Genomic DNA, 72,089 nt, shown 5'->3' with positions numbered 1-72,089 from the left:
TAATTCAGGAGAGTATATATCTGTAGATTAGTTGGTTGAGGTATACATTAGGGAGGTTGTGGCACGATATGGAGTGCCAGTTTCTATGGTCTCTGACAGGGACGTCCGGTTTACCTCCAGATTTTTGAAGAGGTTCCACGACTAGTTGGATATTCATTAACAATTCAGTATTGCCTTTCACCTACAGATGGATGGTCAGAGTGAGCGAACCATCCATCCATTGGAGGATATGCTACGAACATGTGTCCTGGATTTCAATGGTAGCTGGGATACATATCTTCCGATAGCATAGTTTTCGTATAACAATAGCTACCGTGCCAACATCGATCAACCTCCTTTTGAGAAGCTCTATGGAAGGAAGTGCAGGAACCTGATATATTGGGGTGAGGTCAGTCAGCGATTCATGGGGAGTACCGAGGTGGTACTCAAGACCATCGAGTTGATTCAGCGGGTTCGTAGCAGACTTCAGACAGCTTAGAGTCAGCAGAAGACCTATGCCGACAAACGCCAATCAAACTTGGAGTTTCAGATTGGGGATATGGTTCTCCTAAACGTGTCACTTTGGATATCGTTCCTTTCAGGGTTATAGCCCGGCTAGGCAGGGTAGCATATCAATTCAATCTTTTAGAGGAGCTCATTCAGATTAAAAGTACTTTTCATGTCTTTCAGTTGCAAAAATGTTTGGCTGATGATTCTGCAGTGGTTCCATTGGAGTACATTCAGTTAGACGACCGCTTAACTACATTGAGAGACCAGTAGTGATCCTCGACAGGAAGACAAAGACCTTGAGGAACAAGATTGTTGAGTTGGTTAAAGTGCAGTGGTAGCACCGTCAGGGTTCGGAATGGGCGTAGGGGTTGATGGACGAGATGAGGGAGCATTACCCCGATTTATTTCCGACAGCGTACTTCAAGTACAAATTCTGAATGAAGTGGGGGAGAATTGTAGCACCCGAGTCACTAGGTATGAAGTTAATAATTTAATATGCCTAACTTCAATCTAAAGGTGGTGGAAGGTTTGTGAGTATGATGGGCGTACATTATGTGCGCACGGTGTACTCGCTACATGCGCGCCATTAGGGGATCCTTAGCGTACGTTGTGCATACCCATGCTTGAGCTGGGCATAAATAAGCCAAGGGAAAACACTAATTTTTAGGGTTTTCACCCTATTTAAATTCCTTAAGTCCCTGAAGATCTCTACCCTTTCAGCCTCTATTTCCCTTTTAGTGCAAATCTACAACCCTAGTTTTTTGAGTGCATATTTGAGCTTACCTTGGGTATTTTGGTGACCTTTGTTGGTTTCAAAGAAGAAGACGGTTTTGGAAGAAGCAAAAGAGAAGAAGGACCTTGTAAATCAATAAGTTTCGTACCATTTCTAGCCCATTGAAGTTATAAAGTTTGAACCTTGATCATCACAAGCCTAGATCTAGGTTTAGTGTAGAAAATGGTATTTTTAGGTCTCATAGTTTGGGTTCTTGGAATATGAGAAACTCTAGGCCACATGAGCCGTCCTTTCAGACTCTTGGAAGTGTTTTGTGTTATAAAAATCATATCTTGATGGCTAAGCCTCAACCATTCAAGTGTTAGTAACCATCCAAGTGTGCTTATGGACTTAATTCATGGTTTGTGCCCCATCCATGTGTGCAAATTCATAAAGTATGCAACTTTATGGCTTAAGACGTTAATATGAACATGAATATAAGTTTTTGACATTACGGCTTAATGAATTGATTCATGGAAGTGTTTTTGGGTTGGTAGACCACTATGCCATGTGTACTCCAGTGTACGCTGCACGTATTTGGCTAGCATCCCGACTCCTGATCAACACCAGCGTAAGCTATAGGTACAAGCCAAGTATGTCGCACACACAGTGTATGGGCTTAATAGAATTTTAGGCTTGATTGGTGTTGGGCTTTAGACTTGTTTAAGTTGGGCCTTAGGCCCCACTGATTGTACTAGGTCACTTTTGGGGTACGGGCCATGTTGGGGGTTCTTGGGCCATATTGGGCCTTAGAGGCCTTATAGTTGGGCTTGGATGTTTTTTTGGACTTTATATAGATTTAAGTCTTGAAATGAGGGAGGCCCAATGGAGTAAGGATAAAGGAGCCCTTTTGCCTTAAGTCAAGATTTAGGGTTTTGGGCTTTCGAGTTAGAATGTGGCCTAATTCCTAATTAAGATATTATGTTTGTATGTTAGGAAGAGGATAGTCATCCGCCGAGTACGATTTAATATCTTTAGTCTGAGGTGAGTCTTCCTTTTCAGTATCCATGGGTCGAAGGCAACAATGTTGGGCCACTAGTTTATGAAGTAGTGTGATGATTGTCTTTGTGACAATTGTCAATTATGCTTGTATTTTCTTGATGACTATGTGATTCTTGTTATGATATTATGTAGTAGTAATAGGGGTGAAATAGACCCGGTATCTGACTGAGATAGACCTAAGGAGATTTCAAGCACCCAGATATGCTTGGTAGTATCCGGTTGAAATAGACTGAAGGGGTAAGAAAGCACCCAGATATGCTTGATAGTATCCGGTTGAAATAGACTGAAGGGGTAAGAAAGCACCCAGATATGCTTGATAGTATCCGGTTGAAATAGAACAAAGGGTTAGACAAGCACCCAGATATGCTTGGTATGTTTATTTAGTATGTTGTATTTTGGGGGAACTTACTAAGCTTTGTGCTTATAGTTTTTCAGTTTATGTTTCAGGTACTTCCAATTCAAAGGGGAAGGGCCCGACCTGATCGCACCGCATCACCCTATGATTTCCGCTTTTATAGATTTTGGGAATTTGTACTTTGACAACATTTGATTATGACACTCTATTGACTATTTTGATATTAGTACCGTATGAATTGAATGAATATAAAAACAAAATTTTATACGTATTTTTGGGCCGTTACACTATTAAGTCTCATGAAGTGTCAAATGGTTCCAAATGAACATAATATCTTTAAATGTTCAAGGCTTTGGGTGCGGGGGTTATATTTGAAATTCCATGTAAGATTTCATTCATTACAAGAGACTAAAATGGATATTTAGATTTGTTGTCAGTTAGATCGGTTTGGGGTAATTCTCGGTTCGATAAGGCATGTAGTTAAGTTGTTAGGAGATTAGGAGGCATTCTTTTTGTTTGGAATCTAGTTGTGTTTATTAAACACCATATCGTTATTTCTAATTAATTCTTAGTGGTTGAGGGTGTTTGGAAGCCTATGGGGTCTAAACTTCTTTTAATTTCGATTTATGCTCCTAATAAGTTATTGGAAAAAAGATTGATGTGGTATTATTTGTCTAAGGTGATTAACAGATGGGATGGTGATATTATGGTTATGGGTATATTTAATGAAGTACATGTTCCTAAGGAAAGAATTAGGTATGTTTTTCATGCATGAGGTGCTTTAGCTTTCAATAATTTTATAGCAACGACATGTTTGGTTGATATTCTATTAGGAAGTTATTCTTTTACATCGCCTGATCGGCATTTTGGGAAAATGAAAAATCTAAAATTTTTTATATATAAAGTGATGGATATTTGTGCACATAGCCATAACAAGTCCGGTAATGTTACTATAAATAGCAATATCCTTTTGGGTTATACACAAGAACAAAACGAAGCAGATCTTAAAAGATATTTATTTGAAAGACTTGTTTTGTTAACTACTTAATAGTTTAATTAATTATTATTAAATAAATGGATTATGGAATATTCCAGAATGATTTGAATTCATTAGATAATAATTATTATATTTGATAATTATCTTTAGGGTTTCAAATCATCTCCCTTGAAATAGAGGCTACAAATCAATTTTGATACTTGTGACATATAGCTCCCAGCTGTCAAAGATTGGAATCCTCAAAACCCTAAAGAATCTCGAATTGTCGTTCCCACCTCGTGGCCTATATTGATCTCAGTGTCGTGTTCAAAGAGCATAATTAAGATTTTGGTTCTCTTTGAAGCTCAAAGTTTAAGGGTTGCCTGGATCTATATCTTATTTGTCTCTTAGGTGCAATTTCAGAAGAGGAACACTCCTTTGGGTTCTCTAGTCTAGTCAACTGGCTCGTCAAAAGAAGAAATCTACAAAGAAATCAAAGGTATGTTTTTCATTCTATTGAGCTTTAATAAGTTGCATAGATTATTTGAGTTTAGATCCATATGTTTCGAGTATTATATCCAATTGTTTGTAGTTTCCGCTGCCATTTTGTTTGTTCTAATGAGGGTCGAAACCAATGAGTGGTATCAAAACCATGGTAAACTCAAGTCTATTGCACTTAGACTTTGTCTTTTGAGTATGTTAGGGTTTGTATGTGTAGGGATTCTGTTTTAAATCATTTTAAAAGCCTATAAATTTTCCATGAGTGGTATTGAATTTGTTTACGCTTAAAATCAACGATTTTGGTTGTTCTTCCTATTCGCCATGCCATGGTTGGTCCTCCACCATGTCATGGTTCCTACATGCATCGCGACTGTCTTCATTTCTACGTTGTAGTCACCTCTTGACCACATTGTGGTGTGCAGCTGAGAACCTAAAATAATAATTTAATTAATCTTGTGTTTTCTGTGTCACACGACGTGGCAGATCTTTCCCCATGTTGTAGAACCTAAAGTTACAAATTTTTCTAAATTCGTTTTTTTATTTTTCGTTGCTCATATTTTTCAATCATAATCACGTAAAAACTAGCATTTATACTAAAAACATATAGTTACATTTGATTTAATCATAAAATTAATTAAAAGACAAAGGTTTAGAATTATTAATTTAACTGTTGACTTTAAGTCATTAGAATTAAAAGACATTTAAACCTGAATTATGTTATATATATATATATATATATATATATATATATATATATATATATATATATATATATATATATATATATATATATATATTAAAAGTAAACATTGCGTTCTCACATTTTTCTTAATATGCATTGTTAGTGTTACCACGATTAGGCTCATCCATTTTATTTCTATAAGGAAAGTTTAAGGTAGGTCTCTTTAATTCTAAATGAGCTCGGCTTTTAAGTGACATGCATTGCTCGCCACCCTGACCATCTTCTTGCGTTTGAAGCGGAGTTACCAAAAATGTTTGATATGATAATTGTGAAAAGTTAAAAGTATTAACTCTATAAGTATAAAACAAAATCCCGTTATATATATATATATATATATATATATATATATATATATATATATATATATATATATATATATATATATATATATATAATGTTAATGTTATGCTTCCCATGGGAATTATGGGAATTATGTCTTGTGATATGTTCTTGTTGGCATAAGCGTGTGTGGTTTACCAGCTCGTCAAAATAAGAACAAAGTCAAAAAAAAGTTATATGTTGATCGAGATTCTCAAGAGTCACTTGAGTTGAATCTCATTGTAAATTGGCATGGTAGATTCATCATTTGGATTCATGATCATTGGCTAATTCATTATACCATAATGGGTGTTGTTATTAACACCTGAATTTGAAAGTCAAAACCATATTCAGAATAATGTGAAAACTACTTTAACTTCTTTAACCCAAATTGAGATATCTTTTATAATTATTATTGACTACTTAACTTTATTTTACATAATATTTATGATTTTCCTTTTTTTTTCTTTTTAAGTCTCATCAGTGTTATCTATAAAACCACGTTATACGAACACACACACACACACACACACACACACACACACACACATATATATATATATATATATATATATATATATATATATATATATATATATATATATATATATATATATATATATATATATATATATATATATATATATATATATATATATAGGGTTAGGTTCATGTGACACGGTCTAACTTTTGTGAGACCGTGAGACGCATTTTTTTTATTTTTTTTATTTTTTTAGTTAATTCAAGTTCCAAAAATAATATTTAAAAAAAAAGAGTTTTTGGATTTTTTCCATTTATTTTGCATTTTAAAATTATTTTTTAGAATATGTAAAATGTAATATTCAATTAGAATATTTCACGTATTTTTAGAAAAAAAACAGAATTTTTTTATTTTTATTTTATTTTTATTAATTTTTTTTAGTTAATTCAAGTTCGGAAAATAATATTTAAAAAAAAAGAATTTTTAGATTTTTCCAATGATTTTGCATTTTAAAATTATTTTTTAGAATATGTTAGTGTAATATTCTATTAGAATATTTCACGTATTTTTCAAAAAAAAAAAACGGGATTTTTTTTATTTTTTATTTATTTTTTTTATTTTTTTAGTTAATTCAAGTTCCGAAAATAATATTTAAAAAAAGAATTTTTGGATTTTTCCGTTTATTTTGCATTTTAAAATTATTTTTAGATTGTGTCTCACGGTCTCACAAAATTAGAATGGTCTCAAATAAACCTGAATATATATATATATATATATATATATATATATATATATATATATATATATATATATATAGATATATATATATATGAGGGTTTAATTGAGAAAAAAGGTTGAGAACGGGATTGAATACAGAGCATTCATTTCGAATCTGCCGTTTAAACGCTTCAGCTTACCGAAAGGACGGAACAGATTTTATTCATATATGAATACATATTAAGATATTAATAATGATATACTTATTCATATATATATATATATATATATATATATATATATATATATATATATATATATATATATATATATATATATATATATATATATATATATATCTGTGTGTGTGTGTGTGTATGTATGTGTGTGTATATTCATAAATTAATAATTATTTGTCTGTTATCAGTGTTTATTCATATATGAATATGGACAGTTTGTAGTAAAGGTGGTGGTAGTGGTAGCGGTGACAGTAGTGATAGTGGTGGTGGCAGTAGTAGCGAAGGTGGTGACAGTGGTGACCGAGGCAGTGATAGTTGTGGTAATGGTGGCAGCGGTGGTGGAAGTGGTAGGAGGAGATGGCGGAGGAAAAAGGTGGTGGTGGATATATATATATATATATATATATATATATATATATATATATATATATATATATGTGTGTGTGTGTGTGTGTGTGTGTGTGTGTTGGAAATATGTGTCAAATATCATAACTAATTTGTATAACTTTTAGATATAGAAGCTATGAATTTTGTGCAATAGTTATCTCTATTGGATATAATCTAAGTTATTGGCCTCAAATTCGCAGTTATACAAGTTATTAACAAATTGGGGACTTTATGTAATAACTTTTAAGGATTATATAAACAACATGTATCACTCGTTGAGTTTAAATGAATTGAGTTTTATGTAAAATGAATATTGGATTATTATGTTGAATATTGGTTTCGTCATTGTTAACACTTATGGTGTAATTGTCTATTTTTAGACAAGCAAGGTTCGTCAAATTCTTTTCCGCTTTAGCATGGTTCACAAGACGACGTTAATAAAAATAAAGGAAAAAAGACTAGGCACTTTCGATATAACGAATATCATAATTATTCTAATTTTTTATGTAGAGATTAACTAGGTGAGGCCAAGACGCCCATCTATCGTCTACCTGGGAAATAATTAAATATTAATACGAGCTTAATTAATATAAAAAAGTAAAAACAAAATGACAACATGAAACTTATCAAAGATAAATAATGAGACATTGATGATTTGTATATCCTCAAATACCATAGACAAGCCAACAAGCCCTTATTGCTATTATGAGTTTTTTCTTATATATATATATATTAAATTGGAGAAAAAAAAACAATAGACTATGTGTAGCTGACTGATTTACTCCCCTCAACTCTCCATAGAGACAAAAATTATGATACTTTATTATAAATCTATTTTTATTATAAGAAAATTTATTTAAATATATAAAAAATAAAATGTAAAAACTAATATGGTGTATTACATTATCAGTTATGCTTTCTGAACTTTTACTACGACATAAAAAACTAAAAGTATATTATTATAAATGTTAATATAAAAAATAGTTATATTTAGAATCCCCGCGTAACTATATAACAACACTCCTGTTTGTATTAAAGTCTTATGACAATAGGTATGACCATGATCCAAAATTTAAGATCAAGTGGGCTGTATAGAGGGTCCATTATTGATTCCTCAAACCCGATTGACATTTTGAGACATAAAAAGCTTATTTCATACTTTAAATAATTATATGGGCTATTATTGGGTCACCGATTAATATATATATATATATATATATATATATATATATATATATATATATATATATATATATATATATATATATATATATATATATATATATATATATATATATATATATATATATATATATATTCAGGTTCATTTGAGACCATTCTAATTTTGTAATACCGTGATACCAAATCTAAAGATAATTTTAAAATGCAAAATAAATGGAAAAATCCAAAAATTCATTTTGTAAATATTATTTTTGAAACTTCAATTAACTAAAAAAAAATAAAAAAAAAATTCTGTTTTTTTTTTTTTTGAAAAATACGTGAAATATTCTATAGAATATTACACTGACATATTCTAAAAAATAATTTTAAAATGCAGAATAAATGGAAAAATCTAAAAATTATTTTTTTTAAATATTATTTTCGGAACTTGAATTAACTAAAAAAAATTTAAAAAAATATAAAAAAAAATTCCATTTTTTTTTTGAAAAATACGTGAAATATTCTAATAGAATATTACACTGACATATTCTAAAAAATAATTTTAAAATACAGAATAAATGGAAAAATATAAAAATTCTTTTTTTAAATATTATTTTCGGAACTTGAATTAACTAAAATAAGTAAAAATAAATAAAAATAAATTTCATTTTTTTTTTGAAAAATACGTGAAATATTCTAATAGAATATTATACTGTACATATTCTAAAAAAAATTTAAAATGCAAAATAAATGGAAAAATCCAAAAATTCTTTTTTTAAATATTATTTCCGGAACTTGAATTAACTAAAAAAAATTAAAAAAATAAAAAAAATAAAAAAAATGCGTCTCACAGTCTCACAAAATATAGATGGTCTCAAATGAACCTAACCCTGTATATATATATATATATATATATATATATATATATATATATATATATATATGTATATATATATATATATATATATATATATATATATATATATATATATATCTTCTATCCTAATAAAATAATCATTCTTTTATACATGTCTCTTCCATAATCGTTTTTAGTTAAATATGGTTTTACTGTTATACCCTTCAATTCTCATTTATGCATTTAAGGCATTTATTCCAAAATGACGCGTCTTTTCCTTGAATTTTGCAAACTTGGTTTTGGAAACACTAGAATCTCGCAACAAATTTCAAATACTACAATTATGGAGGAAGCTATGGTTCTCAATCTTTTTAAACTCGATTGTTCATATTCTCTTTCTCCCCCTTTTAGTGTTTGTCTGTGGATTCGTCTAGAAATTCAAAGCGAAAAATTCATGTGCTAACTAAATCCATTCTTGTGTTCTCGAAATAAATAGGCATGCGAAAATCTCATCTTTTTAGCACCTGTTTTGTTTCAAATATGTCTACGATGAATTGCTTCAATTCTTGTACACTGCACAACAAGTGTTTGTGATTTTACCGACATGAAGGTAAAAGTCTATAATTTTATCTAAAAATACACCTAATTCATTGAAGATTACGAAAATATAAACCAGTAACTGTAAATTTATATTACTCAAATAGAAGTGTTTATGTAAGGGTTGAGAGTATAACTATAAATTGATTATTCGAGTGAGCTCTATTATGCGTCCACTTGTGTCTGGTGGTATCGCCTAATATGGTTTTTACTTTTTATTCGCTTGATCTTTGGTAGGTCTGATGTTATTTTGGAAATTCTAGATTGGTCTCTTAATGTTAGTGTCCATGGCTAAACTTCAGCAATATTAAGTTTACTGTATAGGGAAACCGAAGATAATGACTTGAAATTATTGAGTCTATATATGTGAGTTTTATTCTTCTATAATTCATTTTTTTGTTTTGTTCTTTTGGACTTGAAAGTACCCAAAATTCCCAATATGATGTTGTAGAGTTGAGATCAAGCACCATACATATGATTTTGCTACCTGGTCAAGGTGCTTCATTTGTTTGGTTCGTTATGCAGTGTGTTTGATATCAAGCACCATCACATTTCATCTTAATTGTGTGCTTGGTATATATAAATTGTATTTGCGACACCTTTAGTATACATTTGTTTTCATTTTACCTTTACAGCAACAAAATGACAAAAAAATTGGCATAAAAAATCATCAAACATATATCATTAGCAGCACTGCCAATGCATCATAGGAAAACAAGGCCGAAAATTGCAATTAAATGAATGTAAACACATCAGTTAAGCAGAGCAAGTAGGGGTAAAAGCGTCAAAAGACCCATTATTCCTATGTTTTGTCTGCTTTATCATTTCGCAGAATGTGAAGGGGCTAAAGTTTTTTTGCATTTGGTTTCACCTGATTAATTTGTTAAATCATCCAGCAACATCATTTGGTCAAATAAGAAAGATAAAAGAATGATAATAAACACATTTCTTAATATCACTATAAAAATGTGAATGTTTTAGATAATAAAGTGAAGAAGTCATGCCAGGATCAGGTTGTCGTTGTTGATCGAGTGAAGGCCAAAGTGAATTTTTTGTTTGGTTTGTGACTTTGATGCAATAAAGTGAACTTTTTCGATAATAGAGTGAATGATTTTTTTAAAGATAATATGGGAATGTTTTTTGTTTGGTTTGTGAATTTGAGGAAATATATATATATATATATATATATATATATATATATATATATATATATATATATATATAGGTTGTTTGCTAACATGATGACATTTATTGCATATACTTGGGGGTCTAGAAAATAATATGGGTCAAGTGTTGACCAAGTTAGCTAATGATCCCATTTATGTGATCCAAGCATATAAGACCCTCTTTGCTTAAGGCTAGTTTGGGGTTATACTTTATGATCTCAAGGCTAAAACTGGTTCTCTCGCATGTAAGTCTTCTCTCCATACTATTATTACTCCCATGTGTCATGTTTTTTAAACTAATATGGATGACATTTTCGATCTTTTAATTCAATATGGTAAAATGGTGGTGATCCACAGGGTAGTAATGGAAATTTCCGCTCATTCTCTGTGGTCGTCCTCTGTCGTATTTCGTTATCTAATTTCTCCATTTAATGATTTGTGATTTCTAGGGTAAAAAATGTAACGACAGACACATGTAGAGTTGTGTGGCCAGAGGTACCCCTAATTCATTTCCACATGTGGTATTTAAAATTTAATAAAAATATATTGTTAAGGCTATGTTAATTTAGAGTTTGATGTTATAGTAGCAGGACATGACTTTTGTACCCTTGTATACATTTTGTAATTACTAATTATATTCCTATGACATGAATCAATTGAACTACAAAAATGGTCTACAATTATGATATATTGTATGTTTATATAATTCAATGATTTTATATAAGTCAATGTTTATTATTGGTTTACATTATGATACATTGTCATTAGATAATTATTTTAGACTTTCTAACATCTGGAGGAAAAAAAATCATAAAAAAGCAAAACTATATTAGAAAAATTTTTACTTTAAATTTGAACTTTCAAACATGCACCGTAGATATTGTTGGTTATTTATATCGAAATTCTTTTATTTACAAAATGCATTAAGTTTTTTAGCTTGTATTTTAGAAATAAATGATAAAAATTAAGATAAACTACAATTATTTAGTAAGAAAAAGGTAATAAAAAAAATATAGACTTTTGTTACACTTATTAGCTTAATATGTGATTGAGGTTGAATCTCAATATTTTTATTTTTTTAGAATATCAAGTGAACCGTCTCATATATATATATATATATATATATATATATATATATATATATATATATATATATATATATATATATATATATATAATTTCATTACATGTCCTCGCATACCTAGCATAGCTTTACAGATTGGGAGCTGATATATTCATTTGTGTTTTGTTACCAGTTGAGATTTTTATGCTATCATTATGATTAAATTTCATTACATGTCCTCCCATACCTAGCATAGCTTTATAGATTGGGAGGTGATATATTCATTTATGTTTTGTTATCAGTTGAGACTTTTATGCTATCATTATGATTCTCTTTCTTTAATTAAAATGTGAGTTATAATTCGATATCATCCTCCTTCCAGACTAGAGTTTTATTTTTCACACACTTTTCATTTTCTGTCATATCCTTCTTTTGTGTATTTTGTTTCTTTCTAGTCTTCGACATATCAAATAAACGATTAGGTGAAGTGGTTTCAACACTCACTTTGTCGAAGGTAATAGAGATTACTGAGTTGTTTGAACAAAAATGTCATGGTAATGATAATCTATATATCTTATAAAAGAAACATTTTTTATTATACCATATTGATTTGAAACTCCTATAAACTCTTCTATTGCACCTAATTAATAAGAACCATGGACGAAATTTTTAACATATAATATTTAATGGTACTTATGACCCCTAATTGACTATATATATATATATATATATATATATATATATATATATATATATATATATATATAGAGAGAGAGAGAGAGAGAGAGAGTTCATATTGGTAACTTATGTTGGTAGGGTCTGGAGAATTATGTATGATTGAGTTGTAGATTGAAGATTTTAAAAGTAGACATATAATTCTATTTTAGAGTTTTAGAACATAAACAATAGTTTGATTTTTATAATAAACATGTTGGTAAAGTAAACTATTATTAAGATTTTTTCTTTTTTTTATTCATATTAGACCTTTTTTGTATTTTTCATATTGTTTTTTTGTTTTTTTATAAAGATCTACTTTAGAGGGTAGAACGTAATAAAAAATTTAGTATTTTTGTGATAGATATTATTATTATTGTTTTCTCTTCATATCAAACTTCTTTTTGTATGTTTCATATCGATTACATTATTAAAATTTATGCATTTGTTTGTTATTTTAATTTGAAAGATATATTATTTGTTGTCGTTTTACAAACTATTAACAAAAAGAAAGGCAAAATAATCAAAATGTTGGTTAGGAGTTGATGTATAGCATGAATAATATATAATGAATATTTATGTAACATCCCAAAAACTCAGGCTAAAATTTTCGTTTTTAACATAATATAACATTCATTTTTAATAAAGTTACATTCAAGATAAATCATTTGTACGTAAACCATTATTCAGAAATCAAAGTTATAATGAAGACATTGCGGAATCAAAAAACATAAACGTGCTGATATGACTGTACAATCACGCATTCGCAACCCGATAAGTAACTGTAAAATACTTAATCCACAACTCTAACCACAAAGTTTAGTGAGTTCCCTAAAATACCACATACAACACAACATAATAATCAACTAAGGTTATTAGAAAACTCTAGAGACTATCAACGGTCCCTAATTGGCTAATAGCACGCTTTGTGGATTAACAACACGTCATTCGGGTTATCAGCAACCCTGGGGACTATCACCAGTCCCATGGACTTATAGCAGCCCATAAGTTATCATCAACTCATTTCACATGTAACAGAAATCAACAAATAAGATCCACCTGGTCGACGTGCATATACTACCACACATGCAAGTTTAGTGAGAAAGACTCACCTAACTCACACACTCAGATCAATGACATGTCGTCCACAACAAACCGATTCCCCCAGATAACGAATGGGGGCTAAATACCTCTTAATAATCCATACAATGTAAATGCAACACCCGATCGAAGGTAATTTTCATTTTGACCCTTGGTATGTAAATATTTTTTGCAGATTTGGTCCATAGGGGGCAGTTTTGCTATTTTCAGAAATTCGGGAGTACGCGGGGTGTACTTCTCGTATGTAGGGCGTACACACCAAGGGGAAATCCCCTAAATTTTTGGGGTTTGACCCTATTTAAACAACATTTTGACCCATGGTCCTCTCATTTCTCAACCTTCATTGCCATTTGAGTCATATTTTAAAATCCTAGCCCCTCTTGAGGAGATTTGACCCTCTTGTGTATGTTTTTCGTGTGTGTTGATGAGATTTAAGGAAGAAGAGATTGCAAGAAGGAGCCTTAATCAAAGGAGAACTTGTAGATCCAGGCTTCACACACCATTTCCAGCTTTATTGAGGTATAAAGGTTGGAACTTGCTCCTAGTATGCTTAGATCTAGTCATTATGAATTCTTGGTCCCTTTTTGGTCCTATGATGAGATCTAGTGGTTTTCTTCCACTTCAGAAGTAAGGAGTTGCTTCTTTTGATGTTCCTGAGGTCCCTAGTCCATAAAGTTAGCATCTTTATGGTTGCGGATCAATCATGCATGTGTTTAGATCCATTTGGTGAAAGAAGAATGTTAAAAGTAAGGCTTGGGTCCTTTTGAGACATCCAAAGGCTTAAAGTCTTTGACTTTATTGGTTAATGCCATGATATGATGTCGATTGTCATTGAGTTCTTAAGTGGTTAAGACTTTTGGGAAAGAACTTGAATTCAGGCCAGTACGTTGGGGCGTACTCTTGAGTACAAGCCTCAATTTTAGGTCAGTCACATATGAAAGGCGTACGAGCCAGGTATGTCGAGCGTATGCTAATCAGCGACCATTGGATTTATTGGCTAGGTCTTAGTTGGGCTTAGTTTTGTTGGGGCTTTTACCTTAAACTTCTATGGTATTGGATCATTTCTGGACCTTGGGCCCATGATGGGTATTCAAGATCATTTAGGGATTTGGGCCGTATTAGGCTTGTACGTGCCATTGAGTTAGGCCTTGGATATTAGGCCAAGTGAGGAAAGGATAAAATTCTCTTTACCCTAAGTTTTGGTCAAATGAACTAGATTCCTATTTATGGTTTATGTCCCAATTAGTTGGGGTTTTATGTGATTGATTAGCATGGGGATTTACCAGATCAGCAATCCGAGCATTTATTCTATATTCAGCAGTTTGAGGTAAGTCTCCTTATTGTGCTTGGCAGGTCGAAGGAACCAATGACGACCCATGGTTGATTATGATTTAGGATTGTAGTTGTCTATGTGACTCTTGCATGTGTAGTATGTGATATGTGTTGGATTATGTGTCTAAGTTCATAACTATTTCTGGAATGTACTTGACCCGTTTGGCATGGTCCATTTAGGTTGCATGACATTATAACACTTGGATAGACTAAATGAGAGAAAGGACACTTAAGGTTTATTAATATATTATAATTTCTAATATATTAATAATATTATTTAAGTGGTATTAATCAAAGAATTAATTTGGAATTAACTAAGTGATCAAAAGGAGACTAAATATATGAGGTTGATTGTGTAAATCATCCATTCTTTTATAGTGGGCGAATGATCCACGTTTTATTGAATTGGGCTAAAAACCATAAGGTGCTCCATGGATAGTCCATGGGGGTTATAAACCCATGGATCATGGAATATGGAAAGTCATGTCAATTAGGGTTTACATGTTGTAACCCTACTTGTGACACAACTATAAAAGGACACCATGACTAGCAAAATCGGCACGACTAAGAGGAGAACAAGAGGGCTAGCCGATTTTGAGTGTTAGTGAACTTCTCTCAAAGTTATTCCAAGGGTTGTGGTGTTGTGTGAGACATTTGAGGCATCAGACTTGAGGTGCTAGGCTCACAAGGTTCTCAAGGAATCCAAGCAACAAAAAGGTATGTTCTTCTACTAGCTATTATGTATATGTTCGTTAGGTTAAGAACCTTGGAAAATCAAATTTGCATGTATCTTAGTAAAACATAGATCCAAGGTTTCCAGGGTTGCATGTACACCTTAGGAGTGTTATAATGCTCAAAACCCTTCAGTGGTATCAGATCCTAGGTTTGCTTTCTTGATACTTGATGCAAACTTGTTGAAAAAATTCAAAAATATGCTATCTACTGAGTGAACTCACCGAGTCAATGGGGGGACTTGGCAATTCCATGTGTTAATTCATCCTACTCGTCGAGTAGGTTCTTGCACTCGACGAGTAGGAGGCCCTAAATGTATTTGTTCAAGTTTTGCTGCTGGAAACGGACTAGAAACATTACCCTAAACTGTTTTGGTCTTATAAAACTTGTTGTAGATGGTGTATTGGTCATGCTAATCCATTTACAATGGTTGTTATCAAAATTTCAAGTTTTGTATGTGTTATTTATGATTCTTGAAATTGTTGATATGAATGTTCATGAACTTATGAGTTTAGAAGATCATAGGAATTATTTGCAAATAGTTTGTTAGTTTAATTCTTGATCTTGATGTGTTTTAATAGAATCCATAATTTGTCCTCAAGTTATGGATTACGAAAACTCATTCTTTTAAAGCCCATTGGGTTACATAGAATGAAAAGTCTCTCATTTTAATAAACCATTAACTCATAAGTTATGAAAGATGAAAAGTTTTGAAAGTTACAAAACTTTCCCTCATGTTTTGGAACATCTAAAGTCACTTTAAAAAACTTTAGTTCCAACCCCTAGAATTTTAAAAGTTAAATTTCAACCCTTATACTTTATAATATTATAAGTTATATATATATATATATATATATATATATATATATATATATGTGTGTATATATATATATATATATATATATATATATATATATGTGTGTGTGTGTGTGTGTGTGTGTATAAAAACAAGTCATTTTACCGTTAGTAGACCTCATTCATGAAGCCGGTCTATAAGGGGGGGGGGGATAAGGTTGTTGCCTATAAAATGGCAGCTTAATGGGTGTCCACTCTCACCCATTGCCTCCTTGACTGGTGCACGCTCGTTAGCCGAACGGGTTGGACGATGACTTTAACCCTCATTAAAAGTATGATGATTGTAAAGTAACTAAATGTTTTTATAAATTCCCAAACTTAGTTACTTTAAGAAAATGTGAATAAGGTACCAACCCATGAAATTACACTTTGCACTTTGTTGAAGTCGTTAGTGGAGCATGTGTGGTTAACCGGCACACTAACCTGGACTTAACAAGGTAGGCAAAGGGTGGCTTAAGGTTTATCATAGATCGGTGGAACGTGTGTGGTTAACTGGCGCATCGGTTGAGTGATAACCATTAAGAGTACCAAGTAATTTGCATGGTTACTTCACACCTTGTTTTGTGATCCTCGGCATCCCAGTCACAAAACTTGAACGACACACTCGAGATTGAAACATGGCATTGAAAATTTCAAATCTCAAAAGAATCTAGGAGTTTCAAAACCAATTAAAACCTAATAATACATTTTGTTTTTCATGGTGGAAATTGGTGAATCTTCATTCACCTACCTTTAAATATTTTATAGCTTGGATTACGACATCCCTCTTCTAAGTTATAAAATATTGTGTTGGGTCCTAGCCTTAATATTACATTTGGGTGTCTTATTAAGGATTATCTTTATATCTAATCTAAACTTGTCTTTATTTTTCTGATGTCTTCTAACAATGATGCTTATGGATCAAACCCTACTGGCTCCTTCTCTCTCCTGAACCTTTGTGGGAGAGTTATCTTCGATGGTTCCAACATTATGGATTGGATCTGGAACATCAGGATGGTCACTCGTTACGAGGACAAGGAATATGTCCTCGATAAGGAGCTTAAGGAACTTGATGAGTCGTCTGCTACTCCTGAGGAGATCACTAAATTCCAGACTCATGAGAGAGATGCCACTAAAGTGGCATGTATCATGTTGGCTACAATGACAATCGGGCTCGAAAAGTCCTATAAGGACTATTACCCTTTTAAGATGCACCAAGACTTGATGGACCGCTACCATCAAAGTGCTCGTCAAGAGAGGTATGACATCATCTCCTCCATGATAACAACCAGTATGAAGGATGGTGAACCCATCACGGGCCACTTACAGAAAATGCAAAGGTATGTGGACCGTTTGCTGAAGCTAAATGTGAACTTCCCTGAGGATTTGCTAATTGACATCATTTTGCACTCCTTACCTTCTTGTTTTTATCAATTCCGAATGACATACCACATGAACAAGGAGGAAGTTACACTCATCAAACTTCAAGGACTCTTGAAGACCGCCAAAAGTGGTCTTAAAGGTAAATCGGTTGTTACCACTCCTACTCCTACCGCGACCCCTGTCTTGGCAATCAGGCAAGGCAAAGGAAAGAAGAGGAAGAGCCCTTTGAAGGGTACTAAGGGAAATTCCCTTGATGGCTCCTCTTCAAGTGGAACCAAGAAAGGTTATGTCACTCCTTCAGCCAAGCCTAAAGAGGATGAATGCTTCTATTACCATGCAGGTATTTACACTATGTTGTCTAATAACTAACCCCATTCTAAATCTTGGGTCCTTGATACAGGCTGTGGTATTCATATATGTTCTGATTTGCAGGGACTAAGAAGAAGTGAGAATGTGGAGCATGGGAAGATAAACTTAATCATGGGGAATAGGAAAGCTTCACCTGTCACCAAGATTGGAGTTTATTCTTTGTTGCTAACTAGTGGGTTAGTGTTAGATTTGAATAAATGTTGTTACTCATATGAAATGGCAAGAAATATTATTTCCTTTCATTGTTTATACAAACAAGGGTTTCCCTTTTCTTTTGATAATGAATGTGGTGGTATTAATGCTTTCTTTAATAATCTTCTTTATTTTAAAGCATTACTTTGTGATGGTGTATATTAAACTATGTCGGTTGTAGATAACCTAGGAAATAATGTGTTGTGTATTGATTCTTCCAATAGCTTGGATAAAGCATCATTATGGCATTTTCATCTTGGACATGTAAGCAAGAAACGCATAGACCAACTCCAAAAGGATGGATTTTTGGAGTCATTTTACCTAAAGTCAGATGATATCTGTGAATCTTGTTTGCTTGGGAAAATGTCATAGTCACCCTTTATTGGTACTTGTGCTAGGGGTGAGGGTTTATTGGATCTCATAGTTACTGATGTGTGTGGACCCTTCAGAACCACCACAAGGGATGCTAACCGCTTCTATGTGACTTTTACTGATGATTTTAGTAGCTATGGATATGTATACTTAATCAAGCATAAGTTAAAAACCTTTGAAAAAAAATTCAAAGAGTTTAAACAGGAAGTAGAGAATCAGTTGGGCAGGAACATTAATGCTTCGATCCGATCAAGGTGGTGAGTATCTTAGTACAAGGTTCCTTGACTATCTTAAGGAATGCGGGATTGTCTCACAATTGACACCTCCTAGAACACCACAACTTAATGGTGTGGCTGAGAGGCGTAATCGAACCTTGTTGAACATGGTTCGTTCCATGATGAGTCGAGCTTCGCTACCAATCTCATTTTGGGGGTATGCCTTAGAGACTGCCACCCATATTCTTAATCTAGTCCCTACCAAAAAGGTTGCCAAAACACCTCACGAGATGTGGACTGGTAAATCTGGACCACGTCAAGATTTGGGGTTGTGAGGCGCGAGACTCACGATAAGCTCGAACCTCGAAGTGAGAGGTGTATTTTCATCGGCTACCCACAAAAATCCTTTGGTTACCTCTTCTACGGACCCAGTGATAATGTGGTCTTTGTAGCAAGGAGAGGAGTCTTTCGAGAGAGAGAGGGTTCATAAGCCAAGAAAACAGTCGGAAGCAAATTGACCTTGAAGAAATTTAAGAGTCAAGTGGTGAAGGAACCTCAAACCCTAGCAATCAACCTGAGGAGGAAACTCCTGTTGATCCGACTCAAGAGTCTGTACCTCTAAGGCGTTCCACGATAGTTAGGAATGCACCTGAGCATTACTAAGGTTTCCATATAACTTCGGAAGGTGATACACTTATTAGTGATAGCACACTAGTAAGTCTGGATGAACCAGCAGCTACACAAAAGCCATGGCAGGCCCTGAGGCTGCTAAATGGAAAGTGGCTATGGATAATAAGATACAGTCCATGTGTGACAATCAAGTTTGGAACTTGGTTGACAATGTACCTAGTCGTAAGACAGTCGGGTGCAAATGGATCTTCAAGAAGAAGACCGACATGGATGGGAATGTACACACTTATAAGGCACGACTGGTTGCAAAGGGCTTTTCTCAAACTCCGGGAGTGTATTAAGATGAGACCTTTTCACCAGTAGCAAAGATTAAGTCTATTAGGGTTATGTTAGCCATTTCTGCATTTCATGATTATGAAATATGGAAAATGGATGTCAAAACTACTTTCGTAATGGAAGGTTGGCTGAGGATGTTTACATGAGTCAGTCAAAGGGTTTTGTCATTGCAGAGTGCCGTAATAGAGTGTGTAAGCTTGAGAAATCCATCTATAGATTGAAACAAGCACCTCACAGATGGAATCGTTGTTTCGATGAGAAAGTCAAAGAGTTTGGCTTTTCCAGGAGCGAAGATGAATCTTGTCTATATGTCAAGGCTATTGGGAGTATAGTTAGGTTTTTGGTATTGTATGTAGATGACATACTACTCATAGGAAATGACATCCCAACTCTACAGGAAGTAAAGTCCTGGCTAGGGAAGTGTTTCGCTATGAAGGACCTTAGAGAAGCTGCCTATATCCTAGGGATAAGAATTTTGAGAAACAAGAGTAAGAGACTAATTGAACTTAGTCAGAGTACCTACTTGGATAAGGTGCTGAATAGGTTCAACATGCAGAGATCTAACAAAGGAGAGTTACCGATCCAGAGTAATGCTAGATTGAGTAAGACCTAGAGCCCGAGTACAAAGGCTGAGATAGCTGAGATGAGTCCAATACCATATGCTTCCACTGTAGGCTCAATCAGGTATGCTATGACTTGGACTCGTCCTGATGTGGCCTTTGCTTTGAGCATGGTCAACAGATATAAGGGGAACCCTGACAAGGCTCACTGGACTGCGGTAAAGAACATTCTCAAGTATCTGTGGAGGACTAATGATTGGGTCCTTACCCTCGGTGGGAGTGATGAATTGAGGGTAGTAGGGTATAGTGATGCTAGCTTCCAGACTGATAGGGATAATTTCCGCTCTCATTTAGGTGGGGTCTTTACCTTAAACGGAGGAGAAATTACATGGAAAAGTTCCAAGCAGGAGACAGTGGCCGATTCAACTTGCAAATCAGATTATATAGCAGCAAGCAAGGCAGCTAAGGAGGCTATATGGATAATGAACTTCACTGGAGACCTTCGAGTTATACCAGCTATAAAGGAGCCAATGGAAATTTTCTGTGATAATGAAAGTGTAGTTTCCTTAGCCAAGGAACCAAGGGATCACAGAAGATCCAGACATATCGACAGGAAATACCATTTCATCAGACATCAAATAGAAGAATGACTCCTCGTGGAAAAGAGGGTATCATCGGATGAGAACCTAGCAGATCCCCTCACGAAGAAACTGGGTAGGGTTAAGCATCTTCAGAATGCGAGGCACATAGGGCTAAAGGATGATATTAGTTTAAGAAAGTAGATAGCTTTTGAAATTTGTAAAGTGTAATTGACATTTGTTGATAAATAAAAGCTGTTGTTTATTTATGAGTAAAGTGTTTCTATCTTCTGTCAATCGTTTACTATTATTTCATTTGGCATGTTTTGACTTCCAGAATTAATATGTTATGATATATCATATTATTCAAATTCTCCACAGTCAGTCATATGCAGGAAGTAGATATGAATCAAGACTGTCATGAGTTGGCTTGTAGATGTCTAAGATGTTGGACATAGCAAGAGTTGCTACAACACTCATGAGTGCTCATAAGTTCTGAGTATTAAATTCAACCCACGCTCACTTGTATCACTTCATGGAATTTATCTTGAGTGATTGTGAAAGGGTAATATCATATAAATCTTCAAACCTAGAGATATGAGTTGTTGACTATGAGGTGGTTATACATTGATTGTACAAAAACGCATTGGCAACTCGATGTTATAAAACGTGCCTTTGTGTATAATTCAACAAGTAGTAGAACCAACATATGAGTAGAAGTTTATCTATTCCTTCTTGGATTAGAAGCGTTATCTGGGCCCCTCGATGATTTTTTTGACCTATGTATCGGGCTCGGTCAGAACTAAATTGACGTGTTCAATTAAGTTCTATGTTAACCAAATCGTAAATCGGGAAACAAACTGCTGGACAATAAGTAAGACTTTGTTCCATGTATTTGTACAGCTGATATCTAGAACAAAGGATTATATGATCACTTATCTTAAATGGCGTATCATCATCATCTCAGTTCCGCGAGACCTTGAAAGAGCGACGATTGCTGATCGGTTCCTGAAGTAATTCTTGCAGTTAGAGTTATTAGACTTATCCAAGTGGGAGACAGTTGGATTAGGTGTCTAAGTTCATAAGTATTTCTGGAATGTACTTGACCCGGTTGGCATGGTCCATTTGGGTTGCATGTCATCGCAACATTTGGATAGACTAAATGAGAGAAAGGACACTTAAGGTTTATTAATATATTATAAGTTCTAATATATTAATAATATTCTTTAATTAGTATTGCTCAAAGAATTAATTTGGAATTAATTAAATGATCAAAAAGAGACTAATTAAATATATGGGGTTGATTGTGTAAATCATCCATTCTTTTATAGTGGGCTAATGATCCACAGTTTATTGAATTGGGCTAAAACCCATAAGGTGCTCCATGGATAGTCCATGGGGGTTATAAACCCATGTATCATGGAATATGGAAAGCCATGTCAATTAAGGTTTACATGTTGTAACCCTACTTGTGACACAACTATAAAAGGACCCCATGACTAGCAAAATCGGCATTACTAAGAAGAGAACAAGAGGGCTAGCCGATTTTGAGTGTTAGTGAACTTCTCTCAAAGTTATTCCAAGGTTTATGGTGCTGTGTGAGACATTTGAGGCATCACACTTGAGGTGCTAGGCTCACAAGGTTCTTAAGGAATCCAAGAAACAAAAAGGTATGTTCTTTTACTAGCTATTATGTATGAAAGTTCCCCATGCCATGCTAGTTAAGTTAAGAACCTTGGAAAATCAAATTTGCATGTATCTTAGTAAAATATAGATCCAAGGTTTCTAGGGTTGCATGTACACCTTAGGAGTGTTAGAATGCTCAAAACCCTTCAATATGTAAGCCGGACGGGGGTCCAATGCCAGGCGAGGCCTGATGGGTGTATTTTATGCTATTTATCTTCGTGATTCTTGCATGTGTTTATGTGTATGTATGAATGCAGGGCATGGCCCGATGCCAGGCGAGGCCTGATGAATGTGATGGGGCAGGGCCCTTCTCATGTTAGTGATAGATCTGTTTCGAGAGGGGCTCGATGTCCGATGAGGCCCAATAGTTGTTAGACATGTCCCATTATATGTTTGATATGTATGGTATGAGGTATTTTAGGGAAGTCACTAAGCTTCATGCTTACAGTTTTCAGTTTATGTTTCAGGTACTTCCAGATCGAAGGAGAAGGGTTCGGGATGATCGCAGCGCATACACCATGTTGTTCTGCATTTTGTTGACTTGATGTATTTGGATTATTATTGGCATACTCTAATTTTCTTTTATGGTTTTATGAACACTTTTTGGATGATGGTGTTACTGTTTTAAAAATGAAAATTTTGGCCTTAAATTTTGGGACGTTACAAGTTGGTATCAGAGCCTTCGTTTGAGGGATTCAGGCATATACTCTGGTGTGTCGAACTCAAAATGAGTATTTGGTAGATTTTCATAAAAGGAAATGTTTTATAAAAATAGTTTTTCTAATAAAGTATAGGGGTGTGATGCATGTAATCGACCGAGCTCAAGTAAGTTTTCCCAAAATACCCATACATGTTTTATGATTATGATTTGAGTTGTGAATCTAGGAATCGTATGATAGATTAGGGCTAAGGATCTAGGAGAAATGCCTTTATATGTCTACTATATGAGCTTATAGACTTGCATGCTAGTACGGATCAGTCGGTGATTGGATGGCTTGATTAGATTATGCTTAACTCCAATTACTAAATGCTCGAATGTTGTTTGCTTTGTCCTTGTTTTGGAGTTCCTATTAACTTCAGCTAACTAGTAAGCGGATATGCTAAGTTACATATTATTGAGGCTAGATAATTTTAGAAGGTTAGGTTTTAACTCTACTACGCAGCTCTTGTTTGAGTCCAACCATTGTAGTGTGATGCCTTTCATTCGAAGAATTATCTGGTGTCGGTGATATATAATTATACTCATGAACTAGTTAGAGGGTGTTAGGGGGAGTTCCTTCTACAACTGATGGCGGAGAGTAGTGTGGGGGTAGCCTTAGGAAAACCTAGGAAGAGATTCGGTTTTGGGAGTAACTTGGAGGATTCGGTTTTGGGAATAACTTGGAGGATTCGGGGAGATCCTTGAGGACAGTATGGATAGATGTGAAAGATAGTTAGGCCAATTGTAACACCCGCAGATCCGGCCTAGTCAATTAAGATATAATAAGAATTAAAAAATGATTTACTATAGAAGATTATCTAGGATAAATAATCTTAACCAAAGTAATAGTTAGGGTTAACAATTGTAACCTATTTGAAGTAATAAATAAGAATTATTTGAATATTATATGTTTCATTATTATTATAATATAATAAAATAGGAAAAATCGGTCGAATCGACCTTAAATCGTAAAAATAAGTGTGCCAAAACATATATATATATATATATATATATATATATATATATATATATATATATATATATAATATTTAGAAAGTACACGTCGTCCCGATCCCGAAAATCTAAATTTTGTCAAAATTCAAATTCGTATGGATTAGATACGATTTTTATAAGATATAAAAGTCAGCTGCGCACAACGAATGTATGACGTAAAAAGCTACGAAGAGAATGGTTGACTATTAGCTAATGCGACCAAAAATAAAATCGTAGTACTCCTTAAAATAGGAATTTTGAGAAAAAGAATGCCAAAAAACGGAGTCCGTACGAGAGAATTATGATTTTAGCAAAATTATTTAACTTTATAAAAATATAAATTCAAAATTAGCCGACGGAGTCTAAATGAATGTTGTAGATCTCGTCCATAGCTATGTGTGGATATAAAGAACGTCAAAAACGAAGTTCGTATGAATAAATTATAATTTTTAATAGCACATTTACGTATTAAAATAAAGTGTAAATCATATATACGTATACATATATATACATATGTGTATATCATTAGAAATGTATCGACGATGCGGTTGTTATAAGACTAGTGTTGAGTACTTTCGACATTAGTTTAGTACAAATGTCATTAAATCTATATAAGTAGTATTATAAAGGGGTGTTTAGTCATTTAAGTAAATATAGAGGGTGGTTTTTAAAAATTCAATTACTATAAATAAGAGCCTCTAGGCTCTCATATTTCTTGCACCGTTCTCTTGATTCAAGAGTCTTTCTCTTCTTATCCCCCGAGCATTTCGGTCCCTTGTGATTTGACTTCTCTTTCTGTAGTTTTTAGTATAGTAAGGTGAGCATTAAAGCGCTGCAAGAATCTTTCTTAGAAGGATTCAGCGACGAAGTTCTGCCCCGGCAGAGCCCGACTCCTAGCTAAGTAAAGTTATGCTACCCTACTTTAAATATAGCTTATAATATCGTTATTATGAACCTATAAATAAAATTTATCAGTGATTCAAAGTCGTTATATTTATTGATCTACTTACGGGGATGATATCAAGGCTGTGCTTTAGTGAGGTGTTTAAAGTGAGATTTCCAAACAATATACTTCATATACCCAACGGACCCTACCTCCGATATGATCCTACCTGGTTGTTCCTTACTTGATAGATCATGAAGTCGACTTTGAGTTAATGATCAATCTAGACTAATAATTAGTCACAATAAAGATTAGACTAAAACTTAGCGATAATAATGTTAGGTTTCGTCGAAGGAAAATAGAATCGTTAGAAGCGCAGCGCTGCCCGAGTTTGGAATCATCACTTTAACAAGTGAGTGCATAGTTACTTTCATGTTACACATAGATATGAAGTATTTTATATAAATTACGTGTTATGTGTGCATATTATATGTATACTTGCTATCTATTGTGGATGAACGATTTTATACATGTTTTAAATGATTTAAACTGTATATATATTTTACATCTATAAAATATGTTGGGTAAAATATGGGTAGATGAATGATGAGGGATGAAAGCTGATATAGAGGAACATTGGCAGTATGAACATAGTGCCCTATAGGTGAACATTGGCAGCAATAGACCCAATACCCTATAGATGAGCATTGGCAGCTGCGCTACAACCTATAGATGTTTTTGATCTACGATGTACTCTAAACATCTTAGCAGTTGCGCTCTAAGGATAGTATCGGCAGCTGCGCCTAATATATGTTAGCAGATATATATACTTGGATGTATGTTATTATTGTATCCATTTAGTTAGGCCAGTGTATCTCGGCCCATGTGGCCCTCCTTGTATTGTACTTATACGTTTATTGAATGTTATTAGGCATTGGGGAAAAATACCAATCTTCATGGTATCAGAGCGCCCGTTTTGTTGAGAGGTGTGAGGACACGAGAAACAAAAGGTGATCCCGTGAAAGGCAAAATGATTATGAAAGTGTTGGTTGTTGTACTCTCCCCCGTTATCACATTGGAAATTATTGATGTGGCCCCCAAATTGATTTGTTATGGTATTTGAAAAATGAATAAATTTAGCAAATGCATCAGATTTTTGTTTTAGTGGGTACACCCATAAGTAGTGAGAAAAGTGATCTAAAAACAAGATATAATAACGCAATCCACCATTACTAGATATAGGAGAAGCCCATACATCCGAATGAATAACTTTAAAAGGTGTAGAAACATGAGAATCAGACAAAGAAAACGATAATCTAGTGTGTTTGCCAAGATGAAATGCATGGCAAGATACATTAGTTTTAGGTAAATGACAAGAAATAGAACTAGTAGAAGATAAATGCTTCAATACTTGATCGCCGGGGTGACCAAGTCGGTGATGCCAAGTGGTTGGAGACGTGGAGACAAAAGCATAACTGGTGGAACTTGTGACTGGATACAGGGCCCCAGAACTATCACAGCGAATGAGAGGTCGCCGTGTCTGATAATCAAGAATGGTAAAACCGTAAGGATCAAAATCTATAGAAAAATTGTTACTAGTAGTAAATTTGCAAACGGAAATAAGGTTTTTAATAATGTTTGGTGTAATAAGGACGTTTTGTAAATGAAAAGGACGATAAATATTTGATATAGGAAAGTTGGAATGTCCTGATGTCACAACAGGTATTGCAGATCCGTTACCGATATAAATAGAACGAGGGTAATGATTATTACTAGTCGAGTTGAGTATACCTGCATTGGTGTGAACGTGATCTGTTGTTCCTGTGTCCATAACCCATCCATTGTTTCTAGGGTCATTTAAAGACATTGTGTTGAACAAGCTGGGAAGAGATGTGGGCTGATCAGATCCGAGAAATGTCCATGGAGGTTGATCCATAGTGGTAGTCTGAAGGTGAGCTTGCGGGCTGGAGGAGGGTTGCTAATGGACTGGTCCAGGTATGCTGCCAAGGATACTGGAAGAGTTGGGAGCTGATCTGGTCCAGGATGGCTGTTGGTTTTGGGTGGGAGATGGGTCAGCCCACTACTGGCGTGTCGATGATGCAGGTGTCCAATGTTGCTGAATGGAGTTCGGTGGAGGGTAGAAGACCCACCCAACAGGTTGTTGGCGTAGGTTATGGTACTGCTGGCAGCGGCGCTGCTGGTTGTGGCCACCACCATCCCGTCGATTGTTGAAGTTTCCACGAGTGGATCCCCCGCCACCCCCATGGTTCGAGCTTGAAGACCCAACATGAAGCAAGGGTGGAGCTGAAGCATTATTTTCATGAGAAGGGTTGATCACACGAGTGCTGGAGAGGCGTGTTTCCTCCACAGCTAACATAGCCTGCATTTCAGAGAATGTGGGAAAAGGCTTGGTGAACCGTATGATACCGACGACATTATCATATTTGCTTGGAAGCCCGTTGAGAGCATGAAGAACCACATTTCTATCTTTAACCTTTTCACCAAGTCCCTCTAGGAGGTCTGCAATTCTCTTGACATTCTCACAGTAGTCATGGATAGCTAGATCTCCCAAGGTTATGTTCCTTAATTCAGCTTCAAGTTGTATAGCAGTTGATTCAACATTTTCATAAAAGAGGGAGTGGAGATTCTGCAAGACCTTGCGTGCAGAGGCGTTAATGGAGTATGCAGATGAGATAAGCTTTTGAGAAATCGATCCAAAGATCCATAGTTTGACCAAAAAATTAAGTTGTTGCCATTCCGGGTCAGTAGGAGGTTTGTTTGATGGGTCGAATGTGTCATCAATGTGGTTAACAATGCCATAGGTGATGCAATGAGTCTGAAACAAGTCGCTCCAGGTTTCATAATTGCGGGTTGACAAGTCTAAGATCAGTGGAACGTAATACTTGATGTTGGTGATACCGAAAGCACGGGGGGTAGGTTTAGAGTGGCTACTTTCTTCGCTGGTCATGATTAGATGGGGACAGAAGTTGACAGAAGGTAGAAGAGGAGAGGAGAAGGGGGGATAGAATATGCCGACAGGCTATGCTGACAGAATGGAAGGATCGGATAGGGTTTAATTCCTAATACACTCTGATACCATGAAGATTGGTATTTATCCCCAATGCCCAATAACATTCAATAAGCGTATAAGTACAATACAAGAAGGGCCACATGGGCCGAGATACACTGGGCTAACTAAATGGATACAATAATAACATACATACAAGTATATATATCTGCTAACAATATAGAACATCGTAACCTTGGCAGTTGAGTCTAATAGAGAATGTCAAAATTCTGGTAGCTGTGCCTAAATGATAATATTGGCAGCTATGCTTAATAAATAATATTGACAGATGTGTCATTCGCAACGATGTACTTCGTTCCTACTCCTTAGGACAATCCTTAGGACCGAATGAGTGAATGATAAATGATTCTTAGGGTAGATCCTTAAGAAATAAAGAAGATAATGGGAATGGGTAATTGGGTTGATTGTTTAATGATTAAACATAATTATATTATTGTGGATTAAAAACCTATGTACTCACCAGGTTTCCCAACCTGACCCACTCAGTTTATTAGTATCACAAGTATCGATATAAAGCTATACTACACCGAGAGATTAAAGAGGCGTAGATCAATAGTGTAAAAAAATGTAACGTCTCTTTATTCTTATGTTTCTATATTGACGGTGACATCCCAATGTTTTAATATAAACAAATACATTTCTCCGGAAATGCTTTGATAAAACCTTTATCATGTTTTCTGGGAACAAAATTCCGCACCATTGTTCTTTAAAAAGGATACTCTGATTTTAAAATAAGCATAAATAAAATTTTTAAAATGACCGTAAATTTGGGGATGTCACACCCGTACTACTGGAAGCAGAGGATCTGTAATCGAGTCAAGGAAAGCTACTACTATACGAGGAAACTTGTAGAGTATGGCATACCTCGATGTGTATATATATTTGTGTGTGTTCTAATGGTTTGAATGGTCTATTTTCAGTATGGTGGTAACTCGAGGAGGATCTGGTAGTGATTCTGGTGCTGGTGAGGGCTCGACCTCTAGGGTCGTACATTTATATGATCAAATGTGGGAGTTCATTTCATCAGAGATTACCCGCAGTATTCTTGAGCAGACTCCTGTGATCTTCGGCACGGTTAAGAAGGGTATCCTAGAGATTTCGGATGAGCGCTTGGGCGCTTTTCGTTCTAAGATGGTGGCGATGATCGGAGCTCGCATTTTGACTTTCTGTGAGTTTCAGGCATATGGATCTCCATAGGTCTTCAGGAAGAAGGAGCCGATTGCAAGTAAGCATTAGTTGGAAGATGTCAAGAATGCCTTCCTATCTAGCCTTTGTCTTGAGGAGGCGAAGGTCTGAATTGCATCTTGTCTTCTGAAGGATAGAGCTCAAGAATGGTGGGAGGAGATTGGGCATGCCTTGGGAGGCGAGGCGATTGAGTTGATGACTTGGGAGGATTTTTTGACGAGATTTCAGGCTGATTTCGCACCTGTGATTGAGATCCAATAGTTGGTGAGGGAGTTTCAGGACTTTCACCAGACTACTAAGACGGTAGCGGAGACCACTACTATGTTTCATCACAGGGCGTTATTAGTTACACAGTATTTGCGGATAAGGAGATGAAGAAAGATAGGTACCACGAGATGTTAAGGAGCGATATCCAACAATTTATGAGCCGATCTAGTTGTAGAACAATGGAGGATTTGATAGCACGAGCCAGAGAGAGGGAGATTGACTTGGAGATGGAGCGGAAGAGGAAGTCGGATCAGGTTTAGGGTTCAGAGGGTTCGGGAAAGAGGCCTAAGGTTTTTGAGTCGATATCGAGGGGCCATCAGGGGTCCATAAGAAGTCAATTGCCCTAGTTTAGCAGCAGCAAGACCAATTATAGTACCCGCTCCGACAACTTTGAGGATCACGGATGGCCACAGATGCACCTGTTATGAGGAGCAGGGCTTTCTAGCTGACAGCCGAGGAGGCTTGTGCAACATTAGACATGGTGATGGGTCTGTCTCTTCTCCCTATCTCTTTATTTATGTTGATTTTCTTCTTATATTTTTGTATTTTGTTTTAGGATCATTCCTTGTGAACAGTATCTCTGCTTTGGTATTGTTTGATTTTGGGGCTACCCGATCCTTTGTATCTCTTGCCCTCACCACCACCTATCTCAAACATCGACTAACCCACATCCAATATCTCCTCCCTTGAGAAGAAGAAGCAGGAAAACACAACCCCGCTGTCGCAAGTAACATCCCTTGCCATCGGTTGGCCACTCAGCTTCATATAGCAATCCTTGAGTTGATCATCACAACAACTTCCTTCTTGAGCCCCATGAATTAGGTTGGCACTACCTTTAGCAAGGTCCTCAATGTCTCTGAATCAGCTAAACCTCACAAGTCTGTACCAACCAGAACCAAACCGCCACAGGCACTTACGCCCAAATGATTATCGGTCTCATTTTGCATAATCATAGCTGATTGACCGACAACAGCTGGAACAAATGCAATTATGCTAGTGCTATACCATACTATATATCCTTACCTAGATCTGTAGGAACCTTTTTGACCCTTCCTAATCCCAGTATGGATTTTGTGCTTCTAGTAGTATGGGCCCCTACTACATTCCACACATACCCGTACGTGTCCTCCAAATTGCGTCAAAGTCTCTAAGTCACTATACTAAACCAATATCAATCTCTGATACCTATGCCACTACAGGCACACACTACTGCCTATCCTACACTCTCTTACGATATGATTGTTCTCACGCATGAGCATGCACTAAATTCTTTTCTAAAAATTCTACCACAGCCATGTGTATCAACACACTTTAAATGCTTAGAAAATCATCACAAACTTCCTACATTAACAACATAGATTTCCTCATACATAAGTGATCACACCAGCACACTCTTGCACTCTCCCAAGAGCACTAGGAACACTCACTCTCACCTAGCTATCAGCCGAAAAAGAAACTTCTAACAAGGTCAACTAGCTATTTTACAAATGTAATTATATGCAACAAGGATTAAACATGCATTCGACTAAAAGATCATGTACTATAACGATTGGACTCAAACAAGAGCTACGCAATAGGCTAAATCAAACATTCTAAAACTATTTAATCCTTATGGCATGTAAGTTAATGTATTCTATCAACATCTAACTAAAATTAATATAATTTCAAATAGCATAAAGCAAGCAACATTCGAGCAGAAACGAAATACAACAGGCAAATAGGCATCATAAGGATCAGACAATTCTAACATGCAATTCCTAAGGATCCCTAGCCTACACACTATCCTGCATCCTAAACAACTCATACATCTCACATAAAATTTATCTCTCCTATACGGGGAATGTAGCATGCAACCCTAAGTAGATCCCCATCCTACCTTATAGCATGCACATCATACTATAACACATACAATAGCAAGTCAATTACAACATATAAAGAAAATATGGATATTTTGGGAAATCACTTTTCGAGCTCCGACTGACTGTATACATCGCCTCTTCTCTTTTCTTCTCTTCGAATAAATATTCTCCAAAAAGGTTTAGCAAAGCTCTCAACTTCGTAGTTTGAGTTTGGAATCCAACAAGTTTTCATCCAAATCCCTCAAACTAGGGCTCTGATACCAACTTGTAACAACCCAAAAACCAGGCTAAAATTTTCATTTTAACATAATATAACATTCATTTATAAAAAAGTTACATTCATGATAAATAATTTATTCATAAACCATTATTCGGTAAACAGAGTTATAATGAAGGCAGTGCAAAATCACAAATCATAAAGCTGCTGATGTGAGTATACAATCATGCCTTCGCAACCCGATAAGTACCTGCAAAATATTTAATTCACAACTATAAGCAAAAAGCTTAGTGAGTTCCCCAAAATACCACATACAACACATCATAATAATCAGCTAAGGTTATTCACAAAACTATGGAGACTATCAACGGTCTCCAATGGGCTAACTGCACACCCTGTGGATTAACAACACACCTCGGGTTATCAGTAACCCTGGGGACTATCAGTAGTCCCATGGACATACAACATTCCAAAATTTATTAGCAACTCATTTCGCATGTAACAGAATTCAACAAATAAGACTTAGCTAATCGACATGCATATACTACCACATAGGCAAGTATAGCGAGAAGACTCACTTGACTCACAAACTTAGCTCAATGTCATGTCGTCCATAGCTAATGGATTCCACAAGCCAAGAAATGGGTGCTAAATACCTCCTAATAATCCACACAAGGTAAACCTTAAGTCTACCTTCTAAAAATGGAAATATTACCAAAATTCAACCCTTAACAATAGTCAATGGTTAAAGACAAAGTCAACAACAATCAATGTCAACCATCGAGCCTCACGTTGTGACCAGCCCTTAGTCATGTCGTGAGAACACACTCAACCTGATTCTAACTCGACTCACTCAAACTCAGCCAACTCAATCACGAACAACCCATTAAGCAATCCTCGTGACGTATACATTCCTCTGTCACGTCGTAAGTACCAAAAGACACAACATATATGGGTTCCTTTCATGGTCACGTCGCGATACCCTTTGTGTCACGTAAGTCTTTAACTCTAACTTTTCTAGAAGCTTAAGGGGACTCCAAAGGTCTATAAAAATGGTTACTTTATGGACATGCATGCTTCATGCATGTCCTCAATCCATCCTAGGCCAAAAGTCAAAAGATTATACTAAAACTCACATATAAGAATCCAATAAGCAACCAACTTCTAGACCTGAACCTTGTCATACTCAAGGGACCCTTAAAACCCATAAAGTTGCTAACTTTATGGTTCTCTTCCATTCAAGCTTGCTCAAACATGAAGAAAATGACCTAGATTTAACAACATTAAGTCATAAAGTTTGGATCTTGGACACTTACAAAGGTCCAAAATGACCACAAGATGAAGATGACAAAGTTTCCTTGCTAGATCCACAACTAGAACACCTTCCTCTCTTTCTTCTTCTTTGAACTACCAAATGCACCAAGAGGCCAAAAATCATCAAGGAAGTTAGGGTTAGGGTTTTTCTGAGGTTTGAGGGTGATGGAGGTTGATAATGAATCCTAAAATCGACTTAGAGGGGTTTAAATATGAAGGAACCCATAAAATATCATTGGATTGAGATGCAACAAGTTTCACGTCATGACCACTTATGTGTCACATCGTGAGATCAGTTCCTAAATGTATTCCTCATATTGGTTTGTCACATCATGACACTCGACTTTATCCGAAAATCAAACTCTTAACTCCTTAAAACCTAAATCCATCCATCTTGGAAAACAAAACAAGTGTTACAATTTAAATATTAATTATAAACGACTTGACAATATGTTAAAGCGAGGAATATGACATTTTGTATTAACATTATGTTTTTTTTTACGGTTTAGTTTTTGAGGTAATTCATGTAAATGTGTTTCACTAGGTTTTATCATTGACCAAATAAATTAATTTTAAAACTAATTAACCATAACAATAAAGAAAAATAATACTTGATCCAATTTATAGTTTTAAAATTAATTAGTCATAATAATTGTAAAAAGTAACACTAAATCAATAATTATATGGAATTTTGTTCATGCGTAAAATAGAGGTGGAGACTATTTGTAAAATATGATTCTAATATGTCTATCTAATCATATTTTTAAATGAGTTAATAATTTTATCTATCAACGTAATATAATAGTATTATATAAGTAATGTCAATAAAATAATCATTTTCAATCATATGTAGTGTTGAAATTTTTAATTACATAAATTTAATCTATGCAACGTTCGGACATTTACCTAATTTATATATTAAAAAAAGGCAAATGACCAAATATTTACAAATATCATAGTTTGCTACATTATAAAGTCATTAACCCAAATCGTCGGAATCACTATACAAATAAAATTGATGATTTTGAAAACCATGAATCACTTTAAATATAATCATATACAAAAATATATTTATCAAACATAGTTTGTGGCCCTATCAAATCATTCCTCCTTTTAATATTTTTTAAGTATATTCGGTTGATAAGAGCATAAAAGAAAGTTTTTAACAATATAAGTAGAGCAAATGGTTGGTTTGCATAGGGCACCGAAGCTTTTTTCGAATGCATTTCTCATATCTTTCCATTGGATTTTCTGGTCTAGTGTACTATCCACATCAAGCATCATAATTCATGCCAGCAGTCAGTTATTGTGCAAAGATTTTGCAGTTAACCTTAATTTTAAAAAAAGGGCAAGCTAGTCCAGTCAAACATAGCGGTGGTTGTTTATGGTTGTTGTCAGACTGGCCAATGTAGGTAGGGTACATCTCTCACTGTATATCAAGTGTCTAGAGTTTGATTATGTGGTCAGGGCAGCCTTTGACGGAACTAGGGTCAGTCATTTCCCATACAAAGGTATCTTCAAATACATGATTCAACCAATCAATCACTGACCTTATTAACCACAAACAATAATTTACTTCATTTATTTACTTATATTATTTACAATTTAAATCCAAGTATCTTGTACGTATTCAACCATTTGATGAAGATTATTAATGAAACCCTCTTTGTTGTTGAAAAAGATAAGCAAAGATTGGTCACTTATTTGTAAATTTATATAACCATAAGTGTTTGCATAGATGGATATGTGTTGTGATGAGGGGGGATGTGTTCCAATAAGGTGTCCACATATTGCAATATGTGGTGTCCATATATATATATATATATATATATATATATATATATATATATATATATATATATATATATATATATATATATATATATATATATATATATATATATATATATATATATATATATATATATATATATATATCAAATGAGAACACCTAAAAGGTTGAGAATACAAAAACAGTTCTTGACCAGTCAATATATAAAGACATATTAATAATTGTATATTTTAATTAAATTAAAATAAAACAAAATTCAATCAAATTCCCTTAAATTTAGGATCGGTTACCAAAAAAACATAGAAATGTTCTATTTTTTTCTTTTTAATGGAATAAAAAAACATTTTTGCCAAAATTTATTTTAAAACTAAAAAAAATTCTTAAAAAATCATTTTTTTCTCCGATTTCACAATTATACGTCAATCATAAATGAATAAAAAGTAAACTATCAGTCATAATTGATTATATTATAATTTAACTTTGTACATTTATATTGACACAATTGTACTTAATGATTAAAATTAATTTGAGACCATGTATTCATATATAAATGCACATTTTCATTCATAAATATAAAATATTATAGTTTTTTAATGAATACAAATATAATCGTAATTGAATAAAGAACATTATAAAAAAATCAATACATTTGTAATCTTAAATAAGTGTAATACAAATTAGACATAAAACATCAAATTTGCAAAAAAAAAAAAAAAAAAAAAAAAACAAAACAAAAAAAAACACATTTACAATCATATGTGAATACAATTATAATCACATATGAAAAATTACAATGTCTTAATATAAATAAATTCCGGCTCCTTCCAAGTTGTTGTCCATGTACATTCATCATTCATCTTTATAATCTTTTAGCCCTTCCGTATTAACTTGGTCAATCTACAAGAAATCAAAGAACTTTTTTTGTATTATTTTTCAACAAAGTGCTTCACTCATTAACCAATTTGTTTTCTAAATTGCTTTATTAAATCAAAATGTAATAAATAGAAAAATTGATTATCATTAATGAATAAAATTTTATAAAAATAAAAAAACTAAAAGTTTAAAATCAATTTTACAACAATAAAAAATGAATACAGTGTATCCAAATACTTAACATTTAATACAAATTATGCAATAATAAAAAAATGAATACGGTGAATCCAAGTCAAAATCTCTCACAAAAAAGACTGATTGTGACTAGGATGAATGAAATAGACTAAAGAAGTAAAGATACATCTCAATTATCCGAACTCCCCACATATTCAGATAAGACAGTAATCAAGTACATCTTCATTCCGATTAATTATGCCCTAGAAATCTTCATTCTGATTACAGATATATCGCATAGTCTATTGCTAAAGCTTATTGCTTCGTACATGAAAGCAGTAGAAAGGGTAAAGAATATGATAATTGCATATAATACAAAAGGATGGTTGACCTGTTTGTACTACCGCTACCGTATTCATAAAGCGCAGATGGACTCCTTAGTGATACCTGCCTTTGGTGTTAATGTATTTTCATGTAATAAATTTGCAATTTGAAAATGCTCTTCTCATAGACATTTTATCGAGCACCTTATGTGCATAGTTCATCTCCTTTTTTTTTTTTTTTAAAACACATATGTTAGATCCATCTCTCCTACGCTCAATCATCCAATTCAGTGAATAATGAATAGAGAAGAAACATTTTGAGATGGAGAAATGGAATTAAAGAAACAAAGTCAAAATTGAAATTACATGTTTTTTAAGTATGTCATTGGACACCTTTGGTGCACAACCCGTGTTCTTTCTTTTGTTAGCCTTATGATCTTTCATAGGGGACTACCGTATTCATAAAGCTTGCCATTGGAGGAGAAGACGACGACGATGACGGTAACATCGCAGAGAACAGAAAGTTGTTGTGCTTTCTTGTTTAACCCTAATCTCTGCTTAGAAAATGTCACTTGTCTGTTATTCTTGTCTTCAATTCACTTCATCTCCAACTTTCTCCGACCCATCGTACACCTAGATCTCCTCCGGACCTAACTTTTTCAGTTCCGATATGGTGTTTGGTGGTGACAGCTCAATTAGGGCTTAAAGGTTTGAAATTAGTATTTAGAGAGTGTGAGGAAGAAGGATACGTGAGTAAGAGAGAGAGAGAGAGAGAGAGAGAGAGAGAGAGAGAGAGAAAGAGATTCCAACAACTTACAAAAATAGGTTAACATGTAATGGCCATATTACCCTTTAGACTATTAAAAATTTACAATCTCATCCCATGAATTTTAGAAATTTATAATTTCATCTCATGACTTTTATAAATTATATTAGCCTTAGATCGTAATATTTGAAGAGCTAAGATTTGTTCTTGCGTTCTCAACCTTTTTGGTGTTCTCATTTGATCCTACTCATATATATATATATATATATATATATATATATATATATATATATATATATATATATATATATATCCTATCAAGTTTGTAAAACAAAATTGCAAAAACAGTTTAATCAAACACCTCTTTGATTAATTGGAAAAGTAACTCAAAAACCAATTATGTTTTTCTGCATAATATCATGCCTCGACATCTATACATATATATACTCCTAAAACTACCGACTTGTAGAATTAGATCACAATTAGGAAACTAGAAACCGACTTGTTTATGATTTCCTAAAAACTAGGTTGGTCTCCAAGTCCTACTCGATTTAGGATTTCAACAATCACCCCCGAACCTCTAAGTCCTTCTAGAGAATTCTTCAACTCCGATCCGGTTTTAGAACACGAACTCGTCACTGTCGTCACGTTCTGAAAAATCACTTTCTCATAATTTTTGGAGTCGTTCCGGACATTCAGACGCAAAGTGACCCGGTTTGTCACACCGAAAACAAATCACCTTAGATCGGTCTTTTTCCCTATTTTTTCCAATTTTTGTCACAACAACAATTACAATTTTTGCAATTGTTGGAATTAGATTGTGATAAATCGGAATTAGAATTGGGCTCCCCACCTTGGGCCTGTTTTGTTGTAAACCCATTTGGACTTGATCCACTTGACCCACCATTTAATCCGGTTCCCTGGTTAAACCCACTCGACCCATCATTCCCTTTCCAGTTCCCTTTTCTTTTTCCATCTCGCTGATGCCCCGATGATCCACAATAGCCAGACGATATTGATTTAGTGAGCATCACTCTCGCCTGACCTCCTCCGTCATCCTCTTCTTCTTTTATTCTTTCTTCATACGCCTTGAGTCTTCCCACTACATCTTCAAAGCCAACAGATTTCAAGTCCAACACCTGTTCAAGGGAGGCAACGATCTGGATGAACTTCGATCGGGGCAGAGTTTTGAGGAACTTCTTTACCAACTTCGATTCATCAATGGTTTCTCCAAGGGCTGCTGATTTGGACGCGATTCCAGATAGCTTTCCAGCATAGCTATCAATTGTTTCAGACTCCTGCATCTTCAATCGATCAAATTCAGCGTTTAGGGTTTGCAATCGAGCTTCTCTAACACGATCAACACCTACATATCTCTCCCTAATCGCTTCCCAGAGTCCCTTAGCTGATTCCACATCTCCGATTTGCATGATTGAATCCTCCGGAATTGCCTGATACAACAATCCTATTGCAAGGTAATCTTTCTCATCGTTCTTGTCTGTTCCTGGATCGATCACTGTCCAAGCCTTGTGAATTCTAAGCACCACCTTCATACGTAGGGACCAGACAGTGTAATTTGTTGGTGTGAGCATCGGACACCTTACAGTGGTTGACCCAATCTCCTTCACTCTCACCGGAGGAGGCTGTGCACCATCTTCACCATCCGACATGTTGACCTAGCTTGTCAACAGGTAACAAAATCGATCTCACAGCCTTCGATTCCTTGGCTCTGATACCAATTCAAGTTTGTAAAACAAAATTGCAAAAACAGTTTAATCAAACACCTCATTGATTAATTGGAAAAATAACTCAAAAACCAATTATGTTTTTCTGCATAATATCATGCCTCGATATATATATATATATATATATATATATATATATATATATATATATATATATATATATATATATATATATATATATATATATATATACTCCTAAAACTACCAACTTGTAGAATTAGATCACAATTAGGAAACTAGAAACCGACGTGTTTATGATTTCCTAAAAACTAGGTTGGTCTCCAAGTCCTACTCGACTTAGGATTTCAACATCCTATGTTTATTTTTGTTACCCTATATTATTTGTACCTCATTTATGTTGTATAATTTAGTTGGTCCATGTATTTATTTAGCCAAGTCACTTAGTTAGCCATTGTATTTGTATCGAGTCTACTTTGTATTTTGACTGTATAATAATATATGAAAGGCTATACATGGGAAGTGGCAGACATATTACTGTATAGACAAAATACAAAATGGGCTAACTAAGCAAGTAGGTTAAATAGATAAATGGGCTAACTAAATCATACAACATAAATGACATACAAATAATATACGGCTAACAATTTTGAAAGAAGAATCCACTTAAGATTTAATACCAAAGGGCTTGTAGCCCAGCGGTATCAGGTGGTGCCCTCCCTCTTTGATGTCGAGGGTTCAAGTTCTGTCGTGGACATAGATGAAGTAGGTGTTGTTAACTTAAAAGTAGACTAGATTTGCCGGTTCAAAAAAAAACTTAAGATTTAATTAGTTTTTTACAATCAATTTTTGTCAGTATTAAGATATTGTTAGAATTTGTTAATAAATGTATCTATTATCAATTGTCACTTCTTAATAATTAATATTTTGTTATGGTTTGGTGAAAATCGGGAAATTTAATTGTAAAGATCTACTCTAATAAATGAAGGTTTTTTTGTCATATGACATGCTCTCATTCAATTTGCCAAATGTTATTTTGTGGTTATTTTGAATTTATTTTCCACATTTCATTTTATAAGTTTTTCTGTTTTATTAAATTAAATATAATATATTAATATAATAATAAAATAAATGTAGTAATAAATGGACATTAATTTCATTAATGATAAAAAAACATTTTCATTATAACAATTCATTATTTTTCTTATTTATCTATAAACTCAAAGTTCTCAAATATTTTGTAATATCCAAAACTTTCTAACCAATTTAAATTTTTCAAAAACAATCAATGTTCCATTAGTTATTACAAAAAGGTTTCCAAACGTTATATTATCAGAGTATCTCAGAAACAACATCATAAAAATGAGGAGCGGTACGATCACGCCTTTGCCTTGCCACAATCTCCTGATGTACCTGAAACAATAACTGAAAACTGTAAGTCTACTATGGGTCCAGTCAACCATCGGGTTGGAATACCCCTGGCCCTTAACCATCAGTTTGGAATGCCAACTTACTACGAGTCCAATCATCCTCGGGATGGAATACTCCCGGCCCACAACCATCGGGTTGGAATGCCCACACTCCTACACATACAATAACTACTATGGGTCCAATCATCCATCAGGATGGACTATCCCAGGCCCTCAACCATCGGGTTAGAATGCCAACATACTACGAGGCCAATCATCCTCGGGATGAAATGCTCTCGGCCCACAACCATCGGGTTGGAATGCCCACCAACTATGAGTCAAATTATCTTCGGGATGGAATACTCTCGGCCCACAAACATCGGGTTGGATTGCCCACATACTATCGAATAAACATGTGCACCTATATCCGATAATCATATAACAGTCTACCAAACAACATACTAGGGCCCTATCATTCTCGAGATGGAATACCCTCAGCTACCATACAAACATGTGCACATATAACAGGTAATCTCCTACCAGCATACAAACAGTCAGAACTAACCAATCGTACTAGCACGTAACCATCCTATCTACCAGGATACCGAGCTATCATATCACCATAGCAACTATCTCAAATAACAAGTCAAAGGGCCGACCTTGGTGCCTTAGACCCTTGAGTATAGTGAGGATAACTCACCTTGCAAATGCCGAACTGAAGAAATGAGATCAAAACTCCCGATCACCGCCACAAACACCATCGCCTAAAACTTCATTGAAACCATAACCATCAGAGCCCAAATTACCAAAATACCCTTTGAAGTCAAACTGGTCAACTCTTGGTCAAAGTCACAGTCTAGGTCAAAGTCAACCTTCCTGGTTGACCCTACTCGTCGAGTCATCCTAGTGACTCGCCGAGTTCATGGACTCAGAACCCCACAATTTGCGACTGGACTCGCCGAGTCACCCCATGATTCGTCGAGTCCTTCAATCCGAGTCTTAGTATGTCCAACTCACTGAGTCACCACTCAATTCACTGATTTGCATCATAACCAGTTGGGTTAGGGTTTGCGACCCAACTCGTCGAGTCCAAGAACAGACTCGCCGATTCTAGTTAATTCATCCGTATTCATACGATTTCATACCATCTCACTACTTCCAACTCAAAGATCTGGACTCCTAGGGCTAGTTTCACACGTAAAGTTTCCAACTTTACGTGCATGCAAGGCAATATAGGCTCAACACAAGCTAGAAAGAAGGTTCAAGACAAGAATGCTCTTATACGTGCACAAAGGCTGATGATTTATGCTTCCATGGACCAAAACCAGCCTAGATTTGAAGTTGCAACCTCAAATCTAGTCCCTACACCCGAATTTGATCCCAATCAAGCTAAAAATCCCCAAAACCTTAACCATGAATAGATCTAAAAGGGAAAAGCTCAAGGTATCATCTTGTTACCTCAGAAACATGCCCAAAATGAAGTAGATTCTGGATCTACAAGGATTCTTTGATGCTAGCCTCTTAATCTACAAGCTTCCTTCTCTATATTCCTCCTTCAAAGCTAAAATATCTTCAACAATGGAAGCTCACACGATTTTAGGGTTTGCTGGCTCTCAAGGGTAACAAGGAGGCTGAGGGGAGGAGATAAGGTCCTTTAAATAGGGTGCAAACCCTAAGATTTAGGGTTTTCTCTTCCCAGCACTGACTCGTCGAGTCCAGCCGCTGACTCGGCGAGTCAGGTCACGTATCACGTGCCCAACACACGCTCCGACTCGACGAGTTAAAGCTCCAACTCGCCGAGTCTACTTTTCCATTTACACTTTACACCCCTGAACTCTTGCTTTTGAACTTCGGATGTTACAATTCTCTCTCACTTAAATTTGGCTTCGTCCTCGAAGCCTGCTGCAGCACACGATTTCGGATAACACTCCTACATTGCAGCCTACGCTCTGTCAACCATCCCAATTCTCTTCAGGCACTACTACCACATCTTTTCTACGATAACTCCTTCCTGTGCAGGATTCCTGCCTATCACTCTAAACCGTCCACCGACCGCTTCTCCTTAATACCCGCACACCTCGATCTATGTACCACCTAATGATACTGTCACCTTCCCGACACGCACATACTTTTGTGAATTACAAGATATGAATACTACTATAATCCACTGGGCTCTGCCATAGCACTAAGATATCTTTCTCCTATTAAAACTGATGATAACTCGGGTAACTTGCAATATTGGAAACTCATCCAGTTCTCCTCCTGAATCTAATCCCTTTCCGTGCTGACAGGATGACGCATCCTTCAGCTTCCGAACAACTCTCATGAACAACCAACTTAGTCACATAAACACTCATACCTGGCCCAATCAGCCTCGGGTTGGAATACCAGGTACATCTATGACGGGTCCAGTCATCCCTAGGATGGTATACCCTCGTATCCTCAAGCATGTTTGGCCCGATCAGCCCTCGAGTTGGAATACCAAACACATCAGGTCCAATCAATCATAGGGTCTGATCATCCTCAGGATGGAATACCCTAGATTGGAATACCACTACATACATAACCCATGTCTCCAACCATACTTGGTATCCAAGGATCTATCCTTGCATTTCCTTCAAACTTCTCTGATTCGACACAACCGAGCACAGCTCACCCAATTCTCAACAATACGTCCAATCCGAACGCGCTCCTACAACAGACATAATCACGCAATCTCTAAGCCGACAGCCCATGACTGGAATACCCTCACATGGTCCTCGGCATAGGTCTGGATTGCTTCCGAATCTGTCCAAAATTCCATTCTAGAGATACTCACCTCCTTCAACTCCAAGGAGGCTTACCCCCCCACCCTGACCTTGCAGCATCAGTCATTGACACACCATCGAAGCTTCTCTCTACACTATCCACTTGTAGATCACGTTGCCATTCCATAACACATATACTTAGCACCTGAACACACAACTGATAACATGTACAAAGTCCTCATGACACTTCCTCAACATATCCATAACTCGAAGACAGACCCGCTGGTTGCTATTAGCATAGCAGTACACTTCATACCTGCACATAGATCTACCATTCATACAGAGTCTTCAGCATAACTGGGCCGCCTTATAGCACCATTCTAGTAACCGTCATCCAAATTGCATCAGGCAGCACCTTCCAAAGCGAACGTCCCATCCGAGAATTTCTAACTCTCCCCCACTTAGAACACTAACTATTGATTACTGGCGGCAAAACTGGTACGCAAGTCAAATGTCCCTATCCAAGGCAATGAACTTCAAATTATCCGAGTTCCTGCTGAGGATTTCTGAATCCCTGAATCCCGAGTGCTCGATATGGTCTAACGATTCTTTATCCTATCTCTTCCTCTTGAACACACCACTGGAGCCTACCATCTGTGATCCCCCTAACAAAAAAAATCCTCCCTTGCATCTCCTATGCCCTAATAACTTATGCAGAAAGAAATGGAACTCATAATACAAATACGAATGAAAGATAAGAGAAAAGACATACCGGCCATCACCTTTGGCGCTGCCCTGGTCTCGTCGGCCATAAGCTGATAAGCACGTCCATGAGCCTTCGAAGGCTCTGCTCTAACCTGACCCCCTTCAGTAAGTCTCAAAGTGGCTAGTGTTGGGGCCTGCACTGGTCTGACAACTAAAACAGGACGCTGGGCCTTCATATGGCCCACCTGATCGTAATGATAACAAAGTCGGACATCGGCAGTTGGAATCTGCTGTCTGCAATCCTTGGCTATGTGATCCACCTTGCCACACTTATGGCACCCAGAAGAAGACCGACAACCTCCATCATGCACCTTGCCGTACATCCCACACGTGCGACTCCCCTGGATTCCCTATTGATAATCAGTATCTCTCGACCGTTTCGACGCAGGCTGAGACTGCACCGGGACCTGCCTCTGCTCCCTCAACTGGACCTCAATCTCTAACTCGCGTCGCCTGGCGGCCTCCTGCAGCTCCAACAAGGTATCACATCTTTGTGTGGACATGAAATGCATGATATCCCTCTTGAACATACTCAGATACCGGGTCATCTGAGCCTGCTCCGAAGCAAACTCATGGCAAAACATGGCCCTCTCCGTGAACATCCTGGTGATCTCCGTCACCGACTCTAAATCCTGCTTCAGCTCCAAAAATTCCTGAGCCAACCTCTCCCGCTCCACCCGCGGAACCTAACGAGTACTAAACATGTCCCAAAACTGATCCCAAGTAACTGCAACCCGCTACATGTCGGAGTATGAGCCTGTAGTCAATCTCCATTAATCTTTTGCCTCGAGCCTCAATAGGTTCAGAGCACACATCACCCTCTGATTAGTAGGGCATGAGCATGTGAATTAACATTCCACCACATCCGACAAGAATCTCATAGCAACGATCGCATCCTGAACACTGTCGAAAGTAGGGGCCTTCGTATTATCAAAGTCCCGATACTGAAATCCCCGACCGGCTCCTCCCCTTGCTGCTACTACAGCCGTTGTAGCTGCTGCGACAGCCGTCTCTGCAAGAGCTGCATAGCGCTCATCAAAGTACTCAATCATGGCGGTCTTGATCGACTCAAACATTTCCGGTAACTGAGCCCGGAACATAGCAACAACCTCATCATGCAGGATCTCACGAATCTTGGCATCCAACTCCTCTGTCCTCATCTGACCTATGACCTCGGGTGGTGCTGATCCATCGTGACCACCCTCTCCTGACCCTGATCCCGAACCGGATCCCGCCCCAAAGCGTCTCGTAACCACCATACAGAAATACATCCAAAAAGGACATTAGACATTCCTCATAACAACCCAGAAACTAGCTCCCAACCAAAACCCTAGGGGTTGTTACTTCCTTGATACGCGTATGGTTCCTCTGCTTTCAGTAGTACGGGCCCATACTACCTTCCACACCTACCCATATTTGTCCCAAGTATCGCCACAAAACCCTAACAATACACATAAACATAGCGGGAGCTCAATACTCACTCTTAGAGGGAAGATAAATATCTCTTACTGACCTACCGGTCCCACAACTCACCCATCTATGAACCTTCCACCAAGCCTACAGCAGTATTGTATGCTAGTCATATAAAGAGAACCCTAGGATAGCAGGTATCATATAATCAGGCAATTCTATCATGCAATTCCTGAAGATCCCTAACCTAGTACTAGCATGTTGTTCTATCATATCACATAATATCAAATAACTGTATGGTATTTTGGGGTCTACTTACTGGCTTCGGCTGATCGTACCCGCTGTATTCCCTTTACTTATTTTGAAAACCGTTCTAGAAATCATTTTGAAAACCTTTCCTTGATTTGAGACTGGAGTCGCACGAATGTCCCTCCAATTCACTCAAACTACGGCTCTTATACCAACTTGTAACATTCAAAAATTTCCAACCAATTTAAACTTTTCAAAAACAATCCATGTTCCATTAGTTATTACAAAAAGGTTTCCAAATATTATATTATCAGAGTATCCCATAAAATACATCATAAAAATGAGGAGCGGTACGATCATGCCTTTGCCTTGCCACAATCTCCTGATGTACCTGAAACAATAACTGAAAACTGTAAGCCCGAAAACTTAGTGAGTTACCCCCAAAATACCCATACACTTACAACCATACACATACGGAAATGAACATCATACTATGGGTCCAATCAACCATCGGGTTGGAATACCCCTGGCCCTTAACCATCAAGTTGGAATGCCAACTTACTACGAGTCCAATCATCCTCGGGATGGAATACTCCCAGCCCACAACCATCGGGTTGGAATGCCCACACTCCTACACATACAATAACTACTATGGGTCCAATCATCCATCAAGATGGAATACCCCAGGTCCTCAACCATCGGGTTGGAATGCTAGCATACTACAAAGCCAATCATCCTCGGGATGAAACACTCTTAGCCCACAACCATCGGGTTGGAATGCCCGCCTACTATGAGTCCAATCATCTTCGGGATGGAATACTCACGGCCCACAACCATCGGGTTGGATTGCCCACATACTATCTTGTAAACATGTCCACCTATATCAGATAATCATATAACAGTCTACCAAACAACATACTAGGGCCCTATCATCCTCGGGATGGAATACCCTCAACTACCATACAAACATGTGCACATATAACAGGTAATCTCCTACCAGCATACAAACAGTTAGAACTAACCAATCGTACTAGCACGTAACTAATGGGTTTTGGCCATATGAACATTCCTATGTGCACATGCAAACCCTAATGCTTGGATCTAGGTTTCTCTAATTAAACATGCTTTGAATCCAACACTTCTAATGACTAATTAGGTATAAAAACAATACAAAATCAGATCTAGAAGTTTACCTTTGAATCTCTTGTTTTGATCTTGTTGTCTTGGAGCTCTAGAGTCACAATTGTCACTCCTCTAATGGCTTACAAACACCAACTAGCAAGGAGGATGATTTGAGAGAGAGGATAGGGAATAAATTCGGCCAGGGTTTTCTTTCTTTTGAAGAGATGCCGATTTCCCTTGACCTAGGGGTCTATTTATACTTGTAAGGCTCCTAGGGTTTCACCCTTAAACCCTAGTTGGATAATCTTTCCTTAAAGCAATCCAAATCCTTTCCATGATAAGCCTTGGACGAATTTGAGGCTATCCCAAGCCCTAGAATTCGTCCATCCTCTATCCAAGAAGGATTTATAGCCCAAAGTGTAACTTTCAAACAATTGACAGTTTATACCCTCTTATTTAATTAATCTCTTTAAGTCACCAAATTAATACTAATTAATCTATGACTTATATTAATCAAATAACAATATTATTATTCCTTATATTATTCTCATAATATATTAATAATATTTATTCTCTCATAATAAATCATCCTATCAAGTTGCTATGGTGAAGGCAACCCAAAAGGACCATGCATAATCGGGTCAAATATTTGCCTAATATAGTTGCAGCCTTAGACACTATTCCAACAGTCTCCCACTTGGATAAGTCTAGTAACTATATGCACAAGTATAATTCGATTTGCAATCGTAGCTCTCAAAGACGCTGTTAAACTCTGATCTAATCAATCGTGTCCTTTAGATAAGGGATCGTACAGTGCTCTGTTAGATATCATGCTGACAATTCTATGGAATGATTAGTCTAGCATTTTGGTTTCCCGATCTCCGATTTATTCGACATAGAACTTAATCGAACACATCAATTCAGTTCTGACCGGGCCCGACACATAAGTCAAATCAAATCATCGAACGGCCGAGATATCGCTTTTACCTTCTTAGGATAAAATTTACAGATAAACTTCGACTTATATGCATTTACTTATTCATTAATCAACTATACACAACAATGCGTTTTATAACATCGAGTTACTAATGTGTTTTCGCATTATCAATGTACAACCAATTAACAAATAACAAACCATATATCTAGGTTTTAATACTATATGATATTATCGTCTTGCGATCACCCTTTTATATATATATCATATTCCATAAGGTGCTTCCAGCAAGCGCGGGTTTGTTCCAATGCTCAAAACCAGTTCATAAGCACTCATGAACGTCACAGCAACCCTTTGCTATGTCTAATACCATTTAGACAATCTACGCACCAATTCACGACAATCTTCATTCATATTTACTTCCAACATATGAACGATTGTGGACAATTTGAATAATTCGATTATTCTTAATAAATTCAATTATTCTGGAAGTCAAAACATGCAAAATGAAACAATAGTTAAACAATTAACATAAGACAATAACATTACTCATAAATAAAACTCCTTTATTTAATCGTCAAATGTTAATTACATTTATCTATTACACGTTTCTACTACTATCTAATCTATGTTAATATCATCCTTCAGCCCAATACTCCTAGCATGCTGCAAGTGCTTAACCCTACTCAGTCCCTTCGTAAGCGGATCTGCTGGGTTATCTTTTGATGATATCCTCTTCATTACGAGTTGTCCTTCTTCTACATGATGGCTAATAAAGTGGTATTTTCTGTCTATGTGTCGTGATCTACCATGATCTGTCGGTTCCTTGGTCAAGGCAACCGCTCCTTCATTATCACAGAAAATCTCCATGGGCTCCTTTATGGCGGGTACAACTCCAAGATCACCGATGAAGTTCTTCAACCATACTGCCTCCTTCAACGCTTCGCTCGCTGCAATGTACTCTGATTCACACGTTGAATCAGCTACGGTTTCCTGCTTGGAACTTTTCCAAGACACTTCTCCTCCATTCAGGGTAAAGACCCAGCCCGACTGCGAACGGTAGTTGTCCCTGTCGGTTTGAAAGCTGGCATCACTATACCTTCGCACCTTCAAGTCATCACTCCCTCCGAGGACTAAGAACCATTCCTTCGTCCTCCGAAGGTACTTAAGGATATTCTTCACTGCAATCCAATGAGCTCTGCCAGGGTTCCCTTGATATCTACTAACCATGCTCAAAGCAAAGGCTACATCAGGGCGAGTACAAGTCATAGCATACATGATTGAGCCAACTGCGGAAGCGTATGGTACTCGGCTCATTTCTGTTATTTCAGCTTCGGTACTCGGACTTTGAGTCTTACTCAACTTGGCATTACTTTGTATCGGTAATTCTCCCTTCTTCGAGTTTTCCATACTAAAACGTTTTAGTACCTTCTCTAAGTAAGTGTTCTGACTAAGTCCTATTAGTTTCTTACTTCTTTCTCTTACTATCCTTATTCCCAAAATATAGGAAGCCTCTCCGAGGTCCTTCATAGCGAAGCACTTCCCGAGCCAGGACTTAACCTCCTGTAGAGTCGGGATGTCATTTCCTATGAGTAATATGTCATCGACATACAAAACAAGAAAGCTAACTATGCTCCCACTGGCTTTAACATATACACACGATTCATCTTCGCTTCGTACAAATCCAAACTCTTTGACTTTCTTATCGAAGCAAAGATTCCATCTGCGAGACGCTTGCTTAAGTCCATAAATGGACTTCTCAAGCTTACACACTCTATTCGGATGCTTCGGATCCATAAACCCCTCTGGCTGAGCCATGTAAACATCCTCAGCCAACTTTCCGTTAAGGAAAGTGGTCTTGACATCCATTTGCCAAATCTCATAATCATGAAATGCGAAAATCGCTAGCATCACTTTAATAGATTTTATCTTCGCTACTGGTGAGAAGGTCTCGTCATAGTCAACTCCGGGAGTTTGAGTAAAGCCCTTCGCGACCAATCGCGCTTTATATGTGTGTACGTTTCCATCCACGTCGGTCTTCTTCTTGAAAATCAATTTGCACCCAACGGTCTTACGTCCGGGCACATTATCAACTAAATTCCAAACTTGGTTATCATACATGGATTGGATCTCACTATCCATTGCCTCTTTCCATTTCTCAGACTCCGGGCCTGCCATGGCTTCCTTATAGCTATTAGGTTCATCAAGGTTTATTAGTGTACCATCACTAATATACGTGTCCCCTTCGGTAGTAATATGAAAAACATAAAACTGGGGTTGAACTCTAACTCTTCCGGAACGTCTAAGAGGTAAGGATTCGTCAATTGGTTCAACCGGAGTTTCCTCCTCGGGTTGAGTGCCAACGGTAGAGTTTCCTTCATCTATCGACTCTTGAATCTCTTCAAGCTCGATTTGCCTCCCACTGTCTCCTTGGCCTATGAGTTCTCGCTGTCGAAAAACTCCTCTCCTCGCAACGAAGACAACATTATCCTTCGGTCTATAGAAGAGATATCCAAAGGATTTCTGCAGGTAGCCGATGAAAATACATCGCTCACTACGAGGTTCGAGCTTGTCGTGAGTATCTCGTCTTACGAAAGCCTCGCAACCCCAAACCTTGATATGTGCTAACGAGGGAGCTTTCCCTGTCCACATCTCGTGAGGTGTTTTGGCAACCTTCTTAGTAGGGACTCGGTTAAGGATATGGGTGGTAGTCTCTAAGGCATACCCCCAAAAAGAGATTGGTAGTGAAGCACGACTTATCATAGAGCAAACCATGTCCAACAAGGTTCGATTACGCCTTTCTGCCACACCATTCAATTGTGGTGTCCTAGGTGGCGTCAATTGTGAAACTATTCCACACTCCTTGAGATAATCGTGGAATTCAAGACTTAGGTACTCTCCTCCTCGGTCGGATCGAAGCATCTTGATTTTCCTGCCCAATTGATTCTCCACTTCATTCTTGAACTCTTTGAACTTTTCAAAAGTTTCTGACTTTTGTTTGATTAAATAGATATACCCATATCTACTACAGTCATCGGTAAAAGTCACGTAGAAGCGGTGCCCATACATCGGTATGTATTAGGTCCAATAGACCCTCACCCCTTTCACATGTACTTGTGAAGGGTGACTTGGTCATCTTTCCAAGTAAACAAGACTCGCATGTGTCATCTTCCCTAAGGTCGAATGACTCCAACACTCCATCCTTTTGGAGTTGGGCTATGCGTTTCTTATTGACATGTCCAAGACGACAATGCCACAAGGATGCTCTATCCATACTATTGGAAGAATCTATGTTCAAAAGATCATTTCCTAAGTTATCAACAATCATAACAGTTTCATAAATTCCATTACACGGTATTGCTTCAAAATAAAAGACACCATTTAGATAAGCCAAAATAGAACCATTCTCATTATTAAAAGAAAATCTAAAACCTTGTCTTAACAAACCATGAAATGAAATGATGTTTCTAGCCATTTCTGGCGAATAGCAACAATTGTTCAAATCTAAACTTAAACCATTCCTAAGCACTAAAGAATATACTCCAATCTTGGTCGCAGGCGACGATCTTCTGTTCCCCATGATTAGATTAATTCTTCCAGCCTCCACATCCCTATTTCTTCTTAGTCCCTGCACATTAGAACAAATGTGGTAACCACAATCGGTATCAAGAACCTAAGAAATAGCATGAGATGAATCGTTAGATTTAATTGTGTATATACCTGCGAAAGACAACTTGATCTTTCCTTCCTTGATGGCTTGCAGGTACTCTGGGCAGCTTCTCTTCCAATGTCTTATCTTGTGGCAGTGGTGGCACTCTGCCTCCTTTGGGTTAGGGCAGGGCTTAGCAGGATCAATTTTGGTCCCACTAGAAGAGGCACCATCTCGGGCTTTAACCTTGCGATAGTTCTTAGACGAAGCCTTCCTCTTCTTTCCCTTTCCTTGTCCAATAGCCAAGACAGGAGCAGCGGTTGGATTGGGAGTTGGTGCAACAGACTTGTCCTTGAAGTTGCTCTCAGCGACCCTCAAGAGATCTTGGAGTTTGCTTAGGGTGACCTCCTCTTTGTTCATGTGGTAGGTCATCCTAAATTGATTATGGCTTGGAGGCAAAGAGTGAAGCACCATGTCGATCGCCAAGTCTTCCCTAAAGTCAACATTCAACTTGCGAAGATGGTCGACATACCTTTGCATCTTTTACAGGTGCACGGTAAGAGACTCTCCATGACCCATCTTAGCGGAAATCATGTTAGTGAAAATCTCATAACGCTCTTATCTCGCGTTTTGGTGGTATCTCTCCAATAAGTCTTGATGCATCTCGTACGGGTACATGTCCTCATAGGACTTTTGGAATTCGGAGTTCATAGTGGCTATCATGATGCAATGTACCTTCGTTGCATCTCGCTCGTGAGTTTCAAAAGCGGTCATTTCAGCCGGAGTAGCGATTTCAGGGTTGATCTTCTCGAGCTTCTCATCGAGGACATACTCCTTATCCTCATAGCGATCAATTGTGCGAATGTATCTTATCCATTCGCTAAAGTTCGTCCCATCAAAAGTGACCTTTTGACAAAGGCTCATCAATGTGAAAGAACTAGCAGCAACGTTGTTTGCGTTCGGCATCTACAAATAGAAAGGACAAAGATAGATTAGAATATGAATCCCTAATTATCACCCAATAAGAAAAATTAGGGCTAGGATACAACAACAATATTTACATATTAGAAAAAGGATGCCGTAATCTAACATGCAAACAATTTGAAGGTAAGTGAATGACGATTCACCAATTCTCCACCATGAAAACATAACTTTAAGTTCTAAATGTATTGAGAATTCCTAGGTTTGGATGAGATTCATTGAAACTCTTCAATGGCATGTTTAAATCTCGATATGCCCCTCTCGTTTGTGACTGGGATACCGAGGATCACAAAGTGGGTGTGAATTACCATGCAAATTCACATGGTGCCTTCATTGTATCGATCACCTATTCTATGTGCCGGTAAACCACACATGCTCCATCGAACTATGATAAACAATGAATCACCCTTCGCCACCTTTGCTTAGAACCAATTAGTGTGCCGGTAAACCACACACGCTCCACTAACTTCTTAGCAAGGGTGCAAAATGTAATTTCATGGGATTGCATAAATTCACTTTTCCTAAAGTAACTAAGATTGGGAAATTTTAAAAAAATGTAGTTACTTTGTATTTCATATTATACTTTTAATGAGAGGATGAGGTTGCCCTATCCTACCCGTTTGGCTAACGAGCCTCCACCGATCAAGCAAGCGGTGGGTGTGAGTGTACACCCATTAAGCGCCATTTTATAGGCCGCAATCTTATACCCACCTTATAGATCGGCTTCGTGAATGAGACATACTAACGGTAAGACTAGTATTTTAGTTATACATACATATATATATATATATATATATATATATATATATATATATATATATATATATATATTAATCTTGTAATATTATATTAGTATAGGGTTGTATTTTAAACTTGTAAAATTCTAGGTTTTGAAATTTAAATTGTCTAAATTAAACTTTTAATCACAAAACATAAATTTCAAAACATGAGGACAAGTTTTAAACATTTAAAACATGGAGGATCAAATAACAAATAATCTCAATTAACAATTAATTCCATAATTATCTATATTTGATTTATTTAAGATTTCTTGCATAATAATTTACCAATTTAATTAAAATAATTAACTAATTATCACATAAGGAAATTAAATATTTTATTAATTGATAAATCTCTTTAATTAGATCAAGATTATAGTCATATATATCAAAAAATCGGATTAGTGATGATCTAATATGATAAAGGCAAGTTTCCATAAGATAAATATCAAAAAATCCCGAATCTGGCCCTTCCTGACGCTTGGACTCGCCGAGTGCACCATGAGACTCGCCGAGTCAGGCCAACTCGCCGAGTCCACAATGGGACTCGCCGAGTCCGTGACTCAGAAACATAAAAAACGAATTTTTCCAGCAAGATTCAAACAAACAAGCAACAATTTAACAGAAACCAATCTAGGCTCTGATACCACTGATGGGTTTTGGCCATATGAACATTCCTATGTGCACATGCAAACCCTAATGCTTGGATCTAGGTTTCTCTAATTAAACATGCTTTGAATCCAACACTTCTAATGACTAATTAGGTATAAGAACAATACAAAATCAGATCTAGAAGTTTACCTTTGAATCTCTTGTTTTGATCTTGTTGTCTTGGAGCTCTAGAGTCACAATTGTCACTCCTCTAATGGCTTACAAACACCAACTAGCAAGGAGGATGATTTGAGAGAGAGGATAGGGAAGAAATTCGGCCAGGGTTTTCTTTCTTTTGAAGAGATGCCGATTTCCCTTGCCCTAGGGGTCTATTTATACTTGTAAAGCTCCTAGGTTTTCACCCTTAAACCCTAGTTGGATAATCATTCCTTAAAGCAATCCAAATCCTTTCCATGATAAGCCTTGGACGAATTTGAGGCTATCCCAAGCCCTAGAATTCGTCCATCCTCTATCCAAGAAGGATTTATAGCCCAAAGTGTAACTTTCAAACAATTGACAGTTTATACCCTCTTATTTAATTAATCTCTTTAAGTCACCAAATTAATACTAATTAATCTATGACTTATATAAATCAAATAAAAATATTATTATTCCTTATGTTATTCTCATAATATATTAATAATATTTATTCTCTCATAATAAATCATCCTATCAAGTTGCTATGGTGAAGGCAACCCAAAAGGACCATGCACAATCGGGTCAAATACTTGCCTAATATAGTTGCAGCCTTAGACACTATTCCAACAGTAACCATCGTATATACCAGGATACCGAGCTATCATATCACCATAGCAACTATCTCAAATAACAAATCAAAGGGCCGGCCTTTGTGCCTTAAACCCTTGAGTATAGTGAGGATAACTCACCTTGCAAATGCCAAACTGAAGAAATGAGATCAAAACTCCGGATCACTGCCACGAACACCACCGCCTAAAACTTCATTGAAACGATAACCATCAGAGCCCAAATTACCAACATACCCTTTAAAGTCAAACTAGTCAACTCTTGGTCAAAGTCACAGTCCTGGTCAAAGTCAACCTTCCTGGTTGACCCTACTCGCTGAGTCATCCTAGTGACTCGCTAAGTTCATGGACTCAGAACCCCACAATTCGCGACAGGACTCGCCGAGTCACCCCATGACTCGTCGAGTCCTTCAATCCGAGTCCTAGCCTGTCCAACTCACTGAGTCACCACTCAACTCACTGATTTGCATCATAACCAGTTGGGTTAGGGTTTGCGACCTAACTCGTCGAGTCCAAGAACAGACTCGCCGATTCTACTTAATTCATCCGTATTCAGACGATTTCATACCATCTCACTGCTTCCAACTCATAGATCTGGACTCCTAGGGCTTGTTTCACACGTAAAGTTTCCAACTTTATGTGCATGTAAGGCAATATAGGCTCAACACAAGCTAGAAAGAAGGTTCAAGACAAGAATGCTCTTATACATGCACAAAGGCTGATGCTTTATGCTTCCAGGGACCAAAACCAGCCTAGATCTGAAGTTGCAACCTTAAATCTAGTCCCTACACCCAAATTGGATCCCAATCTAGCTAAAAAGCCCCAAAACCTTAACCATGAATAGATCAAGGGAAAAGCTCAAGGTATCATCTTGTTACCTCAAAAACGTACCCAAAATGAAGTAGATTCCGGATCTACAAGGATTATTTGATGCTAGCCTCATGATCTACAAGCTTCCTTCTCTATATTCCTCCTCCAAAGCTCAAATCTCTTCAACAATGGAAGCTCACACGATTTTAGGGTTTACTGACTCTCAAGGGCAACAAGGAGGCTGAGGGGAGGACATAAGGTCCTTTAAATAGGGTGCAAACCCTAAGATACAGGGTTTTCTCTTCCCAGCACTGACTCGTCGAGTCCAGCCACAGACTTGGCGAGTCAGGTCACGTATCATGTGCCCAACAGATGCTCCGACTCGACGAGTTAAAGCTCCAACTCGCCGAGTCTACTTTTCCATTTACACTTTACACCCCTGAACTCTTGCTTCTAAACTCGGGATGTTACATCTTTAGACTTATATATATATATATATATATATATATATAAATTAACCCATGTAATACATGAGTCTTACAACTAAATAGTTGATGGACAGAAATTTAGTTTAAGTTAGGGTTTTGGAGAAATTAAATTAAGAGTCAAAATTTTAAATTTGAAGCGTTACTAGTTAATAGTTATTGAAAGTTTGAATAAGGTAATAAATATGAATTTGTTAAATTATGTAAAATGTTGAAATGTTCGTGAATATACATACATACATGACAGCTACATATTCACTTTTCTTTATATATATATATATATATATATATATATATATATATATATATATATATATATACTATACCTAATTTTATAAACATGACAGCCACATATTCACTTTTATATATATATATATATATATATATATATATATATATATATATATATATATATGTTTAGGTTCTATGGAAAAAACCCTAAAAATCATAAAAATGCATAAAAAAATACTTAGAGATCACAAAACTTATTTTAAAAATTTTTTTATGAAAAAATCGCAGGTTTTTAAATAAATTCGCTGGTTTTTTTTTTGAATTTTTTTTAATTTAAAAAAAATTGATTTTTTATTCTTGATTTTTCAGCGAATTGAGCCGACAAGTTGTACACAGCCAAAAAGAGAACACACAATTCTCGTAAGGGTCATTCATGCAAATCGTGATAATAACATAGTCAAGAAAAACAAATAACATGATATCATAATTTATTTCAATCATATAGCTATCAACTTAATTCAACCGATTATTACATATAATTTAATTCACCGTTTATTATATGTAATTTTTAATTCAACAAATTAACTACTTATGTGCTCATACATACCCTAATGCTTGGATCTAGGTTTCTCTATTGTACATGCAAGTTATCCAAGACTATAAACCCTAATTCTATCATTCAAGTAATCATATTAACATGAGAATAGGTTTAAGATGTTACCTTGATTGTTATGTAGCAATAACAATCCCAAATCTCCCTTATATTGACTTTAGAAAGCTTAGAGTCACAAATGTCACTCCTCTAATGGTTCACAAACACCATAAGCAAGAGGATGAAGTGAAGAGAGGATGGAGGCTGCCCAAAACATGTTCTAACCCTAGAATAAAGCTTCACCACGTTTTTGGGTCATAAGGGTCTTATATATAGTTAGGCAATTAGGGTTATCTAACAAGGAAACCCTAATTTGGATGCTTAAGCCCTAAGGAACCCATGGACTCCTTTAATTAGGGCCTTGGACGATTTCCTTATGGGTTTCCCCACAGAATTCGTCCACCCCTTAATAGAAGTCAATCCATGGCCCACATTGCAATTATCTTATAATTACAATTCTAGTCCCGTAAGTTTAATTAATCTCTTTTAGTCACAAAACTAATTACCAATTAATTATTGACTAATATTAATTAAACAATATGATTTCTCCTTTAATATATTATTCTCATAATATATTAATAAATCATATTTAATCCTTTCTCTCCATAATTCATCCTATCTAGTTGCTTTGGTGAAGGCAACCCAAAAAGACCATGCACCATCGGGTCAAGTACATACCAAAATAGTTATGGACTTAGACACTAATCCAACACAGTCTACCCAACAACTTAACCCTGTTCACTACTCGTGTGCTCAGCCAGTTTAGTGCTCTAAGTGGCTCATGACTTCCACCCGAATACACCAACCCCAAGACTTCCACTTTCGCTACTCTGACTTGCAAACTACAAGTATTGTACGTTGTCATTTAGGATCGGTACAAACGGTGTCAATTCTACCGATACACCTCCCAATTCCCACGTGATGTTTGATCCAGCCACACCATAAAGCCAACACCACTCCATTTCCCGTACACCGAGGTGCATACGAACCACATGTCACACAACCATCTAGAAAGACCGTGTAACTAATCATCGTTATGGCTTAAGCTCTTTCAACCGATTAGACTTGCAAGGTTCTACCCATATCAGCATTATACCCCACAAAAGCATGCATACACCAAAATAATCATGTTACTCATACAGCTTAAACGAGAAATTATCATGTAATGAAGTTCATTAAGTTGTCACCATACTTTAGCATATAACTACCAATTCATGAAACATCATATCCGCATGCAATTTACAACTATCACCTAACATGAATTTCACCATATCAACCGATACCAAGGAATAACCACACATAAGATGCAAAAAACATATTTTCGATAATTATCACAAGCATTTATAAATCTAGCATGATTCCTAGTTTGCATCAACAATCCACCTAGGAGATGTGGTATTTGGTTATGCACTGAAGTTAACAAAAATTGTCGACTCACCTTGTGTTTGAAGCGAGTTTTCCTTTTTACTTCAAGTCTTGAACCTTCTTCAAGTTGTCAAGTTTTCACCTAATAACCATACATACCAAACAATCATCAAAATGGGGTCCAAGTTTCATTAACACCTTTAATTTCTTAATGAGTTAAATATTTCTTTAGGTTTCACAGTTTGACCACTGTTCAGTGTTTTGGCAATAAAACAGAATCCGTAACCCCGATTGAGCTGAATCTGGACTTTTTAAAAACTAAACTCGATTTCATACATTTTATCCAGAGAGGGGGATCGGCCAATTCTGCTCAGATTAGCAGCTAGAGTCCTCACAAGATGAGACAAAGTTGCTGTGCAGATTTCCAGTAATTGCCAAAATCACCATATGATTCATAATCTTGGACAAAGGATTAAAGCCACACGATATAACACACCAAAAGCTTGAATGAAGGAATTAAGACATAAATTAAGTGGTTTATGAAAAGACCAAGAATAGACTAAAAGATTATTGAAAGTAAGATGCCCTTATACACCAAACACCAAAAATCTACATATACCAATAAAGACTTAGTTCACATTCAAGATACATATAGGGATGAACTTTGAGTGAACTTTAGACACACATTATGTGGTTTTCAAGTTTGTTGTTTTAGCCTCCAAGTCATGGTTATGGAGACCAAAAAAAAATACAAGCAATACCACCAAGAATTGTGAGGACTTTTAAGCTAGACTTTTGACACAATCCTTGTCGGTCCAAGCAACATCATAATTACCCACATATCAAGGCCTCAAGGGGCTGTTTTAAGGGTCTTAAGGATTGCCCAAAGTATGAAATCACCCACAAGGAATTGAGATAAAAGGGACAAGAGATATAACAAAAGGAAAACAAAATTTTTTATTTATTTTTTTAACTTCGACATTCCAATTATCGTTTGAGTACCAACACCAACTTGTGAGAGAGTGTTTCATGTGATTTTCACAGCCACAATTGATCAAGGAACACACTCTAAGTGGCTAGAAACCAACCCAACATAAGTTTTAGAGTGTAGAATAGAAAGACAAGATTAATTGCATAAATTGGAAGGAAATTTAAACTCACAATACAATGGAATTTCTAGGAATTTGAGTTTGATCACATGAGAAAGTGGCAGTTAAGAATGATATCAGTGGAGTATGTTTGATTCCTAGCCTCAATTGAAGTCACCACAACGAATCCTTCCTCCTATCGATCGACTACTACGAAAATCGGAGGTCCCTTCTTTTTCTCTGCATTGATGCTCCCACCCTAAGGAGTCTTCGACCTCTGCCTTTCTTGATTCCACGCTCGTAACCTCAATTTCTTCTTTCTTCTTCCAGTCGACACACACCACAGATAGAAGGAGTCGATCGCTTCTTTCTTTTTTTCTTTCTCTGTTGACCTCCAGCAAGTAACGAAGGCATCGGTTTGGGTTCGCTTCTTAACTCACACGAGAGGGGAAACGGATTTTGGGAAACAGAATCGGTTTGATCCCTTGGGGGGGTTATTCCCAAAATTTTCTATCTAGCCCCTAAGTTCTCCATATTGCACCCCTTTTACCCTAACCCTAATAAGTTAACATTTGATAAAAAAAAAATAGTAATCATGAGCCACATACGTAGGATGAAGAAACGGACCAATTTGAAAAGCCTCATGAATCGTACCGCACGATTTGGATGAAGAGACAACGTAACGCACTAATAGGTAGTAAAATACGATATGATTCAATTGCTATTTATAAGTTAAATCCATATTAACAATTTTGGTCCCTATACTTTGATTATAAAAACACTTTAAACCCAATACTCGAAAGCATTAATTTTAACACTTTCTATAATAACATTTTCACCCCCTTGACTATATTTTATCTTAAAATGATTTTATCAATCCTAATTATTCCCATCATTTGATTAAGTAATTTTATAAACATTCTAATTGTTAATTAACTCTTTAGAATTATTATTTTTAGTTAATTTATTCCATTTTAACCTTCAAAAGGTAAATTATTTTGCATAAATAGTTCTTCGAGTAACGGAAAAAGTAACGTTGTTTACGATAGGTTTTTCGGGTCGTTACACTATTAGTATTCATCCAAATGCCTTGATTAAACTATGAATTCACTGGTACCTATAGTCGTTAATATTATGAGAGCTAGAAAGATATGTATAGATCTTTACGGGGATTGAAAACCCTGCCTGCGATTGCTGGCTACAATGCCAGCATGAAAACTTTCTTATTATTCATTATTTGACGTCGGATGAAGCATTGTGGTGGGGCAAATTATTAGTCAAACATCATCGATTATGGAGGCTCATGGTAATACATTAGAACACCTTATAGATCCGACTACCATTTGGGATGTCTTAGAATGGTAGATAAAATACATAAGGATTAGATAAATATCCTAAAAGATAATAAGATTGGATTGGTGGATATCCTAGGGATAATAAGATAGGATCGACATATATCTTAAAGATAATAATATAGGATCGTTAGATATCCCACAAATTTAGTGAAGTCGGATTATTAAAATATCCTAAAGATAATAATGTCGGAGGTGATCGTTAGATATCCCACAAAACCATACTTTTATAACATTTCAATGGTATAATCATTTCATTATACAAGAAAAAGGGAGTCACAGTTCACGTAAATCTGTTAATACTCTAGTGAGACATTCTCTTCACCGTACCTACCTAGTGTATACTTTAAGTCCTACATTATAACCAGAGTATCCTGGAGGGAGAGCGAGATAGTTGTGTATAGATCTATACGGGATTGACAACCCTACACCTAAGCTGTTCGCTACAGTTAGACGGGCCAGTCTAGGGTGACAAATATCTACCAATTCCAATGCTTGAAGAACGCCGTACATACATAACAGTCACATTAAACATGGTTATAATAACTCACATAGGGATTAACGATACTATCTTGGTTTACGGGAAGCTCACACTTCATTGGTTTTATAAAAATATATAACTATATACTAGCTTTTAGTACACTATTGCTTACATTTATGGTCTTAGGGTTTAAGACTACAGATCATGTATAAGAAAATATTGGATTTTATGGAAACATACATACTTATTCATTTTATAAGGATAAAGATACAAAGGACATTCATACATTTTTAGTCTTGGCTATTAGACTAACAACCTATTTTAAATAAAATATCGGATTTTCTAGAAGCATACAAAACTATTTTAAAAAAAGCAGTTACAGACCACTTTTTTCATACAAAAAAGCTTATGAAGTCACTGATGCATATGGCGAGCTTGACCTATCAGAGGCCGTTGCATAAGATCCCTCGTCGCCTCTGCAAAATATCAAGATAAGAGAGCCGCTAGCCGTTCCCGTGAGGGTGCTCCCAAAAGAACACTCTGACGGTCAAGTTAGAATGATTCTTAGGGTTTTTCTGTGTGTATCTTAGCAGGGAAAGAGTGCTTACCTTGAGAGTCCAAGGGCACATCCTTTTATACCTAGCGCTCTTGCATAGTCCGTACTAGACAAGATCGCCTTTATGGGGAGACAAGATCAGGGGCGCTGATTGGAGGATCATGTGCCTTTAACCGTTAGAGTGCCCTCATTGGCCCTGATGGTAATGGCCTGATTCTGTTGTTTCTCTCCTAACCGTATCTTTTGTCTTGGAGCTGGGAGCGTCCATTGACTGGCGCAAGCCTTTCGCTGGGGTTCCAGGAGTATTCTTAGTGGGCGTTGGCCTTTTGTCGAGGCGCCTTGCTTGGCGGTGTCAGCGGGCGCTGAGCTTACTGAGCTCAGCCTGGCCGGCGCGCTAAGGCCTTGGCCAGGGCGTGGTTCTACCGTGTTGGCTTAGGCACGTCATCAGTCACAAACATTATTGTTGACGTTTTTTAAAATCACGTGTATTCTCAGGGAACCAGTAATTCGGTTTCTCAATCTTTGAGAACATAAGTAGTTGCATTATGGAGTTTTACTTTTCAGTCATTGTTGTGTATCTTTTGAACACACACAATATGTAAACTATGTAAGTTTGTTTTCTTAATGTACCATCTCGATACTCCCTATGACTCATTGACCGACCTCACCCCAACATATCAGGGTTCTGCACTTCCTTCCTTAAAGCATCTTAAAGGGAGGCTGGTCGATGTTGGCATGGTAGCTATTGTAATAAGAACACTCAGTCAACAAGAGGTATGTATCCCAACTACCACTGAAATCCAGAATGCACACCGACAAGATATTCTCGAATGTCTGGATGGTATGCTTGCTCTGACCATCCGTATGAGGGTGGAAAGCCATGTTCAAGTGCAAACGAGTACCCAGCTTGTCATGAAATTTCTTCCAGAATCTGGAAGTAAAACGCACGTCTTTGTCGGAAATCATAGAAACTGGCACCGTGTACCAAGCCACGGCCTCCCTGATATAGATATCTGCCAACTTCTTGGCCAAAATGCTCTCTTAGACCGGAATGAAATGGGTGTGCTTGGTCATTCGATACATTTTAAACCATATCGCATTGATTCCTCGCGTCGTCCGTGGCAACTTACTGATGAAATCCATGGTAATCTCCTCCCATTTCCACACAGGGATGTTTAACGACTGCATCTTGCCTTGAGGTCTCTAGTGCTTGGCCTTGACCTTCCTGCAGGTCAAGCACCTCTCGACATACCAAGCTACATCCCGCTTAATGTAGGGCTACTAGGAATCAGGGCGAAGATCTCTATACATCTTTTTCGCCTGGGATGGATGGAAAATCTGGATTTGTGTGCCTCCTCCTTCAGGATTTAGCGCACGTTGCCTAAGTATGGAACCCACACTCTATGATGAAGTGTCAATAATCCATGTCTATCATAATTAAAGGAGGAAATCTGACCTACAATGCACTCACTATTTCGGTGCCCCTCCTTCATAACCTCCAACTAGCCTCCCGAATCCCTTCCAGAAGCGGAGTCACCACTATCATCCTCAGACATATATCTCTGATCGGAGCCACGGTTACTTTACGGCTAAGAGCACCGACCACCACATTGGGCTTCCCTGGGTGGTAAAGGATCTCACAATCATAGTCCTTCACCAGGTCCAACTACCGACGCCGCCACATGTTCATATTTGGTTGATCCATCATATACCTCAGACTCTTGTGATCTATGTAAATAGTACAACGGATCCGACCCTATAGAGGTAGTATCACCAAATATTGAGGGTAAAAACCACTGCCTCCAACTCTAACTCATGCGTCGGGTAATCCGCCTCGTGTGGCTTCAACAACCTCAAGGCGTAAGCGATGACGTGTCCCTTCTACGTCAAGACCGCGCCCAAGCCCGAAATAGATGCGCCACAATAAACTAGGAAATCCTTGACACCCTCTGGCAGAGTCAAAATTGGCGCCTCGCATAAATTCTGCCTCAAAGTATCAAAACGCTGCCTACTGCTCAACCCCCAGCGGAAAACAACAATCTTCTTCGTCATTCAGGTTAAGGGTACTACTATCTTAGAGAAATACTGAATAAATCTCCGATAGTATCCAGCTAGCCCAAGGAAGCTTCGAATCTCATATGGAGACCTCAGAACTTCCCATCTCATCATGACCTTCACTTTGGCTGGATCGACCATAATATCGTCCTAGTTGACAAAATGTCCTAAAGACTGCACCTCATGCAACTACAACTCGCACTTGGAGATCTTCGTGTAAAGCCTCTCCCTCCTCAGGGTATCCAACACCTATCGCAAGTGCTCCTCATGCTGCTCCCAGGTCTTGCAATAGGCCACGATATCATCAATGAGTACTATCACCGACCGATCCTACATCAGCCTGCACACACGGTTCATGAGGTCCATGAATGGGGCTGGGGCATTGTTGAGCCTAAAAGGCATCACCACAAACTTATAATGACCATTACGAGTCCGAAAGGCTATCTTATGCACATCATCCTCCTTGACCCTCATCTGGTGGTATCCCGAGCACAAATAAATCTTGTAAAACTAAGACTCCCCCTGAGGCATTGTTGAGCCCAAAAGGCATCACCACTGTTAGCTTGTTCAACTCCTAGTATTCAATACACATCTGGTGCGACCCATCCTTCTTCTTCACAAATAGGATCGATACACCCCAAGGCGAGCTACTCGGCTAGATAAATCCCTTGTCTAACAGCTCCTGTAGTTGCGCAGATAACTCCTGCATCTCCGGTGGGGCTAATCGATATGGTGCCTTAGTTATTAGGGCTGCACCAGGAAGCATATCGATTTGGAACTCCACCTGCCTCTCTGTAGGCACTCCGGGTAAATCCTCCGGAAACATGTCCGAGTACTCTTGAATAATTGGCACCCAGTCAACCGTCGCTCTATTCTACTCCCGAGTATCCATAACTTAAGCGACAAACCTATAGCAACCCTTACGAAGATAGAATCTGGCCCTAGCAGCCATAAAGCGGGGTCGCGTTGAGCTCCCTCTCCCTGGACCACCAACTCTCCCGTACTTGGGGTCCGCACACGCATTAGCTGGTGCTCACAATCAATCACTGCTCCATTGGGGCTTAACCAGTCCATCCCTACTATGACCTTGTTCCTGTGCAGAAGGATAGGAACCAAGCCAATAGAGTAACACTCACCGCACATACTCAAAACACAATCCCAATGGCCCCTCGATGCTCGGACGAACCGCTCATCTATAATCTCAACCTCTAACGGGTAGTCTAACATTCTCAGAGATGCGACAAACCTCTTGCTGAGCGCAAGAGATACGAAAGATCGGATGGCCCCTGAGTCAAACAACACCACAAATTGAATATTATTCACATGGAACTACTATGAATTGATTTATGAACATGTTGATTGCATGCTACTTAGGGCTAGGGATCTGCCCCAATATGCAACTAATGAGGAGATGAAGAAAACCTAGTATCACGACATGTTGAGAGCAAACATCAAGGAGTTTGTTAGTTTTTCGGCATGCCCGACCCTAGGTGATATGATTGCTAGGGCGCAGTAATGAGAGATCAATATAGAGCACATCGGGAAGAGGAAGGCAGAGCTTGGTTAGACTTTTGGGGTTTCAGCGAAGAAAGCCAAGGGATTTGACCTGAGGTCGAAGGGCCATCAGGGCCAGAGTTGTTGTGGGAAATGCGATAAGCCACATGAGGGAGCTTGTAGGTTAAGGTGTTCAGGCTGCTACAAGTGCTGCAAGACTGGACATTTTAGCAGGGATTGTAGTCTCCCTACTCCTATTATTTAGATTTCAAACCTGATTTGCCTTCATTGCAATCAGAGGGGCCACAAGAAAGCCCACTGCCCGAGATCGGGAGCACCAGTGATGGCGTCAGCTCCAGAGACCCTACGGGTCACAGATGGTCGTCAGGGCAAGACGGATGCTCCAGTGGTGAGGAGTCGAGCCTTTCAGTTGACCGCCGAGGAGGCGTGGGCCGCACCAGATGTGGTGACGGGTATGTTTCACTCCCTTAACTTTTATTTTATGTCGATTTTGATACTTATATTTTTAAAGATTTCAAATATATTATTGTATTATGCGCAACGCACATGTATTCGTCTAGTAAATATTATAAAAGAGGCTAAAATACTTGAAGTTCATGTATTTGAAGCACCAATGACCATTCAATTGCCTTTTAATAATGATTATAATTATAAGATTCTTTCTAATTATATTAAATTATACTTTAACACTAAACCCTCTTTATATTTCAACTAATTAACTATGGGTAGAACTCAATAATTTTTGTAACTCATGGTATATTAATTTTTTTATTTAGAATATATATATATATATATATATATATATATGGAATAGATTGGGAAACAAAAGCTTAGCAAACACAAATTTCTACTTGATAAGATAGAACCTGAGCAATGAGCAATAATATGGATGTTCGATATGTATTTTCGTCAAATAGATTATTATTATTATTTATCTCTTTTTATTTCTTTCTTTATGCTAACTTCATTTGTTTTCTACATATTGTTTTATATTACTAGAGTTTATAATTTTGTTTATCATTTTATGTTAAACTAATTAACTATTATAATTCAAAAGTTTTTATATATAACGTATGGTATATTAATTAGTTACTTTAGAGTATATACAGACGGAGACATGATTTCATAGTAGGGTTGTCACGAGAAATTTTAGTAATGTCACGATAGTAGAAAAAATATTTCAAAATTTTTTGAATTTTTTGCATTGCGACCGGAAAATCAGGCGTTGCCGGTGCCACTCCAAGTACCATAGTTAAACCGTTAGTGAGAGTGTATATATAGTTCATAGATGCATATTAGATTGTTAGAATTTTAAGATAAGATCGGGGAAAAAAGGAATTAAGAAGACACAAATTTCAATTTCATGAGATAGAACTTGAGCAACAATATGGTTGTTTAATACACATTATCGTCGAATAGATTATTATTATGTATTTTTTTCTTGTATTAAACTTCTGTTGGGTCTATTAGATTGCGTCATGGGCTCGGTCCTTAGCCCAGTTTTGATTGCCGGTATTGGGCCTGTCCAACCGGGCATGTTTTTGTACTAGGGTTTAGTATATAAACTGCATGCATGCAGTCTTAGTAGTTATCGCTTTTATTGTTTATTTTCTCTGAGTTTTGGAAACCCTAGCTCGCCTCTACATCGAAAGTTCTTCATCGAGCTCTACTGAGGCGTGACTTTATTTTGAATAATAAGCATACATTTGATTCTATTTTGTTTTCATTCTCTTACTTTTTTTGACATGTTTGATTTCCATAATCATACATGTGCAAGATCTAATCGATCTAGAGTTTAATTCTTATCAATTGGTATCAGAGCAAGAGACTGTGTAATTCATACACATCTCTTTTGTCGAAGAAGTTATTAGGGTTTTAATTCCGCATTGATTGATATTAATTGAGCCATCACTCTATATTGACATATCTCATTAATTGTTGACCTAACCCTAACGATATATTACAAGTCTAATTTTTTACAGGTTATCGATCAAAAGTCTTTACAATGTCCATGGATGATTCACAAACCAATCCGATTAATATCTCCAATAGCATAGGGTCTACGACAAGAATACCAATCTTGTATACACAAGACTATGAAGCTTGGACGCATCACTTTGAAGATTACGTGATTGGATCGGAGGATAATGGATACTTAATCTGGGAAGCGATTACTATAGGCCCATTCGCTCACTCAAGCACTTCTAAGATTGTCAAAACACAGAAAGAGTACAATCAACTTGTTAACGATGTCAAAGATATTCCTCAAGATGAAAAGGAAAAGTTTCAATGCAACATCAAAGCCTTGAGGATGATAAGGTTTGCGTTGCAGTCAGATACGTTTCGTTTGGTAAGCTCATGCGCCACGGCTAAAGAGATCTGGGACAGATTAAAAGAATTGTATTCCACTGCCAAAGATTTGGAACATTCTATTCAAACTCTCCTGCTGTCTGAATTTAGAGACTTTAAGCAGAAGCCTGAAGAGAAGCTTGTTCAAACCTTTGATCACTTCAATCATCTTTTAAGTAAGATGATAAAGCATGGGATTGAAAGGAAGGTTATCGATCAAAAAGTTACTTTCATGAATGGTCTCAGACCCGAATGGATGGTTGTTGTATCAACAGTTAAAGCTCATGAACAGTTCAAGTCATATTCTCTGGCAAAATTTGTGGGTATTTTGAAATCCCGTGAGAGTGCACTGTCTAAGGAAACGAATGTGGTTTCTAGCCTGGGTTCTTTAGCTCTCATCTCTAAAGGTAAAAGCTCAGTTGAAGAAGAAGAAGAATTGGATCTTGCTAATTATGATCTAACCGGTGAAGAATATGCCATGATGGTGTCCAATCCCAGAAAATTCATTAAGAAGAAATTCCCAGCCAACAAGAACCAAAACTGGCAGGGTAGTTATAGCGCAGAAAAGATCAAGGAGGAACTGAAGATTGGGTCAAAGTCTGAAGAGTCAAAGAAAGAAGTGAAAGTTGGAGGAGACTCAGGATTCGACTGCCATTACTATGGAGGCAAGAATCATTTTGCTAAAGATTGTATGCTGAGAAAGAAAGAAGAGAAGACAAATGAAGAAGATGAGGAAGCGAGCCTCTTGAGAAGGCTGGAGGAAATCAAGAAAAGAAAGTCTGCTGCTAACAATACTGCAATGAATGCTTTAATTGTGCAGGATACAAACAAAAGTGATGAATTTGGTGGTGTGGAAGTCTGGTTCACAGATTTTGAGGATGATGAAGTCAGGAAGCCCACTCATGGGAAGGCTATGCTGGAAAAAGAAGAACATGCAACAGGAAGGCGCTTTGTGGTGACCGAAGGTGTATCCCAAATGAGAGGATATACAACCGACGGGGGAGTTGAAGACGAAAGGGAGCGAGAGGATAGGTGTTTTGCTGCCAAACCTGTCGGTGCACAGATCAACGAATGTGATGAGTTGATCAAAAAGGTACAAAATATTCTTGCTTCTCTAAAAATACCTGTTACTAATTATGAAAAGGAATTAAATAACTTAAAGTCAAAATTCTCGAGCATAAGTAGCAGTCTCACCCAAAACCATGTCACAAATTCTAACCTAACTGATCAAATCAGTAGGATTTCATCAAAGAGTGAGGAACGAAGGATGTGGATCGAGCAAAAGGAAAAGGAGTTAATTAGGTCTAAGGATGATTCAATTTATTTGCAAAGAGACAATCTTAAACTTCTTAAATAGCGAAATGTGTTTTGTTTAATTGCTAAAAGACTCTATTTTAACATCACTCAGTTACATCTTGATTGTGAAATAGGAAAGAAGATACATCGCATGATTCTACCCTTCCTTGAGTTAAAGGAGGATGAAATCAATGTTGAAGCCTACAACTGTGAAAGCGTTGTATCTTCTGACGAAGTTTCTCCAGCATATAAAATAGGTCTGGACAAAATAGAATCCTATATAAAGTCCAAAGACCACAAGGACATGCTCAAAAATTTGTTAGATGAAAATCATAGACTGAAATTAAGAACCGAAATTGTACAAAAATTTGACTCTTTGAATGCCAAATTAAGTTCAGAAAATAAAATTGATGTTGAAAACGCATCTGAACTTAATGAGGATGATGATCTGAGTGAAATCTCTGTAGAGAATTTGGTGGACTGTTCTGAATTTGTCAAAAGTGAACCTAAGTCACGCAAAAACCTAATTTCTGAAAACTCTGTTGAGTTTTCTCGCTCCTCTACTGACAAAACCAAAGTTCTCAAAGCTAAAGCTGTTATGTACCAGAAGGTACAAACCACTCCAAATCAAGTCTACATAGTACCAGGTGTCACTCCACAACAAACTGCAGAGTTAACAGCTATGGTAGAAGAAGACAACGCTGGTGGATGTGACGAATTTTTCTGGTTGGCCCCAATAGACAACGCTGATGAGACTAAGGGTCTATCTCAGAAAACTTCATGGAGAGTGAAAGGTACGTATATACCCGAACCACTAAATGAGCCTACAAAATATGATGTGCCGAGCACAAGTGGCACTAAAACCCCATTGGGCGAACCTATGCAAACCACTAGTGAAACATCATCGGCAAAAAGTGAATGTTGTGTTCGTACTTCGAAAAGAAAGGTCAACATTCACAGAAATCCAAAATAGGTGGCTGATAGAAAGCATCAAAGAAATCTGAGATACAAGAAGAATCTCCCAGAAAGAAAACAGTTTTGGAATTCTCAAAATCCTCACTTTATAAGGATAGAAAGTAAGCACAAATCACAAGAGGAATCAAGGAACCGAAAGGGAAGTTTCAGTCCCACGAAGGGAATCAACCGAAAGAGTAGTTTCGGTCCTCAGTACAACACCAACCAAAAGGACGCTTTCGGTCCTTCTACTGAAAGGAGCCAAAAAGGTGGTTTCGGTCCTTCGACCGATAGGAGCCGAAAGGGTGGTTTCGGTCCCTCGACCGAAAGGAGAGGTTCAGTCCCCCATTCGATAACAACCGAAATGAGAGGTTCGGTCCCCCATCCGATAACAACCGAAAGGAGAGTTTCGGCCCCTCATCCAATAACAACCGAAAGAGCGGTTTTGGTCCTTCACCCAACAGCAACCGCAATAGCGGTTTCGGTCCCCATCCATACAAGTCCAATCAAAAAAACAGGGGATCCAAAGTCACTTCTGAATCCAACTCTTCCCATTCAAATTCTCATTCTTCAAATGATTCAAAGGGAAAAGGAAAAATCTTTCCTAAAGATAACAATCTTCCAACAGAGATTCAAAAGAATGCTGACATCAACACCGCTAATTCCAATAAATCAACCAAAATTAAAGTTTTCACCATAAAAAGAAAAGATGAAACAACTTTAGTTAAATGCACATACATGGTTGATATGTCTCTTACTATTCCCTGTCTTGTAAAAGGCTCACAAGGAACCAAGAAACTTTGGGTTCCAAAATCTGCTTAATGTTTTGCAGGTTATTCATGACGAGCAGTTTGATGAAGAATGGTACATTGACAGTGCCTGATCATGTCACATGACAGGAAGGAAGGAAGAACTGAGGGAGTTTCGTTCTCTCAAAGATGGTGGCATTGTAAAGTACGGCAACAACTCATTTGGTACTTTCAAAGGCTATGGAATGATCACTAATGGCGAGTTCTCTATATGGAAAGTAGCTTACGTTGAAGGACTCCAACACAATCTTATCAGTGTATCACAGCTGGTGGTTGGCACTAGATTGAAAGTATCATTTGACGATGAAGGCTCAGAGATTGTCGAGAAGAAAGCAAACAACGTTCTGCTGAAGTCAAAGCGAAAGGGGGAAATGTATCCATTGAACCTCAACCCAATTCGAGGTAAACTAGCAGTGTGCTTACTCACAAAGGCTCACTCTGATGAAAGCTGGTTATGGTAAAGAAGACTATCTCATCTGAATTTCAAGGATATCAACAAGTTGGTCTTGGGTGATCATGTTCAAGGTCTTCTAGTTCTAAAATTTGATAAAGAATATCTTTGTGTAGCATGTGAAATGGGAAAGCAGAGTAGACAGAGTCATCCCTCTATTATCAATACTAAGGTGATAGAACCATTGGAACTACTGCATATTGACCTGTGTGGTCCATCGTCCATTGAAAGTATTGTGGGAAACAAATACATTCTGGTTATAGTGGATGATTTCTCTAGATTTACATGGGTATTCTTCCTGAAACAAAAGTCTGAAGCCACTCCAAAGCTTAAGCTCTTTATTAAACAGATAGAGACACAACTAAGGAAGGTCGTTCGTAATGTGAGAAGCGACAATGGCTTAGAATTCGAGAACAGAGAATTTGAAGCCTTTCTTGCTGAAAAGGGGACGACTCATAGTTTCTTAGCCCCTTATACTCCACAGCAGAATGGTATCGTTGAAAGACGAAACCGATCTCTGTGTGAAGCAGCTCGAACAATGATGTGCTTCACGTCGTTACCTTTATATTTCTGGGTTGATGCCATCGCAGCTGCATGTTATACTCAAAACAGATCATATTTGAACAAGAGATTCTCCATTACACCTTACGGGATTTTGAACAATCGTAAACCAAATATGAAATTCTTTCATGTGTTCGGTTCAAGGTGCTTCATCTTCAACTCAAGAGAGAATCGAAATAAGTTTGATGCTAAGTCTGATGAAGGAATTTTCTTAGGCTATTCCTTGAACTCCAAGGCGTATAGGATTCTCAATAAGCACTCAAAGAAGATTAAATAAACATACTATGTCACCTTTGATGATAGTTATGTCAAGAAGTTGAAATCCACAGAAAGTGCAACGCAAGATATCTTTCCAAACAATGGTCAAGTTACGTTCTCTATCTCGAATCTTTTCGAGCAATACATACTTCTGTTTGATGAGCCTCAAAAGGCGATTGATTCTGAATCAACTACAAAAGACAAAAAAGTTCATAATCTAAAACAAGTTATCGGCGACGCTGCTTAAAAGATAGCTGATGATCAATCCAAAGAAATTGAAAGGCCAGAAGGAAGCGAACCATCATGTGACCGTCCTAATGTCCAGGGGGAGGGTCCAACTCTTCATCATGATCAAGGTTCATCTTTCC

The 72,089-nt window shown here is 36.9% G+C and overlaps 2 protein-coding genes across 2 annotated transcripts; both read right to left on the bottom strand.

Moving 5' to 3' along the window:
- Positions 1-27,512: 27,512 nt before the first annotated feature.
- LOC111899297 (uncharacterized) lies at positions 27,513-28,400 on the bottom strand. The gene has a single exon (XM_023895153.1). The coding sequence runs from the start codon at positions 28,398-28,400 to the stop codon at positions 27,513-27,515; it is 888 nt and encodes a 295-aa protein (XP_023750921.1).
- A 9,648-nt stretch (positions 28,401-38,048) lies between these two features.
- Positions 38,049-38,960, bottom strand: LOC111899299 (uncharacterized). Its single transcript, XM_023895154.1, has one exon. It carries the CDS (start codon positions 38,958-38,960, stop codon positions 38,049-38,051), a length of 912 nt encoding a protein of 303 aa, XP_023750922.1.
- Positions 38,961-72,089: the final 33,129 nt, after the last annotated feature.

The sequence above is a fragment of the Lactuca sativa genome, chromosome 2, assembly GCF_002870075.4.
Source record: "Lactuca sativa cultivar Salinas chromosome 2, Lsat_Salinas_v11, whole genome shotgun sequence".
Classification (NCBI taxonomy): domain Eukaryota; kingdom Viridiplantae; phylum Streptophyta; class Magnoliopsida; order Asterales; family Asteraceae; genus Lactuca; species Lactuca sativa.
Note: the sequence above shows the minus strand (reverse complement) of the source record. Positions and strands in the feature narration are given on the sequence as shown.

Excerpts from the sequence above, each read along its gene's own strand:
- LOC111899297 (XM_023895153.1), bottom strand. The coding sequence starts at position 28,400 with ATGACCAGCGAAGAAAGTAGCCACTCTAAACCTACCCCCCGTGCTTTC.
- LOC111899299 (XM_023895154.1), bottom strand. The coding sequence starts at position 38,960 with ATGTCGGATGGTGAAGATGGTGCACAGCCTCCTCCGGTGAGAGTGAAG.